Here is a 72,089-nt window from a genome sequence, read left to right as displayed (position 1 = left end):
ACCTGTACATGCTCCTTCTTGGCACGCTGCAAGATTTCAATCCATTATGGTGTAGTTCTTGGTGACTGTGGTCCCAACTTCGGATCATCAACAAGCTCCTCCTGTGTAGTTATAGGCTCATCCACCACCTTTCTCGCATGGAGCTCCAGGCCGATGGCAACTGATGGTCATTTTATGTTTCTTCCATTTTTGAATAATCACACAAACAGCTGTCACCTTCTCACCAGGCTTCTTGCTGATGGCCTTGTGGCCCATTCCAGCCTTATGCAGGTCTACAATCTTGTCCATGATGTCCTTTGACAGTTCTTTGGTTTTGGTTTGAGAACAGACAAGCCCCAAAATATGGTCAAAGTGGGTAGCAAAGCAACTTGCAGAGATGCAGCAACTGCAGGGAGGCTACACATCCATTTTCTAAGAGGCTTAATTCTACAGATGCAAACTTTGTGTCTCTTGAGGATTATCAAACAGGCACCACAAAATAATCTAGAAGAACAGGAGAACAAAGGTTTCAACCTTTAAAAAGTAAAAAAAAAAAAAGATCAACATTAAAAAGACATAATGTGACATTTTAAAGACAAAGGCATGCATCATAACACTTCTGTTTCTCATGCCAAAAAATATCAAAGCAGAGCAAAGGCTGACCTTTAAGCAGTTAGAGCAGGGGTGCCCAAACTACTTCCTGTCCGCGAATTGATGTCAAAAATAACATACAATTTGGCCCTTTAAGTTACTTTTTTGACATTTCACCTTCCCCATACAATTATGAGGGTTAAGCAAAATGTCAAAAAAGTAACTTAAAGGGCCAAATTGTATGTTATTTTTGACATCAATTCACGGACCAGAAGGGGGCGGAAGTTTGGGCACCCCTGAGTTAGAGGGACACACACTGCCACCCTTTTTAAAGAAAACACCCTGGTTGGTCTCAAAGGACATAGACCAGGAAGTGATACTTGTTTTACACTATCACTCATTCTGCTGATTACTTTGTAATCAGTTGGTCTCTAAAATTTCTGAATTTCAGCAGTTAGGGCTCACACCACATAGACTAAAATGCCTCAATAGCTGAAGCCCCAATTCAACCTCTTGCCCAGACATTTGCTGGAAGTCATTCCCCCTGCTTTCTTTCCCCAAATTGTAAATGCTGATAAGCATAAGGTAAAAAAAAGAAAAATGCTTCTCTTTCCCAGAGACAAAACTTTAGCCTTTTAATTTGTCTGACCAAGAGTCTGAAATCCAAATGCACTCAATTTACTTTAAAAAAAAAAAAAAAAAAAAAAGTACACTTGTTTTAGCTAATCAATTTTCTGCTGAGTGCACTGAAATAACCCCTGTGATCCAAACTGTTTCTGTCTCATAGTTATAGATAAAATATTCCAGTCAGATTTTTGGGGGAAAAGTAGTCACTAGGAAAACTTCCACAAATGCCACAAATATTGAAACAACTCAAAAACATTCATAGTCTTAAAATGTAGACCACAGAGAAAGGCACGTTCAATCAGTTGGGTTGTACACAAAGGAGGGATCAGTAAAAAAAGAAATAAAGAAAAGTGAGAGAAAACAGAAGAGCAAGAGAAAAAGAGTACAAACAAAGGATGAGGAGTAGGAGAGAATAACAGGTTTTATAAAACAATGACTCACTTGAAGGTCAGGACATGAAGAGAGAAAACGCTGAAGAAAGTCTAGAGACTGTCAAAATCTTTTTTTAAAGAGGTGAAAAGAGAAACAGAGGGATGAGAGACACGTTTTAAAGGGATGACAGTGTTTCCCAGCCCTCTGTGGCTCAGCTTCACTGGCAGGGTTTATGCGGTTTGATGTGATGGAGACAGACAGGCAGGCCTGTATGGCCAAAGATAACCTCTTCTAAAGAGCACCAGTCACCACTGCTACTCTCAATTCTCCTCTCTTTGTCTCAGTATCATTTCTGTACTGTAGCTCTCATTTACAGTGTGTCTGCAGGTATACTCGTGTCATTTTATATCTCTCTAAGAGGAAAATAAACATTATGTGAGTCTAATTTAAAGATAACCTGAGGGTTTGTTAAAGGGACACTCCGCTTGCCTCTACACAGTTAAGATTACTCATCATAAGGGACAGTACTGAGCCAGGGGAAACAGCTGGAAAATGTATTTTGCAGCTCTGGGGGGAGTTTCCAAAGTTTAAAAAAAACAAACAAAAATCCCACTTGTTGACGTCATCACAATTATTTTTAGACCCAAATTAGCGGCTAAAGCAATTCCCCCCTTGGGATTAGCATCCTGTTTCTGACTCTTATTAAAAGGTCAGCATATCTATTTGTTTAATCCATTTCTTTTGAGTCACTGGAATGGCTATTAAAAAGCTGTATTTTTATCTCAGTTTCTTATGCTTTATAGTTTTTTATAAGCAATTTTCTTAATACTAAATAAAATGGTATATATCCATTAGAAGCAATGACCTTTGAAAATACTCACACATAGTAATTACCAAGATCTCTGGTTGTGAGTAGAGAAGAGGTACCATGTGACTACTGAGGTTTTGTCTTCTATATACAGTCTTAGTGTGCAGAATTGTAAGTCATCCAATACTTAGATAATCAATTAATGTACGGTAGCCACATACTTTGGAAAGGACACTTCTTTTCTGCCTGCCAAAATTAATTCAGCACTCCATTTAAAGAATTTTAGATAGATACTTTAAAGGAAAAATCCAAGAGGCTGTAGCAGCTTAGTCTTCCATCCTGCCATCCTTCTACTGTCAATGCATGACTGCCCCTCAGCACTCTCACAGTGCACCACTCTCTCCATCTGCCCTTTTGAGTGGACAAAGGCACAACAACCCATGACCCCCCCCCCCCCCCCCCCCCCACCCAACTTCCCCTCTACCTCTCTGTCTTTGCTATCTGTCTTAAGTGGATTTAAGCCTTGAGCCTTCCCATCAGCCAGTGATTTCACAGCGACCACCATCGCTCGTTCAGCTCCACTCAGCCAACCAGATGGCAGCAGCATTGAAGCATGTCTGCAAGACCAGAGAGCATCTGCTATTACACACACACACACACTCTCTGTAATACATGCACAGACACACTAACATTCACACACGTCCTGGTGGCTCACATGCAGGATAACTGCCACAAGCTCTAAAGCACCATTTGTCTTCTTGGCCTGCATCACATGCTACCCGCAGACAGATACACATATGCACACCTATACAAAACTCTGTTAGACACAACAATCTGACACAGACTTCTTAGAAGTCACAAACATGCACCCATATACACAAACATGCGCCTGAAACTCAAAAAAGTAAAAAAGGTCAACAAGGCATTGAATCACTTTGAAAAGTTAGCCATTAATGCTCAGATCTGAATCTGTGTGTCTCTGTGTGTGTGTGTGTGTGTGTGTGTGTGTGTGTGTGTGTGTGTGTGTGTGTGTGTGTGTGCTTGTAAGCGTGCGGTGCCTCTGCTGTATAGTCCATTCATAGTATTATCATTTCTAGATTTTCTTTTGGCTGTCAAATTGCCCCCCCCCCCCCCACACACACACACACCCCCAAATGTACCCACACATACACACTTTGTGTTGCTATGGCAACTGCTGCCCCATAATGCAACCACACATTTGTGAATACACTAAAAGACACTTGCACATGAAAGCAGTACACTGCGGTGCCAAGTCTTGCTTAAGAATGTCAATGAGTTTTCGCCCCCTTAAAACAACTCTCACGCTGGCCTACAGTTAGCCTGAATCTCTGTAGGAACCAGAGCAGCACAGAGCAGCGTTTCATCTGCAGCCATTCAGCTGTGGCAGCACTCAACCACAGGACACCCCCCCACCACCAAAAATGCTTTATTCGTTCATCATGTCTTGGGGTGCATTCATGCTCTGTTATATCCATCAATCACACAGTTTAAAATTTATTCCTTTAGTTTGGTTTCTTCTGGGTGAGAGCAATGTCTAAAAGAAATGGTGGCACTGTCAAAAATGCTTATGAATCCCCAGAAAGAGAGAGAGAAAAAAAGAGAACCCAGAGCAGCAGTGCCAAAAATTGAAGTTCCACAAGTAGAGACTTAAGGCTTGCTCCAAAAAAAGAGGCAATCCACATAGTTAAACTTTCAAAAAACAAAATGGGTCTCTTCAGCTAATTTGCTCCTTCATAACAATGTTTTTTGGGAGGTGTATTTTGTTTTACACTCACCCTTTTAAACTTCATTAGGGCCTAGAGTTAAGAGCATGGCCACTTTGACTGACAGGGGAATGCAGACACGGGTAACTGGTAACACGGGCAGTCGTCTGCTAGGATTCACCTGTGCTAACTGGAGTCATGGAGTGCTGCTGCGTGTGGCCCCTTTTCTACCATTTTCAATGCAGCCATCCATTGATTGTTGTTTGTTTAGTTGTACTAACATACTGTCCATGAAGATTGTACTCAGGCCTTAGTCAGTGAAACTTCCGTACTTTTATGTTACTGAGCACTAATCAGCAGGTATTAGTGTTCGTGTGATGAACCCATAGAGCCTGTAGATACACCTTCTGCAGTCTGACTAAGCTTGCTGGCATTAGCTTAGAATTCAAGAAAAAAAAAAAAAAAAAAAACCCAAGCCAAAATTAAGCCTTATTTTTTCTTGGAAAAACTAACTTATCAGAAATTTTGGCAGTGGAGAGAAAGTGTTTAACTAGTTGCTTCAATCATTTTAAGCTGAAGCCACAAACCATTCAGTCGGTGGATAGCACACAGCCAGCATAGCATCCCCTCAATCCACTGCTGACACAGACTCTTTATTGCATAACTAATGCCAGCCGTGCCCTTCATGTGCATGTTCCTATGTCTTACATTAATGAGTCATGATGTGCTGGCTGCAAACTGTGAACACAGCACAATAAAAGTGAGTATTTTTAGGGCTATAAAAAAAAAAAAAAAAAGAGTAAAAAGTAAAAGAGAGAGAGACAGAGAGCGGGCTCGGCCACTGAGACAAGCAGAGTGGAACATACAGAGAGAAAGACTGTGACTGAAGGCGAGCAGAGGCGGTGGAGGAGCAAACCCAGTGAAATGACTTAATAGAGTCTAAGTGCTGTTTTGCTGATAAGGAGCCGTGATTCAATCAGAGGGGAAGACATTTAATGAAGGGAAGTGTTTTAAAGCGGTTTCATCTCTGTCAAAACCAATGCAGCTGTGATGACCCGCTCAGCTTTTAGTACACTAAAATCAGTCAGTTCTCCTTGGATCCAGTGCGTTGAATTTCTTTCATTTCTTCCACCCATACCTCTGTAGCGCCATTGTGTTCAAATAGTATGCACTTCTGTGAGGCTTCTATGCTTGTCTTTATGCTGTGGAATGTATGAATATTAAAAAAATATATAATCACTGCGCAGAAAAAAACATTCTGTGGAAAAGAAAAATGCTTAGGGTATTTCTATTGATTGCTCTGGCTTTCTTATCTCAAACCAAATGCCACCAAAGGGGACTGCATCACAAAGGAAATATATACAGTACATGGGAAAAAATATGCTGCAACCTGAAATGTCTTTTTTTTTGTTGTACAGCACATATAACTGCCTGTGTTGCTCATTGTAGTGTGTGTATACAAATAGTATGTAAGGAGAAGACATACCAAAAGATAATTTAAATAATACAGGAACATACCATCCTCTCTGCCCTTATCTTAGAATGATCAGGGATGGTGTAATTCAGCGTAAGAGATGAGCAAGACTTTCTGGGCTGCTGAGCGTTAGACCAGAGCAGCTATTATAAAGACAAAAACAGATTTCAGACTTTTATTTTGTGTGTGTGTGTGTGTGTGGAGGGGGGGTGCTATTACTTTACACTGGGTCTTGCAATATTATTACACTCATGAGCCACAACATAAAAGCCGCCTGCCTAATATTACGTAGGTAAACATGGGCAAGGGACATCTGCCCTTTGGTGTCTGGCACAGAGATGTTGGCAGAGGATCAATTGTTGGCCCTGTGGGTCGAGGAATGGGGGCTTGATGTATCAGGGTTGTTCTTGTGCATCGTTTGGATGTTCAATTAGATTAAAATCTGGGAAGTTTGAAGGCTCGGCCAATGCTTTGGACTCCAAATTGCTTCTCTCTTCAACCATGACAGTTTCTTCATTGATTCTCTCTCTATTAGAGTTTGTTCGGTTTGTCTGCATTTTTAAAAAGACCTAATTTTCCTGTCTCCTTTAACAGCTCTATCTTTAAAATTACTTCATTGGAAGGTCAATACAGTATTAAAACAAATTGCATTGAGACAGCAACTGGTTGGTTTTCAAGTGGCTTATATAAATGGAAGCCTTAAAAAACTAAGAACAGCAGACGTACAGCACAGTACAAGCCTCATCACAAATGGTCTCAGTGAAAGGGTGACCACTGTCTCATTTTCTTAAAGAAGGGAAACAGGGAGACATGGGTGAGGTGTGCCAAATTACACAATAACTGGACTGAAAATCAGTGGCAGCAGGTCTGATGGAGTGAGTGATGATTCCAAATTTGAAATCATCAGTATGTACAGAGGAGGTCAGGAAAGAGGTACAATCCTGAGTGTCTACAGCCATCTGTAAAACACGGTGGAGGTTCTGTCACGGTTTGGGGGACAGTCAGATTTTGATCCACCATACAATACTATCTGGAAAGCTTCTGACTGGCAAAGCACGATTTTCAGCAAGACAATGATCCCAATCACACCGCCAATGCAGTAAAAGCATACCTGGACAGAAAAGCATATAATAGAACAGTATCAGTCATGCATTGGCCTCCCCAGAGCCCACATCTCATCTTGATGGAAAAACTTTTTTAAAAAGGCAGCCATCATCCAAAGAAGAGCTTTGAATGCCCATCAAGAACCCTGGAGAACTATTCCTGAAGACCACTTAAAGAAATAACAAGAACACTTGCCGAAGAGAGTTCAGACTGTGTTAAAGAATAAAACACATGTCTTTACGCTGTACAGACTCCACTGACCCTTTTAAAAAGCAGCTGAAGACATTTTTATACAGACAAGCTTTTAATTAACTTGCTATACTGTATTCTATTGCTTTATATTGTTATAATTTTCTTGCACTTGGTAATTTTTATCTGTGATAAGTGCGATATAAATAAATTTTACTTACTTACTTGAAAGTTGTCATACCAAAATACCAAATACAGACTTTCAAGCTTTTTTAAAAAACAAAACAAAAAAACTCTGTTTATGTCTGGTATACCGTATTTCCATGTATGTGTGTATGTTTGTACCTCTTAATTAACCACTGCACTTATTTCCCAGGTTCCTAGCAAGATATGAAGAGATGGGGTGGTTCAAGACTTTTGCACAGCACTGTGTTAAGTTTTAATATAGCTCAAGCGTAATCAAATCCATTAAATCTTTTAAAGCATCTGCAAAACAACCCTGACACATAATTTTAACCTGCAGAGGAAGTACGCTCATTTGTGCTCCTGCTATATGCCTGCAGTGGAAAGTGTCTCTGGAGCCAAAGATAACCCCTTATCTGCACTGATAGAGTAGGAAGACTCAGTCGGACTAACACAGGAGGAATCACCAGTGGGATTTACTCCGAGGTTGAGTTGAATCTAAATTGGCTCCAGAAAAGGCTCCCCTAACCATGCTGAACTCAGGCAGAGAGATCATTTGTTTTACATTGATTCTCCACAGCTACGACAAGCTGCTGACAGTGCAGCTGAGGTCTAGTCCTGTAATGTCTGCAGACTCACACTGCGCCAAAGCCACAGTACAATGTGAATATGTTGTACCCTCTTGCTAGTGCAACATGGTTTATAAAACAGGTAACATGATGCGTACAGTCTGGTCTACTGTCTGTAGCTCTAGTTGAGAAAAAAAAATTGACAACAAATGAATAACACAGTCTGGGTGCGTCTAAATAAACCTTAGAACTACTGTAATTTAGTACAGCATAGCAGCAGGCAGACAAGTAAAGGCATCACCTTATCTTAATATATTTAAATTGTCTACATATATATTATCTATATATTTAGGGAAGCATCTCAGACACTACACAATAGTAATAAAAATGGAGAAAGCTCAAATGCCTAATAATGCACCGTGTTTTCCAATTATGAATGAAACCATCCTGCAGCACGTATTTTTCCCACACTACACTAGCAGCCAAGAAGCGAACTGAAAGAGAGACATGAATTTTCTTTTTATCACTGCCTTTTCATCATTCTGCGTTTTACTGCTGGAGAGACGAGCGCAGTGAGGAACAAAGGTGGCTGACAGTGGTACTTCCTGAACAGATTTGATTGGCTGGTCTCATCAGACCACAGCTGCAGTGAGCTAAGACATCAATAACGGTGGTGTCTGATTATGTTACATGTACATTGCATTCTTTATTTTATTTTTGCAGTTACTGTTGGGGTTTTTTTTTTGCATTTTATTTTAGTCAGACTAGAAGCTGAAGCATATAAGCACAATGTCTTGAATAATGAATGAAAAACAATGTAAGCTTGAGAAACAGAAATGTATTATAGCACTTTAAAAACAAAAAAGAAAAATCCATGTAGCAGCTGACACAATCTCCAGACTAAAAACTAATTTTTTTTTTAACTGAATCAAGTATCATATATTGCCTGTGTGTCTAACGGGCTTAAAATCCCGTTAACCTCCTAAATGTGTCTAACACAACACATCTAAGATTGATCAAGCAATCAAAGGGCCATGCACAGGTGCTTTCAGATTAGGATTATATTCCAGTTTCTAGGTCCAGAATAGGTGTCATGGTTTTTAAGTCACATGGGAATAACATGGGATCTCCCCTTAGAGCAGTGCCACAGCCTCCACATCGTCCTCTCATCGTCCGTGTTTAGGTTACAGAGATAAGAAAGAATCACAGGAGCTCATTCATTCATCAGTATGCCAGCCAGACACAATGAGGAGGTGGGGTGTGGATATCGGTTTGTGTGTGTGTGTGTGTGTATGTGTGTGTGTGTAAAACTATTTGATTGTGAGCCAATTTGTGGGTAAATAGGATATCACTGCAGACCACTGAGATTAAAGAGTGAGACAGAGAATCAGATGAAAAGAAAGAGAGCAGAGGAAGTGAGTGTGCCATTTTTACAATTGAAGTAACAGAAAATCTGAGTGAAAAACCTCCTCTAACTGGAATCCAGTAAGGACTGACACAGACAAAGGCAGAGCAATCAGAGGGAGGAGGGAGGGGGCTGGCATTACCCACGGTTTCCCTCTGGAGCAGCCAGATAACATCAGCTGGTAGTAATAACACACAAACTCAGTGCTGGGCACTAGGCTTAAGTGGCATCACAGTATTAGGGTATTCCAGGTTATTTAGAAATCCAGACCATATCAGTAAATATATTTAGACACAAAAATTAGATGTGGCTCTTTCTATTAAATTAATACATGGTTGTTGTATTGAGGTCATGTACTGTTGTGCACTGCACGAAAATACCAGAAGGTAGTGCATACTAGTGAAACATGGCAACTGCAAGCAGTAAATAAAGTTTGACAAGTGTTAATCCCATTCACAAAACTGAGCCAGCCAACAGGGAGAAAGATGCGTGAACTACTGGTCCCTAAAAAGTTGTGGCAATGGTTTGTTTTATGTTTGAGTAGGGGTAGCGCGAAGGCAGTCCATGGGTGGTCGTGGACTGCCCATCTACCTGCAGAGTGCTTGTTGGCGATGGAGGCAGTGTGCAAAATATGTTGTACAACCAGTCTGTGGGCCACTCTTGCTTGTGTTATTGGTCCATCAGCCAGCCGTGGAAAAGTTTTAACACACAAAGAACTGAAGTGAAACTGAGTGTTAAAAAACAAAACAAAACAAAATTAAAAAATTAAAAAAACAATGAAAAGAGTCCACTGCAGTTGGGATTTTGGAGGACTGCACGGGACCAAACTTTGCAGTGGGTGAAAACCCCTCTCCAGTCACTGTCCAAACAAAAAACAAAATATGCTGGACATATTTGTGGGACTACAAATCACACTTAAGAGGGCACCACTTCAAACAGGAGTTTCACTCATCTCACTAATGTGTGAGCATCAAGTACCGCAAAGGTCGAAGATGGTAGGATTATCCCTAGCTACTAATTTTCTTAAAAGAATTAGTAGCTACTGGCTTCAATCATACCTTAAAACTATGGAGGCCACTGACATTTTTTTCCCCTCCTCATCTTTTCTGACAGTTTTTTCACTAGTTCTGCATTTGGCTAGGGTCAGTATGACTACTGGTAGTATGAGGCGATACCTGGACCCTACAGAGGTTGCACAGGAAGCCCAACTCCTCCAGGATAGCACATCAAAATGTGCCAATGCCAGAAGGTTTGCTGTGTCTCCCAGCACAGTGTCAAGAGCATGGAGGAGACTCCAGGAGACAGCCAGTTACTCTAGGAGAGCTTGACAGTGCTGTAGAAGGTCCTTAACCCATCAACAGGACTGGTATCTGCTCCTTTGTGCAAGGTGGAACAGGATGAGCACTGTCAGAGCCCTACAGAATGAACTCCAGCAGGCCACTGGTATGAATGTCTCTGACCACACAATCAGAAACAGACTTCATGAGGGTGGCCTGAGGGCCCGACATCCTCCAGTGGGCCCTGTGCTCACTGCCCCACACCGTGAACCCCAATTAGAATTTGCCACAGAACAGCAGAATTGGCAGGTCTACCGCTTGCACCCTGTGCTTTTCACAGATGACAGCAGGTTCACCCTGAGCATGTATTACAGACATGAAAGGGTCTGGAGACGCTGTGGAGGACGTTATGCTGCCTGTAACATTGTTCAGCATGACCAGTTTGGTGGTGGGTTACTGATAGTCTGGGGAGGCATATCCATGGAGCGATGCACAGACCTCTTTTATAGGCTAGGTACCCTGACTACCATTAGGTATCAGGATGAAATCCTTGGACCCATTGTCAGATCCTACGCTGGTGCAGTGGGTCTTGGGTTCCTGAACTAAATCCAATAGAACACATCTGGGACATTATGTTTCGGCCCATCCAATGCCACCAGAATGTCCAGGAGCTTAGTGATGCCCTGGTGTAGATCTGGGATTAGATCCCCCAGGGCACCATCTGGAGCATGCCCTGATGTTGTCATGCACACAGTCATGTGGGGGCCATACAAACTACTAAGTACAATTTTGAGTTCCTGCAATGAAATTTTGATCTGGACTAGCCTGCTGCATCATGTTTTCCACTTTTCAGAGTATCTTTGATTTCAGGCCTCTGTAGGTTGATAATTTTCATTTCCACCAAACAATGTGGCATCTTTTCACTCCTAAGACATTACCCAATCCATATCAGTACAGATATCCAGCATGATTTTTTTTTTCCCTTTGAGATCTCGTGTTTTCAAAGTGTTTATTTTTTTGAGCAGTGTACTAATCAATTAATCTAAAAGTAACAAAAACACTTAGAGTATGACTAACAACTAGCACCAGCAGCCTTCTTTCCATGTAAGTTAATGCAAGTCTATTTAAGTACCTGCTAGCAAGGGTATCAAAATTTCATTGTTTTGTTATGCAAATCCCCCACATCCACAGCTACCGTGACAGCAGCAGTACCTTAAGGGCACCGTGCTTTTAGAGGAAAATAGCAATTTCCTAATGCTGTGAACCTGTTCACCCATATGGCAATAAAAACCTTCTGATTCTGATTCTGATTCTGAAATAGAAGCAAAAATAGAAAACTTGCTTAATAGAGAAAAAAATCTAAGAATAAATTATAAACTGTAACAACAACCAATGTGACTTCTAGTTTTAGAGTTCAGACATTTTGGGAAATATAGTTTTTCTGCTTGATAGGAAATAAGATTTTAAAAACCATTAAAGCTATATTTTTAACATTCATGCATACAGCGAACAGCTAGTGAGTTGAATTTAACACAAAGACTTGAAAAAGGTGACACAACTAGCCTGACACTGTTCAATGGTAATAAAATCTGCTTATCAGCACCTTGGAAGCTCATTAATTATACATCTTGTTCTTGTTTCCCCATCTTTGTCCTGTGCTAATTGGCTTCTAACTCTGCCTTTAGAAGACCACACCATGAGTTTAGCACATTTAATTAGCACACACAGATACATGTGACTTCATACAATCACCAAAAAATACAGTGACTAAAGGGGGTGCAAGTATCTTCTATATGGTAGTTAAGCTCATCGTCAACTCTGCATAAAAAAGTTTTATTAAATAATAAATAATCAGTATCAGCATCACCATCAGTGGAACTGCATTTCGACTGTAGAAGGCCACAGTAAAAACAATAATGCAACATGAGCTGCAAGGACACCATGAAACCCAACCATGCAGCAAAAGCCTTTTAGAAGTCATGGGTGCAAATGTCTGTGACAGAATCCCTGAAGGCAAACTGTCCAATATGATGCATGCATTTGGTGTTTCCATCTTTCCTGTTCTGATCTGCATTGTTGGTTGAAGTCTCAGTCTAACTTTCAAGATTAAAATATGGGTTCATACAGGCAGATGTGGAATATCCACACAGGCAGATAAAAAAAATGAATTAAGCCAGTCAGGGAGTGAAACAATATGAGGGCTGCCTTTCCTCGATCACTAATTTCATTGTTTTGACACCTTACACTGATTAGCCATCATTGTTTTGTGGCTGTTTACTATGACATGGTGCACAAATGTCATTGTCGCCCAATCAATGCCGACTGTTGCTGTGACCTACAAACCTCATTCAATTACACTCAATAAGAGCCAGCTGATGCTGTACATACTAGGCCACTGCAGAACACCACCAAACCACAGACAAGAGCAGTTGGACCATATTAGGCAGATTTTGAAAAACGACAAATAAATAATGGAGGATATAACAATTAATGCCGGGGCTGAAACCAGACATACTGAAAGTCAACAGTGTGAAATTATAGGGCCCCATCCTATCAAGCCAATGCCCTTAGACAGGGTCAATTATATTACTGAGACCCTCTGAGTGACAATGTCCATGACCTATGAGGTAATAAAGATGAATGACTGTGGGCGGGACTTGCATTGAGCCAGGCTATGTGGCAGGTTAATGTCCCTCCAGGGAGGTTTTGTGAGGCATTATGGGCTTGAAAACGCTGTAACCAAATCGTTATTCAGATGGGTGAAGGGTAACGCACCACAGAGTGACAGACAATAACCCACTAAAGCGTGACAGGGACAAAACTACAAACGGGACATTATGAACCTTCCTATTTATTCATAGAAAAGGTGGTCTGGTGATGCATTTTATAATCTCTTTCATGCACACACAGACCCTTTCTGGTGTCACATAGCCTGCTTTTCCATGTCTTGTTAGTGTTAGTAGATACAGTATACCTCTATAGGATAATGTTTAGGGTACTGATCTGAAGATTAGCACTTGTTTTATTTTAGAAACCAACAATATATATTAGCTAAACGTCTCATTTTTGCCCTGTTTAGTTTCTTTTGGTGTTTTTTTTCTCCCCCTGCATATGATACTAATTTATTTTATATATGAATAAATTGGACGTGTTCTGCTACAGAAGCAATGCTAAATTTTACTCTTGAGGCCATGACTGCTAATATGGTGCATTTTATTGATTTACTTTGTGAGCATTTTATTTATCTTGTAATATCAAAGTGGATTATGCAAAAGAGACCACGTTAATGCCTTGTTCCTCTACAATTTGCTCTGAACTCATCAGATCAAAGATTGTCTGGGTCCTTCATCACTATACAGCATAACCCAGAGTTAGACCCACTATTATATTACCCACACTCCCACACTGAGAACTAAATCCATATATAATGACTCCTAATTAACCCTACTCAATCAGCTGAATCTGGTCCAGAACTTTACAGAAACCAAACTGCTTGGAAAGAGGCTGGAGGGAAAAAAGCTGTCTGATTGCATGGTGTGGATGTACAGATTGCTAAAATTAGGCTTCCTGACAAAACCAAACTACAGCCTCCATTCAGTCAAGCCTTTTTTGATTCAATCAAATGAATAAGGAGAACTCACTGCTGTGTATCCAGAGATTATTTCTACTGATGTTTACATGTTTCCTTGACCACACTGTTAGCAAACCTCAAGCTTTAAAACTACCCATAGCTTTGTTTGTATTTGGGGAAAAAAAATAAATAAATAAATCAAAGGGTAGAGCATAAAAGGATGAAAATTCTGAATACTGGATCTTTTTTCCCCCCTCAGATGGTTTCCCAACATTAACTGACAGAGATGAGCCAATCAACTGGCCAGGGACAGGAATTAGCTGATTTTGAGTGTTCTTGACCCAAACCGTTGACCAGCCAGTCCTATATGTATTTGCATTGAAGAAAAGTGGGTTTTTGGTTATGTATGCTGTTAGTTATCTCGCCCTATGATAGCTGGGATAGGCTCCAAAAAAGGATAAGTGGAAGAAAATGGATGGATGCCGTTAGTTATAGTTCTTGGAATGAAAACTGGAAAATTGGTATCAGCAAGTCACACTCAGAAATTGGAACCAGCCAAGAAAACTTGGGGTGCAGCATGTCTATTAACCATTTCCAGCTTTTCTGTTCTGTATAACTAAGAGTTAAATATCACATCTCCCTGTGCTCTTAAAAACAATGAGAATACTTTCTTATGATAATTACAAGTTAAAGCAAAAAATATGCTTATTGCCTGTTTAATGTATATCTTATGCAAAAATCTGAATTTTTAGCTTCTCCTTCTTTTTTGGTATACACTATATATTGTCTCCTGCTTTTGGCCTGTGAACTAGCCTTGACCAAACCTGAAATGGTAAATAAATCTAATTAATCTTCCATTAAAACTTGAATTTCTGAGAAATAAAACTAAAATATCATTTCAAAATCCCTTCATAAAAAGCCACAAAGCTAGTACAGTGGACTGTATAGTAACTTCAGAGTATACTCAGCAGGGAAACTGTGACCTGTTTGACACAGTTTTTCTGCCTGGTTAGCTCTGAATGTCACCCTAATTATGTTAATAATCAGCATACCATAATGAGAGAAAACACAGAGGTCCTTGAAGGAGCCTTAACTAGTTAATAGACACTGTGATGATGTGCTTCACGTCATTAGAGCTGTGTGAACTCACATTGAATCTCAAGTTAAAGTGCAAAAAATAAATTAAAAATTCCATTCCCATCCACAGGAATGATAACTAAACCAAAAATAGACTTATTTGGACAGGAAAGATCCTGTAAGATCACTGTGGTTTTCATCAGACTCTGTTTTGACCACATGTCCTATACACCCCGCAAGTTCCCAGTGAGAACACAACTTGCTTTGTCATGATTCATAATAATGAATTATAATAGCTTGAAGTGTACATTACTGTACTTTAAAAACTACCGTAGTTAAATTCACAAAGCAGTGGAGACAACACAAGGTCATTACAACACCTAAAATGCAATAGTAACTTTAGATTAACAGCTATTTTTGAAAACTTTTTCTGAATAAGAATTAGACACACTATTTCCATACATTTTCTTCTGCTTATCCCTTTCAACACCCATGAATAAAAGGGAATTTTAAATGTGGAGGACACTTTTTTTCTGTCAAAGAAAGAACAGAGGGACTCCTGGTTCTCACAAGGGAACAGTGACAGGTTGGACAAGAGTCAAGACTGTGGTCTTTGCTATGATTTTTTTTTTTTTTTTTTAATTTATGCCCCCCCATGCCCTCTGCCCTGTACATTACATTTCAATGTCCATTTTACTCTTCCCCTCTCCCTTCCTTTCCCTTCCACTCCCACAGGGTTTATTTGATGGACTGATGTTATTATCTCTACCCCTTCATCCCCCTGTCTTCAAAGGAGGGAGATGACTGTATGTATCAAGCTTTAGTGTGCTTAACAGATGCCTCAGGCACATAGTGCTCTCCTCCCAGCCTGAATGAGGCTGGGAGTGTGTGTATTTAATAGACAACCTAATTGATAGTGGAAATAACAATACTGCTCCCTTCATTATCTGTTCACTCCACGATGTAGAGAGAGGCGCCACATGTTTTACAGTAAATCAAGTTTAGGACTCTGTGTGGCTTCTGTAGGCAGGTAAAAAGAAAAAGAAAAACATCAGTCAGATGGTTTATGAAAAAACTAAGATACTGATATAGGTATCATTTCAAACTAGAGACTGTATTAACTGTAAGAAGCCCAGTATTCATTATACAGTATATTCATCATATTACACTATATTTTCTGCTTATTCTTTTATATACTCCATGACAGTGCATGTTCAATACAACCAAAAAAGTTAGGAGTCTGTGTCAACTGTACATAACAATTAACATACCAATCTGCAGATCATTTAAACCCTTCTAAAACCTACAACCCACTGAAAATTACAAAAAGTACAAAGACAACATACCAAAAATCCAAATATAACTGTATTATTAAATATATAGAGCCTCATCTTCAACTTTATTTCTTAAAAAAAAGTGATGATTCTTTTTAAAAAGGAAACAAGGGTTAGTAACTGGAGACAAAAACAACAACCAGCTGATCCGAGCAGCATCGAGCAGAACAAGTAAATAAAGGACTACAAATAACAACCGTTAGGAAACCTGCTTAAGTTTCACGTGTCTGACAGAAAAAAAATATTGGCCGATATATTGGCATATCTGACTTTTAAATCACCAAATAGCAGGATAGCTATCAGTCTAAAAAAATCTTATATCAGTCAGAGTCTATCAGTAACATTATAGGGTAAAGGTACAGGCTTTCATAATAGACTGGACTGGACTAGACTAGAATAGAATAGAAGGCCTTTATTTGTTGTTATACAGTTTGTACAATGTGATTGGAAGGCCACTCCTGTTTCAGTGCCACACTGTAGAAAGTCCACACATAATATATAAAATAAAATGGAATGTATAAATAAAATAAATACATAAATGTATGCATATAAACATGATGTACAGTAAAGAAAGGGAGGGGTGTACTACTCTCTGAATGAGTGCATGAGCAAAGAGCTGAACAAGAGCAATGTGAGACTGTATTATCTCCACCAAGGCTAAAAATTCCCCCCATGCCATGCATGAATTATGTCCTTGGATTGAGAAGGATATCTCAGCGTGGATCATTTTGAGATATTTTCTCATAAACATCAAGATAATGTGTCCCAGATTTTTCTTATTTCAATTTGATACGCATTTGTTAGCCTATGATGTTAAAAAAAAAAAAAATCCCCTTTCACCTAAACCACAATGGCAGTTCATGCTTCCAAAAATTCCTGAATCCAGATTCAGATCCAGATCAACTCCTGAAGTTAACAGTTTCTACGTTGAGTCAAGCACCGCCGCTGGTCAGTTCTTCATGTATCCATTCATTTTAGAGTAACATTTCAAACCAACAGATAAACTGTACCCATCATATAAACTCCTCAGTGAAGGTAATACAAAATTACATTTCTATAGAAATAGGCCACATTTTCTAAGTAAAAGAGAGGCCAAGTGCAAAAAGCACCATGCACTCATAAAACCTTCCTAGTGTCTGCTGTCCACTGAGATTGAAGAAAACAACCACAACAAACCTGCAGAAAGGAAAGCTGCTTGTCATGACTTGAGCACCTACAAAACTTGAGAGGATACTCAAACAGAGGTACTCTGTGTTCAGTCACATCTGCTTAATAAAGCACTTCAAGATTCAGAGATTAAAAGTCACAGTCTCAGTAAGAAGACAGAAAATAATTAGTTGGACAATTCATTCTTCACACCTTTTATCTCCCATTAGTCACAGCTATAGCTACATTAGTCATCAAGGTTACTTAAACAGAGAACACCCTCTGGTTCATTACCACACTTTCCATTTAGTGCATAATTATATCCTTATAATGCTTATTTCTTTTCATGTCTTTTATTCTGGTTTTTTTCTCATTTGTACTTAATTGAGATAGTGTTATTCAACTGACTTAACTTTGCACTGATGTTGGATGTCAGTCTATAAATACAAAAAAACTGTAAGGACTCTGTAGTCTTTTTAAAAGGATGGTTAAAAACACCACACAGGCTTTTTAGTCCTTCCCACACTTCCCATAATGTACTGGATATACCCTCCATTTAAACTAGCGGAACAGCCCTTTAGCATTTCGCTTCATCCTATTTGTACACTTCTCCAAAACACCTAAAACTCCTAACTGCTAATAACATTTGATCTCCAAGCAATCTATGAATAGATTGTGCTTTCACCACGCCTAACACTAGATAAAGTAACACTCACGGGTTACACTTCAGGACATGTTTGTTTTCCCTCTGAGCCGCTTCCTCCATAATCAGTCTGTCAAACTCTGCTTTTGTGCAGAACAACAAACAGCGGTTTACTTGTTCTGTTCATTCGAGCAGAGCGTTGATACAAAGTCACGCTCTGCGCCTGGAAGAAATACTAGAGCCACTCCACTGGAATTCCTCACTTCCCAGTACTGACTCCCACTTCTTTCTATTGTTTGGTGCGTATGTGCACTACTATAGCCTCTGTGTCCAGCTCCTACATAGTAACATTGTTGTCACAGCGACGTCATGTTAGCTCCAGATCGAGCACTAGAAAGGACTAAATTACATTAGGCAATTAATGAAGTTTCCCAGGATTATTCACTCCAGGCTGCAGGGAATAATTAAAGTGTGCACTGCTTCTCATTTTCAAATGACTCAGGATCAAGAAGCACATGCTGAAGAGTGTTAATAATAGAACAGATAGTTCCTGTGGACTATAACAGCGGACTGTCAAGAGCACATTTTTACCCATTTTAGCCAGACCACCTTGTGTGAACAATTCTCAAGGTTCTTAAAGAGAAAGAGGATCACAGCCAGGTTCCCAGGAGGTGCATCCCTCTGTGTTCAGCTTATATTCTTATCCAAGGGGCTACTTTATATATGTAACTTCATCAACTGCCACTTCCTATCAATCTCTTCTGCATTTCATAAGAAGTTTCAAGTTTGGCTTCACTGCTCCATAAGATGTGTTGACACTGATCTTGTGTAATGTGGCATATCTCAGCCTTTTCTCCCTGTTTCCCTTAGGAATGGCTTCTTGACAGCCTACCCTTCCATTGAGACATTTCTGATGAGGCTTCAGTGAACAGTTGATGGATCAACTGAAGGGCCAGATGCATCTCTCAGGTCCCGTGTCAGGTCTTTGCTGTACCCCCCCCCCCCCCCCCCCCCCCCCCCCCCACCCCCCCCCCCCACCCCTTTAGCTATTAAGCTATGACTTTCACATATTGTTCATTTGCTGGAGATATTTTTTTAGGCTTGCCACTTCTGTCTGTCCTCATGTCCAGTTTCTGTAATTGTTTTAAGGACACACTGCACACTGTGCCATGATATGCCAAGTTTTCAGCTTATAGCTCTTGGGGGAATGACCCAAAGAGCTATAAGCTATTAGTTGGTGCAAAAATACCATTTCACACCTGCTAAACTGTTATCTTTAGCTGAATCTAAGAAGACACAACACTGCTTTGAGTCATTTGCCTTTCTTATGCTTGAATTATTGAAAGTCTCACTGATTGGAAGCAAAATAGACAGAAATGAGAGGTAGCTCAATACTTCTGCACAGTACCATAGGTTATTAAGGGTTAATTTAACAAAATTACAGCTAACATTAGGTCTATATATCACTGTGGTAAAAAAAAACAAAACAAAAAAAACAAAAAGAACCTCACTTTAAATAAATGCGTCTGTGCATCTTCTACACCAACTGTTCATGCTGACTCTGATGGTTCCAGCTTCTAGCAGCACTGATGTATCTCATTTACTACAGAGAGGCTCACTCCCTCCTCCTGTTTCTCACCACAGTGTGCTCCCAGACCATTTAGCAAGTACAGAAGATGTTAAAGAGATGCTCATCACATTATCTCTCGCCTCTTCCTGCTTATTTCCCCAGGTGATTTCTACAATACTAACAGTCCTGGCATTACCACATGTGCTGTATATGATGGAAGAAAGGTGAGAGTAAAAGCAGAAATATTGTGGAGGCTTTTTAACAGAAGCTTTATTTAACCCCCCCCAAACTGTCAATTACACACCAAGCTGAATTACTAAATACTTCCACTGAGTGCAATATTACTAAAAGGCCCCTGCTGTTTTCACCCAACACCATCCAACTGTACGAACCCTGCTCAGATGCTGATTTACAAAGACAACTATCTCGGTTTCTTGTCCCTGTTCATCACACAAAGAGCCAAGCGCATTTTTAATGATCTACCAGGTTTTAATTATTTAGCAGTCAGTGGATTAACTGCTCTGCAGCCAAAAGTTAATGGTCTGAGCTTTTTTCCACCTGATTGCCACACACACTGAGGGTTGGTGTGTAAAGTCAGAGATGTGACTGGGTGAATGAATGAAGTATAGGACCAGGGGAGATTGGGCCACTGATCAACACTATTGGCAAAGTAGCAGCACCACTTGAGCTACGCCGATTATATAAGCAACTTTAAAAATACGATTTTTAAGCCTCCATTGCCTGACTGCCTCAATGTGTAACCAAAGATACAAACTGTGAGTCAGCATTGGAAATTCAGTGTGAGGATATCCTTAATGCCAAAGTCCAACAGCAGTACACAGCCTTAGAAATTAAAGGGAAAAAATGTGTTTCTTTTTCCACACAATCGTGACACGTTTCTTTATTAATCCACTGAAAGGTCCAGGAGGCACTGCTAATATCCAATTCAGTATACTTTTAATAATAGAAATTAAGCCAAAAGTAAAGAAATACCAGAGATCACAGTGCAACTCATTGAGTCTGATCCATCATACTGCAAGTGAGCCATTCAGTTCTTGTGCAGCCTTTACAAAACCCTGCAGGGAAGATCACACGGCCCACATACTGGGTTAATGCCAGACACTGCACTGGCAATTATTAATAAAACCTGATGAATATTACCATCTGGATGCTTTACACATGCACGCTACTGCCCCAACTAATCAGATTACAGACTGGAATCATTTTTACACGAGAACCCTGGACCATGCACGCTCCTTCATAAACCTCTGTTGGATAATGTCTAGAACAGTTCAGGGCTGCAGTGCAAGTGTAAAGCAGATAAAATAAGATGGGGGACGTTCAGGTTGGTGCTTGTTCACCGTTTGTCTTTGGTTTGCAGAACATCACCCTAAAATCAAAGTAGCGAACCCTGAAAGGGAGGGTGACAATGCAGCTGAAGACATGTGAGAAAAGTAGGAAGATTCTAACATTCTTAGAAGAAATCAGTGCATTTCAATAGTAGAGAAAATGAGCATTTTGCAACCCTTAATGGCATAGCTTGACAGCTTCAGGAACTGACTCACCAATACTCTGTTCTCCATCTTGTCTCCTTTGATCTCCAGTTTGACTCTCTTCCGTAGTGACAGCTTCACCTTCCTCCCCACCGCATCCCTCACGCTCTCTACACGGAAGAGAAGATGTAAAATAAGGAGTGACACCGACTAAAGGGGGGAAAATTGACAAAAATGCTGTTAAAAATATAATTCCATATGAGAAGAGAAGAGAAGAGAAGAGAAGAGAAGAGAAGAGAAGAGAAGAGAAGAGAAGAGAAGAGAAGAGAAGAGGCTTATCATGCATTTCTGAATCTCTCTCTTTAATTCATAGTCTCTTTCACACTTTGCTTCCTCAGCAGAGCCAGATCAGTGCACTTCTGCCACAGGGGGGAAAAAATCCCTCATATCCACTGAGTAGAAAAAACTTTAATGAAACATTTAAGTCCAAATTTAATATAATAGAACATCACTTTTATTCTAGTTTTCATTTAATTCCCAGCTCATGAATCAATCTTCTGAAGACTGAGACTCTTAATCCCTATTTCTTGACAAAAAAAAAAGAACAATAACTTGATTTAAATGACTGCAATTATATACTTAAGAGTATATTCATACATCCCATTTGATCACAAAAACACAAAGCCTTATGCTGAGTGTGTGTATCCCTTTACAGACTGATTATTCACACCCAGCAGACGTGTCAACAACCAGTGAACAGGCTCAAACAGGGGAACTGGGTCAGCCGCCTCTCCACGGTGTTCATTCACCTAACGCACAGCCGCTAATACAGTCTGCGCACACGCGTCTGCCACAGACGGGGTTTCTGCACGTGCATCTGTGTTGCGCATATCCTCGCCTACGGGCTTCCTCACACCATCATCAGATCAAAGTGAAACTAATAATTAGGTACTGTGCAAAATGGTTCATCTGCCAGCCTTGAGCTTCCTAAATAAACTCCACTGTAAGTGTGCACCATTTCCTGCTGCAGTATTTCTACAATTATAGCACAGAGACCTGAGAGTCACAGAAATATCCCTTGTGGGGTTTCTCCACAAAATGAGGCCTTGTATGTTTTAATGGGCCTGCGCAGATTTTGGTCTCGTATCGCTCCTGTCAGACTCGTATATTTTTTGCTAATTTAATGTAGCTGGGACAGGAGTGTATATTTCACAAGGCAACTGTGTTTGCATTTGACAGTTCCAGCATGTGCACTATAGGTCACACCAGTTTAAACTGCAGTTGGGAATCATAGGGAAGGTGAGAGGCCTATGTCCCTGTAAAAGCTCAAACAAACAACTGAGAGGCTAATAAATTCACTCTCCCGTTTATTAACTCAGAGCCAAACCTGATTTGTTGCTTTACAAAGCAGCAGATAAGTTCCCCATTTTACACTTATCACTTTATTAAAGAGATGAAGGTTAACATATGTCCCAGTGCACTGCACTGTAAGCCCTCTCCTCCATGATGCAGCATTGACTGTCTGTTGAACTTGAATGTGTAATCAGATGAGTAATAGCCGCCTTAACTTTGAATGTGCTCGAGCATGTTTCAGTAAAATATGTTTTAAGCACATATTCTGAATAAGTGCACTTAAATGTTCCATGTTGGTCATTCAAAAGCTGAAACTCTCCAGCCTGACCTAATCTGCTCACTACCAGGCAGTTCAGAAGAAAACTTGAAAACAAGCACGTAACATGTTCTGTTACTCAGCAGAGAAAAGTCTGATTTCATCCAACACTTCGATTCCATCTGCAGCATCATGCTGAAATTCCTTGCAGGATGCCAAGAGTAACTCTGCATGATACTGAATCATCACCACCAAACAATGGCTGGTTTATACCCAGACGCAGACAAATTCCTTATATTTAGTGTGCAGAGGTGGGGGAATTAGTCAGCAAACATCAGGCAAATTTCCATTAAGGAAAGGGGAAAAAATGCAAAGAACACAGAAAACAGGAGAGAACAATTAAGGGTTGAGCCTAAGTTATGTCATTAAAATGATTTCTGCTTCTCATCATGAAAAAAAGACAGTGAAACACACCCTTACCCTTATGTATACATTTGATATAGGCATACGACATCTCATATGTTTAACAATTCAGGGTAAATTATGAGTAAACATGTACAAAATGGCACAAATGAGTTAAAAGTTCAAGTATGAAACTCTTACACTTATGAAAATCATCCTCTTTCTGGCTCCTGTGAGGCCAGTTTACACGGAAAATAACACGTAAGAGCGGTGTTAGGGAACTAAAGTAGAAATGAACATCCTGCACTGCACTGTCTTTGTGTCTCGCATTGAGAAAATGCACCCTGCTTGAGATGAAGTGTGTTGACCCAACATTACACCGGAGTGTCAAAAACCTGAACTACCTCCTCAAACGAAGAAAAGGGGTTTCCAAAGTCAGCACAAGGGAAGAAGATGATGAAACACCAAGAAGGCTACAGATGCAAAAGTGGACCGAAAAGAAGTTATGCGCACAGGGCTGACAGGCTGACCACTCATAGCTAAACTATTTGGCTCTTGTAAACATTAACAGAGCAAGCACCTTGTGGCAGTGCTCCACATATAAACATCTCCAATTTTAACTGCAGCTAAAGAACTCGCAGCTCTTAATACAGAGCCTGTTTACGCGGTATGTTTTAGGGCGAAACTGTTCAGTACCACGATGATATTAAAAGGAATGGATTTTTAAAATGCATATGTAGCAGTAGGGTATTTGTGCCTTGGCCAGTGTGGCTGCATTATAGGCACAATAGATTTTTTATGGATACAATACTATCACTAAAACTTGTCACCACGCGGAGGAAGATGATGGAAACAGTATCAGGAATTGTTCCCGTCTGGATGCATTTCTACAAATCCGGGTTTTTTTTTTTGTTTGTTTGTTTTTTGTCCTTACCCAGAAGCTCTTTTGGGACCTCCGACACTTCGTCGCTCATTTTGCTGAAAATAAGATCCAAAAACAACGACAAGAATTCACTCAACGCATCGAGAAGCCTTAAATTATGAGGAAAATTGTGAGGAGAGAAAGAGGGAAGTGTCAGGTGGTGTCCCCGCCGCCGCCGCTGCTGCTGGGATTCTCCCGGTTACATGCTCCTCTTCTTCTCTTACAGTGTCCGGACAATGTATCCACGTCTATTTAGGCGCATCTCTTTTCGGTTTGAAGGGGGTAAGGTTCAGGGGCTGATGGTAGGAAGAAAAAGCAGCTATAGTCCTTTTAAAATCATGCTGAAACCCGGCAGCCTGTACGCCCGGCGGAGATGAAAAGACGCACACACTGTGGCGGTGGCTCTACCGTAAAGCTGTCGGTAATAGGCTACAGTAGGCTACCAGCCAATGGTGGGAAACGGGGCCCCTCCCCGCTCGGTGATGCGACAGCCTGGGAGCCGATGCGATGCCGGGGCGGCATGGCGTGGAAGGAGGGGGCGGCGGCGCTGCTGGTGTCAGACTGATATTAATGAGCAGACTACAGCAGGAGTTCCTGGGATGCAGGGACCTCTAGCGGCCCCCATCACCACGCTTGTGTTTGTAGCCTGTAAATATCTAAATATTTTACTCATACACTTCCCACTGCAAATGTAGCTATAACACGCAGGCCTGGTATGATTAGCTTTTCAGGTCATGTGTGTATGTTGGCTGGAAATGCATTAAAGCTTTGTCTGTATTATCTTTAAAAAAAAAAGATAACTGTTCATACCCAGAATAAAAGTAGCATACGTCAAAAGAAAGGCAAGCTACATTTCACTTGGTTGGTTGCAAGGTCAATTCTTTCTCCAGCTCTGACATAATAAACAGGGAGGGGGCGCCACTGTGTGGTGACTTGGTGTCATTACAGGTCGCCGTAGTGGAAATTTATAATGCAGCATGTGGGAAACCTTGTTCGGCTGCTACAGGTATTGCATTTCAGTTTGACTGGCTATCACACGTTCTTACGAAAATCCTTTTTATATAAAAGGAAATTTTACAGCACATTTTAAATAAATTGACCACCTGTTATATATTAATTAAATAACAACATGATGTTCAATAAATTTGAATTTTCAACTTGAGGGGACTTTTTAACTTTTCTTTTTCCATCCTTACTAATTTGAAGTTCTTCGTTCAGCTGCTAACTTTAGGGGTCACCATAGTAGATCATCTGCCTCCATCTCACCCTATCTCCAGCAGTCGCACTAACCCTCTGCATGTCCACCTTCACTATATCCATGAATCTTCTCTGATTCTTCCACTTTTCCTCCTGCCTGGCAGGTCCACCTTCAACATCCTTTGTCCAGTATATCCACTATGCTTCCTCTGCATGTCCAAAACATCTCAACTTGTCTCTCTCATATTGCCTCCAAAACATTCAACCTGAGCTGTCCCTCTGATATACATCTTAGGATCTTCAGCTCTGCCATTTTCCTCCTGTCTTTTTGTTAGTGCCACTGTCTTCAAATCATACATCATAGCAGGTCTCACTACCATCTTGTAAAGCTTCCTTTTCTCTCTTGCTGCTATTGTTCTGTCACAAATCACCCCGACACTCCTCTCCACCCACTCCTCCCTGCCTGCACTCTCTTCTTCACCTCTCTTGTGCAGTGTCCTTTGCATTGGATGGTTGACCCCAGGTATTTATCCACCTTCACTACCTCTGCTCCTTGCAGCTTCTTGTACCACTTCTTGCACCACCACTTGCACCACTCTGTGGTGGCATCAGCTCTTTTTTACAGTGCGGTGTGTTGGGGGAGCAGTATGACTGCTGCTGACAAGAAGAGACTGGATAGGCTCATCAATAAGGCCAGTTCTGTCCCGGGCTGCTCCCTGGACACTGTGGAGGTGGTGACGGAGAGGAGGATGACAAGAAGGTTGTACTCTATGCTGTCAAATGACTCCCACCCCATGTATGGAACTGTGACAGCCTTGAGGAGCTCCATCACTGACAGACTGTTGCACCCCAAATGTTTGAGAGCGCGCTATCGCAGGTCCTTCCTGCATGCAGTAGTGAGACTTTTTAACCAGCACTGCTCCCAGACATAAGAGTGTTTTGCTATGTATGTATCTACACTACTGACATTTGATTGGTCACATTGTCTATATTGTCTATACTGTCTATATTGTCTATACTGATCACAATCTCTATATTGTCCATACTATACATAATGTATACATAGTCTATACTGTACATAGTGTATACGGTTTTATTTGTATATTCTGTATTTGTATTTTCTTATTTATTTTTTATCTTTTCATACTTTCTTATTGTGTTTTCTTATTGTGTTTATAGTATCTGTTGTGTCTCTGTACAATAGCTTGCTGCTACTACACTGAACTTTCCCCATTGTGGGACAAATAAAGGGATTTCTATTCTATTCACTCTTACCCTTGTCTCTGTCTCATTCACACACGTGTATTCTGTTTTTCTTCTGATGACTTTCATTCCTCTCCTCTCCAGAGCATAACTCCACTTCTCCAGGCGCTGTTCTACCTTTTCTCGCCAGAGATCTCAGTGTTGTCTACAAACATCATAGTCCACAGAGACTCCTGCCTGATCTGTTGTCAGGCAGAAGTAAATTATATTTCCAATTGAGAAAACCAGTTTCTAATTTAACCTAATTTATACTTCATCATGTTTGACACCAACATGCTTTAGTCTGCAGGGGGCGACACTTGTGAAAATCTACAGCATGTTTTTAGATTGCGTTCTCTCCTGGCACTTCTTGCCCTGCTCTGTGTGCTGTTAAGTCCTTTTTTTAGACTCCAAATCTTCAGCAGAGGGTAAAGTCTAATACCTTTGTTTGTATTTAAAAGATTACTCTTTAATGTTAAGAAATCCATAATGTACAGTCATGTAACATTGCTTGTATATGTGAGTTTTACCTATAAGATTTATTGGATATTACTGAAACAACACATTTTTAAAAATGTGGCAAAGAGAGAAATCAACAATTTTACTGTAGTATATTACCGCACAAGTCAGGGGTTTTGAAACTATTGTATCATAAAAGGTTTTAAGGAAACAACTGAAGACATTAGAACAAAAGAATTAAAAAAATCTCCAAGAACATCTGACGTTTTTGTTTTAAATAAGCAGTTTTTAATCAGGTTCACTTTTTTTAAAATGAAAAGGTCATTAGTCAGTGAAATTAAATTAAATTAAACAAAAGAGTAATTTGAGTCCATTTTTTGTTTTTTTGTTTTTTTTTTTAACAAATTTGTCCATTGCAGAAAGCCCACCTCAAAATAAATAAAAAGTAAATAACCAAAAATAAACAACTATTTAAAAAAGAGTGCACTGTTTTCATGTCAAGTCAGACACACAGTGGTGATGAAGATGGGAAACAACAGTGCGAACAAACTGATAAATGTGACTCGCGCTGTCTGAATGTCACATGTCTGATTTGCATCTTCTGATTGGTGGTGCTGGGGACATGTTAGCTTTTGTTGACAAAGAGACGTTAATTTTTTCTTTATTTAAAAGAATTACTTGATTTTCTCAAGATACAGTGTACTACAAAATCATAGCACAGGAATTAAATAAATCAATGCACAGACACAAAAAAGAAAAAGTGTGAGCTACACTGACATCAAATGAAGATTTTAAAAATTTTAGAAATATGACTGTTTTTCAAAGCCGTCTTGTTATGGGAAGATTAAAATGGGGTCAGCTTGAGTTCTATTTCCTTCTTGAAAATAAGGAAGTGTGGTTTCTTATTTGAAATTTTGCATTTATAGATATTGATTTTGGGCGAGCAGAACAAATCCTGCAATCAGTCCATAAACAATCTTAAGCTTTCTGCTGCTTCGTTTTAACAGGCAGTGGCAGGTTTATGAACACACCCCTCTCTGACTCCCATCGGGCTGAGGAGGTACTGTATAGCATTATATTGTATGCGTAGCATTAACAGGATTGCAATTTATTTATTTATTTTTGAACGAAACACAGTCCTTTTGAACTTGCAGACCAGGCAAATGTATTTCTTTTTAAGTGAGTAAACTTATACATTCAGCAGGGATCAGATAGTTATTTCCCCCACTGACTCACATTTGTGACCAACATTTTTTAAAGACTGCAAACTGTTTTATTGTAATGTGGTTTTGGCCAATTTCACCATTCACTTCTCACTGAGAAGGGAATTTTATTGACAAACTGCTGATAAACAATCACAATACTAATGCATACTATTTTCAGTGTTGTATATGAAATACTATATTCCAAATGATGCATTTTAAAGGACCATGCATGTGTGGTTTTAACAGGACTCCGTAAAACAGTACAGTAGGTGTGCAGTGCATTCATTGATTAGATTCAACATGTGGTGTTAAGCAAGATTAGCTGAATTCCTAAACTTCAGACTGTTGTATATATTAATTTACAACTCTTATAAAATGCAATAAAGTTGGTCCTTGATCATCATCTGATTTCAGATCAAAAAGAAAATATGCACTTCTGTAATTAAAACAACTGAATTTACTTATGTCAGTAGTGTCATGTATAGTCTGTTTGCTTTTGCAGAGGGCAGTAATGTAAAGAATGGCTAGACTGACAACTATCATTTTAATCATTCCACATCCCATTTCTGTTAAGTCTTCACATTAGGCTGAAGACTTTAGAATGTACTCTACTTATTTATACAGTAATAGGTCAATTTATATATTAATTTACTAATATATGTTTTTGTGCAATTAATTTATGAAATGCCTCATTGTTAAATCCAGGATTATACTGGCTCTTGGTGACGCTGCTGGGGTCAGGCTGATATTAATAAGCAGACTACAGCAGGAGTTCCTCGGATGCAGGGACCTCTAGCGGCCCCAATTCCCATACCCGTGCCAGAGTTTCTATCAAAATACCTTGCTGATGTATTTCCCAGTGAAAATGCAGGCACAACTCACAGACCTAATGTAATTAGCTTTATATTACATAAACCATAGCTTTTAAAGTCTACTGAAATGTTAAAATTACAAAACACGTGTTTTATCCCAGGATTATGGTAACAGTAGCGTACCTCACGAGAGAGGCGGGCTACTTTGAAACAAGGAGCTCGTTGTTAGGAAAGTAACTAGGGAGAGGGCGACACCGTGTGGTGACGCAATGGTTTGCATTTGAGAGATACCTGCTTTGTTTGTTGCACGTCACCGGTAAAAATATTTCAGGTGGAAAAAAAAATTCACACAATCTTACAAAAATCCTTGTATTTTTATTAGGATACGTTAAATAACATTACAATATAAAATTCATATTTCAGTTTTTCTTGAGCTATTTCTAAGTTTTCTATTTTCCATCCTTCAGTCCTTCAGCAATACCAGCATAAGCCCAATATATACAAAAACAGCTGTAGTAATGACAGAAGGAAATATATATTTAACATCTAGTTCACCTTTGTTTAGAGGAATAGTTCACAAAGCTCAACTATAATGGGATCATATGCACTAGCGGAACAAATCAGAGCCGGGCCGGGGGCGGGGCAAATGACCGGGCCCTTTATACCCAAATAATAAAGCTTATCATAACATCATTTTACAACATACACATGCCCAGAACAGTGGGAATGTGTATGTTATGAAGTGCCACTCATGTTAGCTTAGTCCGTAAAAATGTTCCACTTCAGGCCTTTAAGGCCGTTTCACACCGGATGCGTTGCGTAAAAACGACATGAAATTCCGAATCTTTCGGATGTGAACCTGTCGTGTAACCTATATACACACCGGACGCGCTGTGTTTTTGTGAATAAATCGCCCTCATAAAACGCACTGTTAAAGAAAGGCACTGGGTAGGCGCGGTGGCAGTGCAGTGAGCGGACATGCGAGTGCCCGGTGGGCACTTGTCACAGGTTAGGGTTTCTTTGGTTGACGGGTCTTGGTGCTCATAGGTGGGAACAGAGTCCGCCGCCGAGGAACCGCAGAGTAGGCAGCAGAGCAGGAACAGCACTGACAGGAAAACCTGCTGAGAGGAACGATACCTGTTGACAAGTGCTGAAAATACTACAGCTCCTGTGAGTTATAACTTTAAAACGTCAGCTAAAGTAATGACTTTAAATTGACCCTAGCACATTTGGAAAACCAGTCATGTGACGTAACATATGAAAACACACCAAAAATGTGACAAAAAAATTTTTGTTCTTGTTTTTTAACATTAAGTGCATTTTGATTTTAACTTGTAAGTCTTAGAGTAAAATTAACTTGTCTCTTGCCGGATCTAACCTGATGTTTGGCTTGCACAATGACTTTTCAGTGGCCAGAATGAGTAAATGAAAATAATAAAAGTCATTCCCATTAGGCGCACCTAAACGATGAACCATGTGAATACTGTATGGACAAAAGACAGCACTGGGGCAAATAGTATCGTCTACAAATCACTGATGAGAGTGATTACGTTTTTAAAAGCTTCCCATTACATTAACAATTTTAATGTAATGTAACAGCACTCTGGCTGTATTCTGACACCTTTTTCTCCCGACCCGGCATGGCCCCAGGAGATCCTGCGCCAGTGGGCCAGCTCAAACAAAGGAGGGCGCGGAGCACCCAGGTCACGGACAAGGCCCCGAGGGAAAAGAGCCGGCGTAAGAGAGAGGCTGAGGCGTAGAGTGCACCAAACGCCACTGCCAAGCATCCTGTTGGCTAATGTCCAGTCACTGGATAACAAGCTGGACAAACTCAGGGCCAGGATACAGTTTCAGAGGGACATAAGGGACTGCAACATCATCTGTCTCACGGAGACATGGCTGACTCCCCTCATACCGGACCACGCAGTACAGCCGTCGGAGTTCTTCAGTGTTCATTGCATGGACAGAACGAGTGAGTCTGGAAAATCAAGAGGAGGAGGTGTGTGCCTAATGATTAATAACAACTGGTGTGACAGTAGGAATGTTGTCCTTCTGAAACAATCATGTTCGCCTAACCTGGAGCTCCTAACCCTGAAATGCCGTCCCCACTACCTGCCCCGCGAGTTCACTTCGGTCATCTTCAGCGCCGTCTATATTCCACCTCAGGCGGACACAAACACTGCACTATCCGAGCTACATGAGGCTATTTCCACCTATCAGGCTAACCAGTGTGATGCGGCTCTCATCGTAGCCGGGGACTTTAACAGTGCAAACTTGAAAAAGGTGATACCGGAGTTTACTCAACACATAAACTGCCCCACCAGAGGAGAGAGGACCCTAGACCACTGCTACTCTCCATTCAAAGAGGGCTACAAAGCAAAGCCTCTTCCGCCCTTTGGGAAGTCCGATCACACCTCTGTCCTTCTCATGCCGAAATACAAACAAAGGCTCAGGCAGGAACCCCCTGAAACAGTTGTGGGATTTATTGGGAAAGTTGTTGATGACACTTCGCTTAGGAGGACCATCAGGACCTTTCCCAACCAGAAGCCGTGGGTGGATAAATCTGTCCGCGACGCTCTGAGGTCCCTCACCGCTGCCTACAACTCCGGCCTCGCCTCTGGGAACATGGAGGACTACAAGGCTGTGTCATACAACGTCCGCAGAGTGGTGAAAGAGGCCAAACATCGCTACGGCCGCAGACTGGAACAGCAACTACAACAGTCTGACCCCAGGGGACTGTGGCAGGGACTACGCACCATCACGGACTACAAAGCACCACACACACCCCCGGTGAGTGCCAATGCTTCTCTGGCTGATGAACTCAACAACTTCTTTGCGCGCTTCGAGTCGGGAAGCCAACAGCCCGCTGTGCTCCCGGCCGGAGGGGCGGAGACACTCACTGTGACGGAGCGTGATGTGAGGAGGGTGTTTAGAAGTGTAAACACCAGGAAAACGGCTGGATCAGACGGTATTAGTCTGATCCAGCGCTGACCTGCGCTGACCAGCTGGCACCTGTGTTTACACTGATATTCAACCTCTCACTGAAACTGTGTGTGATTCCCACCTGCTTTAAAAAGTCCATCATAGTCCCTGTCCCAAAGAAACCACACCCCAGCAGCCCCAATGACTTCAGGCCCATAGCGCTCACCTCTGTGGTGATGAAATGCTTTGAGAGACTCATCAAATTCATCACCTCCTCACTGCCCACCACCCTCGACCCACTACAGTTTGCATACTGGCCAGACAGATCCACAGATGATGCCATATCCTTCCTCCTCCACAAGACCCTTTCGCACATAGACACTGGTAAGGGGAACTATGTGAGAGTGCTGTTTGTAGATTACAGCTCAGCATTCAACACCATAGTTCCCTCCAGGCTGGTCTCTAAGCTGTTGGACCTGGGCCTGGGCCCATCACTGTGCAGGTGGGTTCACAGCTTCCTGACCAGCAGACCACAGGTGGTACGAGTGGGTCACCTCACCTCATCCTCCCTCACCCTCAACCCCGGATCCCCCCAAGGCTGTGTTTCAGCCCTCTGCTGTACTCACTGTACACCCATGACTGTGAGGCCACGTCAGAGTCCAACGTCATCATCAAGTTTGCTGACGACACTGCTGTTGTGGGACTGATCTCCCACAATGAAGAGACACCCTACAGGAGAGAGGTCTCCCGCCTGGAGAACTGGTGCCGGGAGAACCACCTCCTGCTCAGTGTCAGCAAAACGAAGGAACTGATTGTGGACTTCAACAGGAAGCAGCAGAGGGACTACCATCCACTTGTCATCAGTGGTGCTGAGGTGGAAAGAGTGGACACTTTCAACTACCTGGGAGTGACCATCTCACAGGACCTGTCCTGGACTCATCACATAAACATCACTGTGAAGGAGGCCAGACAGCGTCTCTACCTCCTCAGGCGGCTGAGAGACTTCAAGCTCCCACTCAAGCTGCTCAGGAACTTTTACATCTGCACCAGTGGGTGCATCACCACCTGGATGGGAAACTGCACCAAGCAGGACTTCATGGCCCTAAAAAGGGTGGTTCGTTCAGCTGAACGGACCATCAGAACCACCCTCCCCAACCTGCAGGACATTTACACCAGGCAGTGCAGGCTGAGGGCCATGAAGATCCTAAAACAGCCCAGCCACCCCGGACACTCTCTCTTTTCCCTGCTCCCATCAGGCCGGCGTTACCGCTGCCTGAGGACTAAGACTGAAAGATTGAAGAAGAGTTTTTACCCACAAGCCATCCGTCTGCTCAACTCTGAGCCCTAACTGGACTATTATTGCACTATGTAAATAATATAATATTCTATAGTTCCGTGTAAAAGTGTGTATAGTACATAGTGTATAGTGTGAATTACTTATTGTTATTTTTATTCTTCTTATTTATATATATGTGTATATATGGTTGCAGGTACAAAATACATTTCACTGTGCATTGTACTGTGTATAACTGCGCATGTGAAAAATAAACACTATCTTATCTTATATATATATATATATATATATATATATATATATATATATATATATATATATATATATATATATATATATATATATTTATATATATAGTGTTCTGGCCGACACTCCAGGTTGAAGGTGGGCTCCAAACACGTCCAGCACCTTACAGTCTGCTGAGAGATAAGCTATCTCCCCTACAGTCACTGAGTGGCATGTACAGAATGACAGTTTGATGCATTAGCAAATAGACGCCGTTTTAAAAAGTGAGTCAAACAAGTATATTCATTTCTCTGATCTCTTCCTGTTTCCACGGAATATGAATATGAGTCAACTGTGATGGGATGTGATTCATGAGTTTTTACTGTACTCAACCTTTAAACTTAAAATGCAGTGTCATGGACTTACAGTCTGACCGTAAGATGGAGTAGTCGCGCCTTCTGAAGCTCCCACCTTTAACACTACTACTTTATTATAATTTCACTACGCGCCTGTGAATCGAACAGCAACTATCGTGTCTCATTGGAGTCGTGATTAGTCAACGAGACAATGTCCAGCAGAGCGAAAAAAGAAGAACAAAAAAAGATGACTCCAACATCATGGCTCTGTTAACAGCCACGCTAGCAGACCACAAGGAATCCCTCTCAGCGGAGTTCAATGCGGCATTCACAAAGCTCGAATCAAAATTGGAGCACTTTGAATCTACTATCTCAACTCATCATCAGCGTATTTCATCACTGGAAACCGTTGCTACCACCATGAGCGACGACATTCAGGCAATCCAATCTGAGTTAGCAACGGTGACTGGAGAGAACAACAAGCTGAGAGCTAGGCTAATCGACTTGGAAAGTAGGAGCCACCGCAACAATACCAGACTAGTGGGACTTCCGGAGGACATAGAAGGACCGCGGCCGACATTATTTTTCTCTCAGTTACTTCTGGATGTCTTTGGGGAAGAAACGTTGGGAAAGGCTCCGGCGCTGGACCGAGCCCATCGTGTCCTGAGGGCCAAACCGGGGCCTGGTGAGAAACCCAGACCCGTAATTGTGTACTTCCACAATTTTCAAACTAGGGAGCTTATTACACGCAAGGCCCGGGAGATGCGAGGCAAGTTGAAATATAAGGATACCCCATTTCACATTTTCAAAGACTACTGCCCAGAGGTGTTACAGCAGTGTAATGAAAGAACTTTACGATCTGGGACTCAAGCCTGCGCTGCGCTACCCAGCCAAACTGTTTATCATGACTGGGGATGGGAGACAGAAGCTCCTGGCTTCACCTGAGGATGCAAGGTGTTATTATTGGCTCTCTTCATTCCCCCAGCTCAAGCTTGTCAGTGCAATGATTATTAGTTGGTTTACTACTGTTTACTACTGATTGCTCCAGACGTGACTCTATTTTCACAGGGACTGGACTTTATAATACTGGGATTACTAGTATAGTACTTTTCCAGAGCCAGTATGCTATATCCTGATTTTACTATGTTACCTTGACGCCTGTTAGTGAGCTCATTAGAATTTAGTGTACATTCATATTGGTTGAAATTGTGGCTGTTTGGTTTGAACTAGTTGCTTTTCTACAGATGACCTATTTTGTTGTGGGAGGAGGAAAGCGATGGTCTAAAATGAAGGAAGTCTTGCAGGGAAAAGCTGTGTAATGGACACTTAAACGTCAAATAGAACGGTTTTATTATCTAACGCTGCTAAATGCCTTAATGTTTTTAAAACTCAGTTGGGACTGGTGGATCCGTGGAGACATGGGAACCCGACACTTAAGCAGTTCTCCTTTTTTTCCCATGGCCATCGTATTTACACACGCATAGATTTCTTCCTTATGGATATCAGATTGCTTTCTAAAATAAAAGCCTGTGATTACCACGCCATAGCTATATCCGATCATGCACCAGTCTCCCTAGACATAGAGCTGGGTTGTCAAGCTCGCTGTTTTAAATTTTGGAGGTTTAATTCTACACTGCTTGCTGAGGACGACTACAAACAGTTCTTAAAGAGTCAGCTTTCATTATTCTTTGACCTTAATGATTCACCTGAAATTTCACGCAGTACACTTTGGGAAGCCTCTAAAGCTTATACGAGGGGTCAGCTTATTAGCTTTATTTCCAACTTGACAAAGAAAAGGTTACACCACACCAGATCTCGACCTTTATAGTGAACGTGTTAAACTCCAAACCGATATTAAACCTGAGTACCTCTACAGCAGCAGTACTTCAGTTAACTAAGATAAGGCAGCACTTTTTTGAATCGGGTGACAAAGCTGGAAAGCTTTTAGCTTTCCAAGCACGAGCAGAGGCAACCTCCAGACTAATCCCATTCATTAGATCGGCCACAGGGGAGATTCTTTCTGGTCATGGCAAGATAAATGAAAGATTTGCATCGTATTATTCAGAATTATATACCTCCATTTCTCCACCTTCTTCTCAGGACATACTTAATGGCATTAACTTTCCACAGATAGATAATGAATTGATGAGAGATCTAGGTGGGCCTATCACTATAATGGAGGTGCGAGAAACCATCAAGTCCTTAAACTCTGGTAAATCCCCTGGCCCCGATGGTTTTTCCGCAGAATATTATAAGGCAAATCTGGATCTTCTGGCACCTGTTTTGGCAGATATGTATAATGAGGCCTTCTTAAATCGCTGGCTGCCTAGTACCTTATCCGAGGCTACAATTTCCCTGATTCTTAAGAGTGAGAAAGACCCCTTACTGTGTACTAGTTACAGACCCATTTCCCTCCTAAATGTGGATTTGAACGTTCTATCCAAAATTCTTGCAACTCGTCTCCAGCGAGTGCTCCCCTTCATTATCTCGCTAGATCAGACAGGTTTTATGACGGGGCGGCAATCATGCCATAACACCAGAAAGCTTCTCAATGTTATTCATACGCCAGGTAGCTTATCACCAGAAATATTGGTATCTCTCGACGCCGAGAAGGCATTCGACTATGTCGAATGCAGCTTTTTGTATGAAGTAATGGGCAGATTTGGCTTTAGTAATGATTTTGTCCTCTGGGTTAAGCTATTGTATTCCTCACCGTTTGCCTCCATTAAAACAAATAATATGTTGTCTTCATCCTTTCCTCTTGAAAGGGGCACTAGGCAGGGATGCCCCCTCTCCCCTTTGTTATTTGCTATTGCAGTAGAACCTCTTGCCATCTGGTTGCGTGCTGAGGAGGGGGTTAAGGGTATTCTCAGATCTAGTGTGATCCATAAGGTGTCCCTCTACGCGGATGACTTGCTTTTATACATCTCTGATCCTCATATGTCGCTCCCAGTGCTTTTTGACATCTTAGAACACTATGGCAGAATTTCTGGTTACAAGCTCAACTACCAGAAAAGCCAATTATTTCCTATAAACTCTCTAGCCAGAAATCTTCCTAGTTTAGTTTCACCCCTTAAACGGGCAGATGCAGGGTTTTGTTATTTGGGAATCTCTATATGTCCATCTATGACTAATATTATGGACAAGAACTTTTTACCATTAGTAGAAAGCATGGAGAAAGATTTTAACCGGTGGTCTTTATTACCATTGTCTTTATTAGGGCGGGTGAATCTGGTCAAAATGGTTGTTTTTCCCAAATTTTTGTACCTTTTCCAACATATTCCTATACTGATCACAAAGACATTTTTTGATAAACTGGACAAAATGATATCTCAGTTTTTGGGCGCCTGGGTGGCTTAGCGGTGAAGCCGGCGACCACATACACATGCCGCGTTGCGGTGCGGGCCCGTCGGCAATTTGCCCGCGTGTCTTCCCCTGTATCTTTCCCCCATTTCCTGTCACTCTCCACTGTAGACAAAAGCTGCTGTGGCCAAAAAATGCAAAAAAAAAAAAAAAAAAAAGATATCTCAGTTTTTATGGCTCAAAAAACCTGCTAGACTTCGTAAATCTGTGCTACAGTCCCCAAAATCTGAGGGTGGTCTCGCCCTTCCCAACTTTAGGCAATACTACTGGGCAGCTAATATACAGAAACTCTCTTCCTGTTTCCACGGACTGGAGGTGTGATGGCAATGCTTCACCTGCTTGGGTGCAAATTGAAAAAGCGTTATTCTCTGTCCTCACTACTTTGTTCTCAGCTTCCTCTTCCTCTCTCCCTAGTAGAAGATAATCCCATAGTTAAGGGGACACTAGCTATTTGGACCCAATTTAGGAAGCAGCTTGGCCTGCAAGGACCTTCGATACAAATACCCATAGCTAAAAATTGCAATTTTAAACCCTCGGTTACTGATGTAGTTTTCAGCTTGTGGCATAATAAGGGGATCAGGAGTGTAAAAGACCTCTATACCAACAATATCTTTTCATCCTTCGCTGAACTTTCATCTAAATTCCAATTGCCCAATTCTCATCTGTTTTGCTTTTTTCAGGCCAGAGATTATGTTAAGAAGGTGTCTCCATACTTCCCGAATCGACCTCCTGAAACACTTTTAGATACTCACCTAGAAATAGACCCACAACGGAAAAAATGTATTTCATTTTTATATAAGTTCTTTGATAAGAAGACTTCAAAGTTTGCTGACTTAGTTAAAATGGCATGGGAGGAGGAATTGGGTCCAAAGTGTCAGAGGAACAATGGGAAGCTGCCATGAGTTTAATTCACAAGTCCTCAATCTGTGCCCGACATGCTTTGATTCAGTGCAAAATATTTTTTAAAGTGCATTACACAAAGTTTGCTAAAATTTATTCATCTGTTAGAGACGCTTGTAATAGGTGTGGACAGTCGCCGGCTAATCATACCCATATGCTTTGGGCTTGTCCTAAGTTAAGTGGGTTTTGGGGTAACATTTTTAAAACACTTAGTCAGTCTTCCCCAATCCTCTGTCAGCTATATTTGGCATCCCTCCAGACCCGGACCTCTCGCGTTCTTTGAAACACGCTTTAGCTTTCACCACCCTTTTGGCTCGCAGACTTATTTTACTGAAGTGGAAATTGTGCATTCCTCCCTCTTATGACCACTGGGTGAGGGAGGTTCTCTATAACCTCAAGCTGGAAAAACTAAGATTTTCTCTTAAGGGTTGTACCAGCAAATTTGTGAAGACTTGGAGGCCCTTCCAGTCTTTAGTAAGCACCATCATTCTGCTCCCTGATACAGAGGAAAATTAGGCTTTTTTCTTGTTTATCTATTTACTTATTTCTTCCTTTTTTTTTTTTTTTTTTTTGTGTGTGTAATGTGTGTGAATGTATGGATGTGCGAGTTCATGTAGCATTCCTATGTATAGTTAGAGAAACTGGATCTCTGCTAGATATCAATCTTGTGTTTGGACATAGAGTGGGAGTGTTCAGGGTGGGGGGTGGGAGTGAGGGGGTTAGGGAGAAATTAGCTTACATCTTCTTGTTTTTCCTCTTTGTGACTATTGCTGTTTCAGTGTTCTACTGATTAATATTGTATGTTAAGCTGTTAAAATTCAATAAAGAAAGTTGAAATATCACCGGATCACTTCTGACACCATGTAGAATGATCGAGTGGTAGTTTACTTGAATAACAAACCTTTTATTATGGCTTGGCAAAACTCACAACAACTCGCAACAACGTAGCTAGGCAACAGGTTACAGGGCACCAATGTTTGTGTGCGTGCCATAAATCAATGTGGTGTAGTACACAGCAGCAGTTCACAGTACACTTTTCAAATCAATAATATGACATCTTCACATTAGGCTGAAGACTTTAGGATTTACTCTACTTATTTATACAGTAATAGGTCAATTTATATATTAATTTACTAATATATGTTTTTGTGCAATTAATTTATGAAATGCCTCATTGTTAAATCCAGGATTATACTGGCTCTTGGTGACGCTGCTGGGGTCAGGCTGATATTAATAAGCAGACTACAGCAGGCGTTCCTCGGATGCAGGGACCTCTAGCGGCCCCAATTCCCATACCCGTGCCAGAGTTTCTATCAAAATACCTTGCTGATGTATTTCCCAGTGAAAATGCAGGCACAACTCACAGACCTAATGTAATTAGCTTTATATTACATAAACCATAGCTTTTAAAGTCTACTGAAATATTAAAATTAAATAACACGTGTTTTATCCCAGGATTATGGTAACAGTAGCGTACCTCATGAGAGAGGCGGGCTAGTAAACGCAAGATGGCGGCGCGCACAGACGCAGCGGCTCACGGCTCTTCCTTTCGGTGCTCTTTTTTGTACTTTTTGTATTTCATATTTGTTAGTTTTGGTGCATTTGTCTCTGCAAACAACTGCTACACACGCCAGGATCTTGTGGACATTGGCTACCGGCACAAGATATCAGTATCGAGTGATTTTCACTACACTCATAACATCCCAGACAACATGGCGAGACCGCCGGGGGCTCCGTGGATTGTTATCGGGTCTGGAAGGCGCCGCCGACGGCGGAGGGAGAGGAAGCAGAAGCGGGGCTGCAGGTCTGGCTTTATGCTGAAGCTGAAATGCCAACCACACAGGCCTCCTCTGCCGAGCCTGTATCTCTCCAACGCCAGGTCCATGGTAAATAAAACGGACAACCTAGAGTTAGAGCTGGCTGTAAATCGCTATGTTCGTGACTGCTGTGTAATGATTATCACCGAGACCTGGCTAAACCCCCACATTCCCGATGCTAGCGTGCAGCTAGCAGGCCGCACTCTGCTACGCGGAGATCGGACCAAGGACTCCGGTAAGAGCAGGGGAGGGGGTCTCTGTATTTACGTGCATGAGGACTGGTGTAACAACGGAACAATCATAGACAAACATTGTTCCCCAGACCTCGAGTACATGTCTGTAAGATGTCGGCCCTTTTTTCTACCCAGAGAGCTAACAGTAGTGATCTTCACAGCTGTGTATATAGCTCCCGATGCTAACGTTAGCATGGCGCTCTCTCTCCTGCTGAACGCCATTAACGAACAGCAGCGGGTCCACCCCGACGGTGTTCTTATTATCGCGGGAGACTTTAACAAGGCCAACTTAAAGACTGTACTCCCGAAATTCCACCAACATGTGAAATGTTCTACAAGAGGGGAGAACACTCTTGACCATGTTTACTCCAACATTAAGCACGCTTACAGAGCCAAACCCCTCCCCCACCTCGGCCAGTCCGACCATCTTTCCCTGCTGCTCACCCCAGCATACACCCCCCTCAGACGGAGAGCCAGGCCTACTGTAAAAACCATTACAATCTGGCCTGAAAACGCACTCTCCGACCTACAGGACTGCTTTGCATACACAGACTGGGACTTATTCGAACACGAGGACCTAGAAACATTCACAGGGACGGTACTGGACTACATTAAGTTCTGTATCGGAAATGTGACTGTCAGCAAAAACATCCGGGTTTTCCCTAACCAGAAACCCTGGATGAACAGCCAGGTCCGTTCACTCCTCAAAACCCATGATGCTGCCTTCAGGTCAGGCGACAGAGCTCTGTACAGTGCTGCTCGAGCTGACCTGAAAAGAGGAATTAAAAAAGCCAAAACGGACTACAGGAGGAAAATAGAGTCCCATCTGTCCAGCAATAACACACGGGAGGTGTGGCAGGGCATTCAGAACATCACAAACTTCAGAGGCTGTGATGTGACTGCAGGAGACCTGAGTGTGTCACTAGCAGAGGAACTTAACTGTTTCTTTGCTCGCTTTGAGATGCCTCAGGACCACCCATCTGCTCCAGTCCTGCCCCCCCCACCAGGCTGCACCCCACTCACTGTCCAGGAGCATGAGGTACGGCGCGCGCTCCTGGCAGTGAACCCCAGGAAGGCTACCGGACCAGACGGAGTACCTGGCAAGGTGATCAGAGCGTGTGCCCACCAGCTCACCCTGATTCTCACCAGGATTTTCAACCTCTCCCTGGCCCAAGCAGTCATCCCCCCCTGCCTAAAAACAGCCACAATCATCCCCGTCCCCAAAAGGTCATCTGTCACCAGCCTAAATGATTACCGCCCTGTGGCCCTCACACCGGTAATCATGAAGTGCTTTGAGAGGCTGGTTCTCCAGCACATCAAAGATCATCTGCCCCCCACTTTCGACACCCATCAGTTTGCATATCGTGCAAACAGATCCACAGAGGACGCCATCGCTGTAGCTCTCCACTCTGTGTTGAGCCACTTGGAGCAGCAGCAGAGCTACGCTCGCATGCTCTTTGTGGATTACAGCTCAGCGTTCAACACAATCATCCCGGACATTCTCACCACCAAACTGCACACCCTGGGCCTCCCCCCTCTCACATGTTCCTGGATCAAGGACTTCTTAACCAACCGGCCCCAGCCTGTGAGACTTGGCCCCCATCTCTCCTCCCCCCGAACACTGAGCACTGGCTCCCCACAGGGCTGTGTGCTGAGCCCCCTCCTGTACTGCCTCTACACCCATGACTGCAGTCCGGCCCACAATAACAACCTCATCGTCAAATTTGCTGACGACACCACAGTGGTCGGACTCATCTCGAAGGGAGATGAGGCAGCTTACAGAGAGGAGGTCCTGAAGTTGACAGCCTGGTGTTCAGAGAACAACCTGGTACTGAACACCATGAAAACCAAAGAGATCATCATCGACTTCAGGAAGCACAGGACTGACCCAGCTCCCCTCTACATCAACGGCGAGCATGTGGAGAGGGTCCACACCTTCAGGTTTCTTGGTGTCCTCATCTCTGCTGATCTTTCTTGGTCAGATAACATCACAGCTGTTATCAAGAAGGCTCAGCAGCGACTTCACTTCCTGAGGGTCCTCAGGAAGAACAACTTGGACTCAAACCTGCTGCTGACCTTCTACCGCTCATCCATTGAGAGCCTGCTGACGTACTGTATCACAGTATGGTACGGCAGCTGCACTGAGGCAGACAGGGTCAGGCTTCAGAGGGTAGTCAAGACAGCACAAAGAATCGTTGGCTGCCCTCTCCCCTCCCTGATGGACATCTACACCTCCCGCTGCATCAGCAGAGCCAGGAACATCATCAAGGACAGCTCACACCCTGGCTTTGACCTGTTTGACCTGCTGCCCTCTGGCAGGCGCTACAGGTGCATCAAAGCCAGAACAAACAGACTCAAGAACAGTTTCTTCGCCAGAGCAATCACCACCCTGAACTCACACACTCACCCACCGTAACTGTGCAATATTATATTATTCATACTGAACAATATCTGACATTCCTATATTGTGTAATATCCAGTATTCATTCACTAGTGCAATATTCATTCACCAAGTGCAATATTCATCATCTTCATTATTATATGTATACACTTATTTACTTTTCTTACAATGTACAGATGCACCAATGTATGTATATATTTTTATACATTCTATTTTTTGTATATTTTACACATTGTTTATTTCTGTATATCTCTTGATTATATTGATCATACTAGATTATAATATTTTTATAACATATTTATTTTAGAGAGTTTGATTTTCTGTTACATGGCACTGAACAGGAGTGGCCCTCCAATCTCATTGTACATCCTGTATAATGACAATAAAGGCATTCTATTCTATTCTATTCTACATTTACTTTGAAACAAGGAGCTCGTTGTTAGGAAAGTAACTAGGGAGAGGGCGACACCGTGTGGTGACGCAATGGTTTGCATTTGAGAGATACCCGCTTTGTTGCACGTCACCGGTAAAAATATTTCAGGTGGAAAAAAATTCACACAATCTTACAAAAATCCTTGTATTTTTATTAGGATACGTTAAATAACATTACAATATAAAATTCATATTTCAGTTTGTCTTGAGCTATTTCTAAGTTTTCTATTTTCCGTCCTGCAGCAATACCAGCATAAGCCCAATATATACAAAAACAGCTGTAGTAATGACAATAGGAAATATATATTTAACATCTTGTTCACCTTTGTTTAGAGGAATAGTTCACAAAGCTCAACTATAATGGGATCATATGTCACAGCCTCTAGTATACATGCCGTGTATAACAAATAATATAATTTGTACTGACATTTAGCAACCTTTAAAGAATTGCATGTAGACTAATAAAATGGGAAATAATGTAAAATGTTCTGCTTTGACACAGCTTTGTTTTTAAGGATACCTTTTAAAGAAATGTGTAACGGACTGCTCTCTGGAGAGCATTGTTTACTTTAAATATGTCAAAATGCAGTTTGGGTTCTGCTGCTGAATCTCATTGACTCTTTTCTTTAGTTTTTCTACCATGGATTTGAGATCTGAATCCTTAAGCATCTGTGGCAGGTTTCTCAGTTGTTCCTCTGGAGCCTGGGCCAGCCAGTCTGTGATGTGATCCAGGAGAGGTCCTCTCTGTTTGGGGAGATTGCACCTCCCGTTTTCCTCTGACACGCTGATGTGTCTGTCGTAGAGAGAGAATGATTTAATTGGTGTCTTTTTGAATCAAGAGGTAAGAGATCTCGAGAATAGTCAGCAAGAGGAAGGAAAGGTAAGAGTTAAAAATGAGAAGTGGGCACACCTGGAAACAAACTTCCTCATTTTTCCAACACGCATCCTGTGCATATGGAAGAATCCTGCGAGGAATCTCCTGAGAGTCTCATCTGCGAAAGTTTGAAATAACTTTGTAACTTTCAATTGCACAAGATAATACCGACATATATTGTGGACATTATATGTCGGTATTTTATATGTCGGGGGGGGGGGTGTAATATTGAAAGCATACCTTCATTTGCAAGACTCTCACAGGTGCCACACACCGTGTCGGAAAACTCTGAGCCAGGGAGGAGTACGCTCTCTCCGCTGACGCATTCCTGATGTTTTACGCACACATCCACCGCAGAAGATGAGCTGGAAAAGTAGCCCTCTGGGCACTTTTCACAAACGGTGTTCGTCTGCTGTGTACCTAAGAGAGGACGACAGAGGATTTTGGGTCACCGTGATTCCGTGAAGTTACCGTGAATTTAGCTATATTGATGTTTTGGTTGTTCAGATTTAATTAATGCGTGTTTTACCTTTGACCCGAACACCGTGTCCGGGCCCGCACTCTGCGTGCCTGACGCAGAAGTCTTCATCCCAGTAAAAGCCATCTTTGCACCGACACACCCTGTTGGTGGTCGGGGAGCACTCTGTTTCCACCTCCAAGTTGCCTATGCAAAAGTTGCTGCAGTACAGACACCTAGGCAGGTAGTTCCACAGCTCAGTGAAGTGGCCACTTTTGCACGGTAGGCACTGGGTAGGCGCGGTGGCAGTGCAGTGGGCAGACATGTGAGTGCCCGGTGGGCACTTGTCACAGGTTAGGGTTTCTTTGGTTGACGGGTCTTGGTGCTCATAGGTGGGAACAGAGTCCGCCGCCGAGGAACCGCAGAGTAGGCAGCAGAGCAGGAACAGCACTGACAGGAAAACCTGCCGAGAGGAACGATACCTGTTGACAAGTGCTGAAAATACTACAGCTCCTGTGAGTTATAACTTTAAAACGTCAGCTAAAGTAATGACTTTAAATTGACCCTAGCACATTTGGAAAACCAGTCATGTGACGTAACATATGAAAACACACCAAAAATGTGACAAAAAAATTTTTGTTCTTGTTTTTTAACATTAAGTGCATTTTGATTTTAACTTGTAAGTCTTAGAGTAAAATTAACTTGTCTCTTGCCTGATCTAAGCTGATGTTTGGCTTGCACAATGACTTTTCAGTGGCCAGAATGAATAAATGAAAATAATAAAAGTCATTCCCATTAGGCGCACCTAAAGGATGAACCATGTGAATACTGTATGGACAAAAGACAGCACTGGGGCAAATAGTATCGTCTACAAATCACTGATGAGAGTGATTACGTTTTTAAAAGCTTCCCATTACATTAACAATTTTAATTTAAAAAAAAAATGAATGCACATCTTATTTTATTTATTCTACTTTTTCTGTTTTAATATTATTGAAAAAATGATCCAGTTTGAGAATTTCCAGACTATGTAAGAAATATAAACAATTTCAAAAATCAGACAATTTAACAAATCAGTGACTATCACATCTGTCCCTGTCTAAAACTCACACTGAGTATTGTTATATAAAATACTCACCATGTTCATGTTGAGGTGTCTGTCAAAGAGGATTTGACAGCAGGCTGAATTTATAGGAGAACGGCTTCCTGTGTGGGTGACTGTCTGTGGTTTTTTTTTTTAGAATGAGCTGGAAGCCTGAACTTAAAGGTCAAACAACTTCCATCTAGTGAAGTTGAATTTGGACTTGGCAATTAATTCAAGGTGATTAAAAAAAAAAACGGACAGAAAATGTAAGAAATTATTTGGAGGAGTTACATAAGAATTAGCAGCAGGTCAGACACATTTTTATGGGTCATCTTGATCTGGTGCCATGACACAGTTTTTTGGTTCCCTCTTGTCTAATAAAAGTAAACGACACTTCCACTACACAAATTCAGTCATAAAATTTAACACCAATATGCAGTAGTTGAAGGAAGGTACTGAAAGTTTTATTAGAATCCAAATCCTCAGGGGAGTCTAAGGTCTTTTATATATATATATATATATATATATATATATATATATATACACATTGCCTTTGAAAAGAAAAAAGCTTTTACAGTTTTAAAAGATCAGTTGTTTCATTTATATGTAATGATTTGATAAATATCATTTATATAGAAATAAAGAAGTCTATGGTGTTACAGTAATATATTACAACACATGAGTCAGAGGTTTTGATGCTATTACAGAAAGTTTTAAGGAAATACCTCTCTTTGCACAACTTGAAAAACTCCTAATCTTAAGTTTCAAGTACACGTGTCTGTTATTTGCATATGGTGTGTGTGTCAATAGCTGAAAGCAAAATACAGTTTTTGATACATTTTTTTGCTACGTGGTTGTTGAAACAGCTGAAATATACGTCATTGTGTGAGCATGTCCCCTTTGTTCCTTCGTAGAATATGTCAGTGAGTCACTGAGTGGCATCTACAGAATGACAGTTTGATGCATTAGCAAATAGACGCTGTTTTAAAAAGTGAGTCAAACAAATATATTCATTTCTCTGATCTCTTCCTGTTTCCACGGAATATGAGCATGAGTCAACTGTGATGGGATGTGATTCATGAGTTCTTACTGTACTCAACCTTTAAACTTAAAATGCAGTGTCATATTTTAAAACTCATGGTCACAATCTTGCATTGGAGCTCTTCAGAAGCCGTCATGTATAACAATATTATTCCTAAAAAACATCCTATAAAGCATTTGTCAACCTTTAATGCAATGCATGTAATCTAATGATATTGCAAATGATGCAAAACATTCTGCTTTATCACTTTATACATTCAAAAACGTTTTCTTACATGTTAAACAGACTGGAGTCTGGAGAGTATCGCCTAATTAATCTACTGTTAAGCTACACACACACACACACACTGAAGTAAAGATGTAATTGTGGTTTGATTGGCATTTATTTGAATTAACGGAAGGAGGGCGTGAGAATATTACACAAGACGAAGGAAAGGTTAGAGTTAAACTGAGGAGTACAGTAGGATCATCTGGCAACAAATTTCTTCCCTACACGCATCCTGTGCAAACTGAAGCCTGAGTGGAATGTCCTGAGAGCCTCACCTGAACGAGAAAGTCTTAAATAAGACAGGACAAAAACACGCACAAATGGACTTCAGATTGTGTTGGGCAGGGAATGTTAAGAACAAAACTTTTTATTCGCAAAACTCTCAAAATGTGCCGCGTACGGTGTCTGAATACCGCGGGCGCATTCCTGATATTTTAGGCACGAATGAGTTTAAAAATACAGTTTTTTCTGGGTTGTTCATATTTATTTAATGCATGCTTTACCTTTGGTCTGAACACTGTGTGCCTGATGCAGAAGTCTTCGTCCCAGTAAAAGCCGTCTTTGCACCGACACATCCCATCGGCGGTCTGGGAGCTCCCGGTTTCCACCTCCTGGCTGCCTGCGCAAATGCTGCTGCAGGACAGGTGGTTCCACAGGCTGGTGAAGTGGCCACTTCTGCACTGTGCACGCTGTGTGGGCGCGGTGGCAGTGCAGTGAGCGGACACGTGAGTGGACACGGACCATTTGAGAGTTTCTCCTGTTATTGGGTCTTGGTCCTCATGGGCAGGAGTCGGAAGTAACGAAGTACAAATACTTCGTTACTGTACTTAAGTAGAATTTTCAGGTATCTGTACTCTATACTGGAATATTTATTTTTCTGGCAACTTTTTTACTTTTACTCCCTACATTTTTACACCAATATCTGTACTTTCTTTTCATTTCATATCACTGCCTTCAAAGATCAAACCGATTTGAGCCTAAATGGAGGGAACAATAACACATATAAAAGCCAATCTTATTGGTGTATTATCCTATCATAAACAAAGACACGAGAGAGGCAAAAACATCATTTATCTATCATTTATAGCGCTGTATTCGGGGGTTACAGTGGGCCGGAATGAGTGCAGATGTCCGTCAGTTGTGGTGGCGGTACTTCAGCATCTAGCTAGCGCTACATAAGAGGAGTGAAAACGGAATGACGTGTTGTGGCAGGTAATTTCAAATGCAGAGTTTCTATCAGCCCAACAATTATCAGCAAACACACAAACTGTTTGTGTGCAATTTGTCACACAGTGTGTCTGCTAGCTAAAGGTCCAGCTGCTGTATTAACCAGAATGAGAGAGAAGTTCACTCAGAGATGCATTAAGATGTAAGAAAGAGGACAGGAGAGCTGTGGTGTTCATGGTCACAGCTGGGTTACATCATGAGTGACAGAGATGAGTGTGAATTTAGGTTGATGATGCTTAGATTCATTTACTGGATTCCACATTTATGTATACCAACTATATACTGTCCCATATAAAGACAGTATAAACAATGTACTGTCAGTGTAGGGGATAGACATCAGCAAAGACCCTGGGTTACCTCTTGTTGAATTCACTTCATTGACTAAAAGCATAGAGAGTAAACCTCAGAGCAGCAGCAGCAGCAGCAGCATGTCAGCTGATCACAGCCTGGATTCAATGAATCTTTACTGGAACTCACAGTAGAAAGTTGTGGTTCTTTTTCCCCACATGGAGCCACTACAACCAATCTTAGGGTTCCCACACCTTCTGAATCCCACTGTAACCCCTGATTATACTCATTTCTGTGTTTAGGTGTGGAGGCAGTCACCCTCCACAATGTAGGTAACAGAAAATAGAGCTTTTTTAAAAATTCTCTTTCACTGCTTATGTCCTACATAACAGATTCAAGCAGAGTACATTCATTAGAATTAGAATTTCAATTGGACCATACATTTGTATTCTCATGTATAATATAATTTTATTATTATTTTAATATAGTACATGTTTCAGTTACCTTTGCACAAAAATAGAAAGAAATGTCCTCAAAAGAGCTACTTTTACTTTGTTACTCTGAATACATTTCAGAACCTGTACTTTTTTGACTCAGTACTTCAACTTTTACTGGAGTATTTTTTTTAACACAAGTATCTGTACTTTTCCATCTCTGCTCACGGGTTGGGCCGGAGTCCACCACCGAAGCGTATCAGACCTCAGAGGAGAGTAAGAACAACACTGGCAGGAAAAGATGCAGAGAGGACCAAAGCCTGCTGACAAGGACTGAAAATACAACAGCTCATAAACTACAGTTACATTCTGGTGTAAACATAAACTACAGACTCCTAAAGCCATGGTCTAGGATCCATTAACAAAGTGTTGCTTGTTTCCCGTGTCATGCTGTAAAACAACTGAAACCTGAGCGTTTACATCCAGTCCTTGAGTGTGTAACTAATTTTGGGGTGGGCTGATGAGGAGTTTGAGGAGAAAGGGTCCAAAATAATCTTGGAAAATAGTTTTCTTATCTTTCACCGCTGACTGACAGGCTTTATGAATCTAAGTATTAGGATCTATTACTGTTTTTACTGTAACTGACTATGTATTGCAGGATTCATGCTCCTAATTATATTCTTTTTTAAAAAAATATTGTTAGGTTACAAACATCCCAGAATTTGCCATTTAAAAAAGGTGAATAAACTCAAAATGCAAATGACACCACATATAAATGTCTAATTGGCACCAAGATTGTTTTTCAACTCTTAATATGACTTTTTTTTTCTGTAATTTGAGAAACACTGATTGTGGGTTCTGTAGCAGTTGCTTTTTGATGTAATGTGCTGCCTTTGCAGAATTATAGGTGGTACATGAGGTTTAGAAGACTGTAGGTGTGATGACTGAAAATCAGGTCAAGTTTCCAGTCACATGTTGAAAACTGGAACTTGCCCGTGTGAAAATATGGGTTTCAAAACCAGATGGCAATACAGCAGATGATGTCAAATCTAACATTTCCTCTGAGACAGATAAGTCAGAATGCACCCTGTTCACTGTTCATTTCCTGGACATTAAATCAGTCGTTGAGCTGTTTATTTGCTCACCAGCACAGAAAATGATACTGCATGTGAGCTATATTTTTTTATGGTTCAAACTGTAAATATAGTAGAAATTACTTGCACCCTGACCTTCTAACTTAAACCATTTAACCTACCATGAACCATCAACTTCACCATGACCTTTTTCACTTTCCTACTTATAGAAACCGCCAGGGCCTATATTCAAACATAAACACTTCCACCTGACTTCTGGTGTGGCAGACTGCAATGCCTCTGCTTGTATGTGGATTTTGGTGTGAATGGACGCTGTGCTGACATGTTGGAAAAGCTGCTCTAATGTGAACTAAAGTGGTTCTGTCAGGTACTCACTGTACACCTTGATCACCACGATGGAAGCGGTTTAAGCTGGGCCAGACCAAAATCTTCTTAGTCAATAGATCAGAACTACTGGCTCTTTGTTCCAGTCAGCAGTCTGGTCCTCTTCCATCTCAGGAAGGCACCCTCAGAGGGTTTTAAAACTAAACTGATCTGATATAGTCTATTCATCGGGGGCAAATGAATGTTTCTCATACAGGTGTGTACTATGAAAGTACAGCAAATAATTTGATGTTAAAGGTAGTTGCAATTATAAGGGTCCGATAAAGTAGATAAAGATATACTAGCTCATATTTTTAACGATGCAATGAAATCACAAGACTAAATCATCTGTTCATTGCATATTTATGATGAAACAATGCATCTTTACACACTGAATTTAGTCAAATCATTTGGCATCAATGTTCACACCTTAAGCTTAAAGAGGACCACTCAGGCACATATACAATAAAGATCATATACTTATAGTAAAAATGTGATACAACAAAATATAAAACAAATATCACTTCATTAACTTGCAGCATTTGGAATCCAGTATTTCTAATAAGTAATAAACATAAGCCTTTACATGTTCAGAAAGTAAAATTACTTTTTAAATAGAAAACAATTGCACACCTTTGTACATTCATATAACTGAGAATTTAAAAAAAATAATAAGATGAGCTTTACTTGTCAGCAGTCCAGAACAATAACATCTGCCAGCCCATCTTCTATAAAATAGTGTTAATATTTACATCTTAAATAACTTTTTTTTTTTTTTTTTTTTTTTTTTTTTTTTCACAGACTCCGGTCAAGAAGTTCTAAAAATCTTATGTGTATTTTCTTTTTTAAACTTTTTGATTACATCTGTATTCAGTATCCAGATGTGTGAACACCTTTCTTTTTTTCAGATTCATCATTGCAGATACCATGGACTGAGGGTGATGTTATGAGCATCTCATTTAGGTCCCGTTTACACGTTTTGATGCGTTTCGGCTTCCCGTTTACACGAGAACGGAGTGAAAATGATGCTTTTTGGAAACGGGGACAGTCGCACATGCGCACTATGATTGCGACCGCCACAGTTTTCCGCGTATGCGCTAATAGATAAACAACGATCGCAATGGCGGATTCAAGAGTGCTTTTTGTGCTGCTCGGTCTTTTGAACTTAAACTTGAACTCAAATATATGCGTACTTCAAGTGGCACGATTCCCAGTCAATGTTTTCCTGTGTTTTTGCAGTATTATAATTTAGTGTTGTGTGCAGCAGCAATCCAACCTCGTCATCAGTCCAGACAAAGGTTCTCACGTTGGCCATTTTGTAAATAATGAATAGATATTTGCCACGCATCCCACTGAGTCCCTCCATGCCTGCGCGTGTTGTGTAAACAAATTTTGAAAAGAAAAAAAAAAAACAGCCAACTTGTGGCAATGGGAACTATTGATCGTTTCTGAAACATCTCCTTGTAAAAGGGAGGCTGAAACGTGTAAACGGGGCCTTAGGTTTAAAAAAGAGTTTATCTTTCCATCTTTCCTTTTATCTTACATTTAGACGAAACTATTTGTAGGCAATATATGCATAGCTTGATATAAAGATCTGACAATATTATGTGACCCATGTCTGTTACTCTTTCACATAAATGCATCCCTGCTCATTGTGTATGACTTTTTAGTGTTCACTTTTTAATCAGTGAATTAGTGTTTGGTTATGTGTGTTAAGTTGTATCTACTCCTGTTTGTACCTATTCGTTGTCTATTCGTTTAATGGCTTATGGGCTTTAAAACATGATCCATCCTGAAGAATACCAACAAACATCTTCTCAAACATCTTTTGTGCCGAGGTGGTTCCGATGATGCGACTGATCTTCTTCAGGCCTTTCAACAGATGGCGTGGTGCCTGTTGGTTGCGCAGGACCTTCAGACTGTGATACAGAGCATTTGGTAGGTCCAGGTTGGAGTTTGCTTTTTTCCAGAGGTGAAGAAGTTGCAGAATGTACTGCCTGGGGAGGCAAGAAGAGACCACGGCCCGGATATCCTCCTCCTTAACTTTCACTCCTGGCAAGCTGTTAGTTATCTTCATGAGGTCATCAAGAGTCAGGTTTTTTAGACTGCTGCAGCGGGAGACCTTCCTCTCACAGTGGTTCACACCTTCAGATAAAGGATGCAAACATTAATATGCAAATGCAAAAAAGGGAAATAGCACCATTTTTATTTCCCTCTTTTATACCTTGTATGACACCATACAGCTTGTCCTGGTCCTTGTTCTGCTCTCTCCACAGTCGCAGAAGGTGGAGGACCTGCTGCTGGGGAGAGCAGGTCTTCTTCAGTTTCTCCAGGCTCTTGCGATCCACCCTCCTCCCAGGAAGACTCTCTAACAGTCGCTCCAGTGGCACTGAGGAAAGTTGCAGCGAGGCTAGCGACTGGAAAACTGCCTCCTCGCAAAGAGTGACATCTGGAAAGACAAGGAAAGTGGGCTTGAAAACACACAAAAAGAAAGAAATGCTGGATGGTGATGCTTGACATCCATCTGCTTAAACCAGAAGGAATTAACATATTCTACCCATTACAAATGAGCAAATATTCATAAGCAACAAAACAATAAGTAAATTCCAAACCCTCAGCTTTATGTATTCTGGTGTGACTAGCTGGCTGGCAGAATGAACCCAGCCAGTAAGAGTTTCTCTAACAAGGGGCATGTTTTGGTACAATGTTTGACGTCTAGGTGCAATCAGAGCTATGCGATACATTTGTTTTGTTTTTAAATCAACAAGCACAGATAATGCTCACTGCAACCCAAACTTAGAAGTTCCAGACTAATTCACATTTGCATATTTCCACAATAGTTTGCAGTGGCACGCTACCTCATGGTTGCACACTTTAAGTGACATTACACACTATGTTTACTGACATAACAGTTTCACTCTGTTTTACTTTTTCCATCATTCAGCCCGTGTCACTGCAACTCTTCAACCATAAAATCGACACTGCGAGTGAAAGTAAACGGGTGAGAACGGCTGGGATGAAAACGTAACGTACCATTCTTTTTTTTTTCTTGTTGTAATTGAAGAACATTTAATATTGGATACAACTAATCTCAACACATGCCGTTCCATCAATCTGCTGCATATTTTTGTGTTTGCACGTGTTTAGAACGTTGCCTTGTAATGTGACCACAGCAGAACCACAGATGCCTTTTCTTTCTGTTCCTCACTGGCATCAGTCAGACTAACTAAGCCAAACTGTAGCTACTCAGTTGCTCTGCATTTTTATTTTATGGTGGCCAAGCTCTCCTGAGCCTTCATTATAATGCAAAAATGTTTCTGTAGAGCTGTCATTTTTCACAAATTTGTAGAACTTTAGATTTTCCTGCTTTCACTGGGAACAGTCCCAACAGGACACACCTTTTATAAAGTGTAGTTTCACATCATCTTTAGTGCTTACTAAAGATGATGTGAAATTACACAAATTTCATGTAATTTTCTTTATTTCGTTGATCTGTCAGGGATGTAATTGTGGCTTGCTCCAAAACTGACAGTGACTTCCTGGTGGTTTCACACTGACTTTGGGAATCCCAACTGCTTTCAATTTTGCATTTTTGTTCAAAAACACTGCTAAGCTCTTCCAGGATTTGAAGCAGGCACTCTGCGGTGGTGTAGTTACCAGGAAGGCAATTTGTGAATGAATGTTTGAGGAAAGCATCACCCTCCCAGAGGGACCACAGCTTTGTGTGTTTTCTTTTAAGTGTGTCACATGAGTGTGCCAGGGTCTATACGTTTGTATGTGTGTGTTCTCCAGTGTCTGTGGTTTCTCACGGTCTGGGAATTTAGTGTCATATTTGAGGCTTCTCAGCTCAAATTATCTTTCAGCATCTGTCACAGTCAAAGCCTGAGTAACAAAGACCAACCAGCTTGCCTCGCATCTCGTTTTGTGTTTGACTCAGTTTCCTCTGTTATTGTGTTTGAGGATGTGACAGTTAAAGGGGTAATTGATCCATCATGGGTAATTTTGACAACAGTGCCATAAACATCCAGTGTTCAGCTCTTGGTTGTATTGGTTTTCAGGCACGCAAGAATTTGCAAAAGAATGGAATCTGGACAACGAACCTGACCGAGGAAATCCCCCGCCTTTAGGAATGAAAATGACCACATGTTTGAAATAATTCACTTCAAACTGATTTTAAGTTGTTGACAGTTGAGGTTAACTCAACAACACTGGTACGTGTGTGTGTGTGTGTGTGTGTGTGTGTGTGTGTGTGCTGGTATACACTGTACTAATGATCAAGCCTGATTCCAACATCAGTCCTGAAACATTCTATATGATTTTTTTCTGCAGCACCGTGCCAAACATAACAGCTTGTGTGTTCTCACCAGTCTGGCACAAGGTGTGTTGATGAGAGCACTCCAGTGTTGCCTTCTTGTCCTGAGTGCCACACAGGCTGTCTGTTGTGGATGTGCCCCATCTCAGTGTCTTGAGGCCCAACTCTGAGCAGTTTCTGTGAGGCTGGCATGGCTTGGTGGAGGAGCCACCGGGGGAGAAATGACCATCAGGACAAAGTTCACACACCGTGTCACTCACTGGCGTACCTGGAAGAGATATACAGAGAACCGCTCTGCAGATTAAAGCTGACAGAAGATGCTTGTGAGCATGTGAGAAAGCACCTAACCACATTTTTTTTTTTTCATTTACAGCTGCAATTGAAACTCAGCCATTTTTCAATGCGCAGACATCATTTAGCTCACAAAAGAAGCAGATGTGGTACTAAGAACCGCAGTGACATGTGAAAGCTCATCAGGATGACTGCTTGTTTCAGAGAATGACTCATTTCAGTCTTACTCTCTACACCGCCTTCATTACTGTATCTTACATGCTCTTACTATGATGTCATGTAATTTAGCTACAATGTGATTTGTCAGGTGATTTTCTTTGTTGCAAAAGACACATTTAATTGTTTTCCATATGCATGTTTTTAAGGACTTCACTCTGATATTCAGTTGATGTAACATAATAAGGGGCTTTTAAACTATATGACTCTTTTTTTTTTTTTTTAATGACAAGTTATAACTTAATTTGACAGTTGCCACGATAACATTACAGGAAAACCTCACAACTTCTGGTATATGACCAACACCACGTGTGACAATCCATGTAGTGGAACTAGTGTTGTAATCACATCCTCATTTTATTTTGATCTTGAAGTGAAAGTGCGTGGGATGACGAGCCATGCCTATTTGAGATTTAACCTTTGATTAGTTTCCCGTTACCATGGCATAATGTGTTCTTTCTTGAAAACATATCATCAAATAAGAAACCATCTCCTTATATGCATGCAGAAAAAAAAGGTTTCCTGTACCACACATGACAAAGCATGTAGATTGCAAGATCGACAATGTGACAGCCTAACTGCAGTATCACTTGTCAAAAAGTGATACTGCATCAGTTATATTTTTTATGCTGACTTTAATGTTATTTTCTCAGAATTTCCTCTGTGCGCAAAAAAAAAAGCATGTCAGTGGTTTTCTAAAGGAAATGGCTTTAAGATGTCATTTAAGGCACAAATGTGACCTTTAATATGCACATAATATAAGGTTTATTATTTATTAACTAAAGAGTTTAAATCTGCATAGATTAAACACACTTTATATGAATAAAAAGTGAAGTAATTGATTGCCAAAGTTAGCATTTAAATATAACTATTAAGCTATATTATAATGAAAGTAATATTAACGGCTATTATTAGTAGTAGTAGTAATAGTTTTGTAACTTTTGACGCTGCAGTTGTGCAGTTGTCCTTAAAAAAAACAGGTTTCCAAGTTCAATAACTAATCAAGGAAGTCCTCACCAGACTCAATAAATTTTAAATAAAACTACAATTTGGATTTTTTTTTTTGAAATTTTGTTGTAACACTTGTTTATCTAACACTACATTCATCAAACAAACACAGAAGAGGCAAAAATCGCTCATAAAATTCATATGCCCTCCCCCACCCCCACTGTTTACCAGATCGATCAGTAAAGCCAGATTCCAAATACACAGATGACCCACATAGAAAACCCCATTCAGAGAGTGACAAAGAATTCTAACCAGAAACAAACAACAGGGAGATCAAGGGTAAAAAGGACAGAGTCATAAAAGGCATGTGTTGTTGGAAGACTGACCCAGCATCCTGTGGTTTAACCACAACTCAAGGCATTACATAATAAGTCCTTCAGCTTCGGGAGTGGGGGGGAATCCCCTGAATTGCTGTCTCATGTCTGCTGATTGTGGATCCATGTCACTGGAATTTATGGAAAATGTTGTCTCATCTACGAGAGGTATCAGCGTTGCAGGGGTCACATGATGACCACAATCAGTGGAAAATGTTGTTTCATCCGTGCGATAGCTGGACTCTGGCCTGAAGTTTAAGATGAAGTCATGAGAAAACTGGTGCTAGTTTATGCTGTGGTTCCAGTACAAACATCAGATTCTGTTCAGTGGAATGCTGAAATTTAGTATCAGCCTCTTTGACTAACAAGTAGTACTGACACACTGGGGAAGTAATCTGCAAAAAAAATATCAGATTGGATCTCCACCATGATATTGACCCATGATTACTGCATCGGGGGTTGATGGACGCATTTCTTAAGCACGGATTATACTTTCTCTGGGCGAAAATACCTCATTGATGCCGAAGGCCAGAAGAGAATTGGCCAGACTGCTTTGAGCTGAAAGGAAGGCAGCAGGCATCTCTGATGCTCTTCTGCACACCACTTAAGATGTCAAAGCAGATGGGCTGCAGAGGCAGAAGACCACACTGGGTGCCACTCCTGTCAGCTAAAAACAGGATGATGAGTCTTAACGTCTGCTGCGATATTCGAATGGTAGGGTCAGAATTTGGTGTAAACAATATGAAAGCATGAATCGATCCTGCCTTCCATCAGCGGTTCAGGTTGTTGTTGGTGATATAATGGTGTGGGGGATATTTTCTTGACATGCTGGCCCCTTTAATACCGGCTGAGCATTGTTTAAATACCACAGACTACCTGAGTATTGTTGCTGGCCATGTCCAGCCTTTCATGGCCACAGTGTACCCATCTTCTGATGGCTGCTTCCAGCAGGATAATGCACCATGTCACAAAGTTCAGATCATCTCAAACTGGTTTCTTGAGCATGAGAATGAGTTCAGTGTACTCAGTTGACCTCCACAGTCAAGAGATCTCATATGTGCAGCTGACTAATCTGCAGCAACTGTGTGATGCTGTCATATCAGTATGGACCAAAATCTCTGAGGAATGTTTCTAACACTTTGTTGAATCTATGCCATGAAGAATTAAGGCAGTTCTGAACGTAAATGGGAGCCTGACCCAGCACTAGCAAGGTGTACCTTGGTGTACCTAATAAAGTGGCCAGTGTAGACATGTAGTCATTCTGGTTATACTTCTTTAAAGCCTGCTTGCTGTGTTGTAGTATAGTGGAATTCTACTATGCAGCTGTCCACATGAAGCCTCATGTTCATAATGGACCATAGCATATATATGTACACAAAAACTACAACACACCTTTAAGTCTTCATTGGGTCTGAAATATCATCCCTCTGATTTTGCTGTAACTATCTGAGATATCAGAAACTTGTGCCCAAATCATTGCAGTAATTCCCAAAGTCACAGCAAAGAATTCTTCATGGTACAAAACATGTTTGAGTGTGTAACTGTCATTTCTCGGGAGCACATTAGAAACATTATACTATACTATTTTACTGCGCCCAAATAAGCTGATGAGTCATAGCTCTGAAGTTTCCTCTTTAACTATGCTGTAAAATATGATCATGTTTGAAAGGAACAAACGAGAAAGGGCATTCACGCTTTGAAAATGTCACAATATCCTCTGTTGCTTATTTTAAAAGAGAAGACACCATACAATGACCGGGCAAATAATGACCTTTTTTAACTGAGGGATGTAGACATACAGTGTGAATGGAACTCACACTACTACTATAATTATAACCTCCAAAAACCCATGTGACTTATTATGAGGGCATGGAATGAAAGGAAATAAGTTAAAGCTATGATAACAACACCCAAAATTGCTGGAGGGTCATTTGACACACACTGCACAGACACAAAATGAGTTTAAGTCAAATTTTTGGAGTGATGCTTGCAGACATGGACTGACATGTCTATAACCAGTCATACTGACCACTGAAAGAGCTTTACACTGCAAACAGCATGGAATAAAAGAAAGCGACTGAGTCAGGTCGGACATATACCCCTTACTGTTAGAGCAACAACAAAAAACAGTTCTATATTAGAAAATTACGTGGAGAAATATTATAATTAGTATCTAAATATACTTGACACTTTCAGTACAAAACACAGTATTTACAATTCATTGAGTAACCATGTGTGATACACTGTGACAATGTTTGATTTTTTAATTTGCACAGACACTTCATGATGCTAAACTTTTAAGGTCTCCTATTGGTTCAGAAACATTCATTATTAAGTTATTTTGTTTTCCTCAAAGGGAATTTTTTTCTTCTTCTTGGACAATTAACCCACGACATTTTAGTTTATAAGTCAGTTAGTCAGCTTTCTCATACAATGATGACATTGTGGGGTGTTTCACACATCTACCGTTCTAGATCACAAGAACTACAAAGAAAGGCCTGCGTGTTCTAGTGGCTACATCAAACACCCTAATCACCTCTCGCTGCCAGGAAACACAGAGCAGGAGAAATATCTCGCGCAGACAGAGAAGTAGAACATTTCTAAGAAGGGTTATTTTAAAAATGTTTCTGTGAAAAGGGAGATCTGCATCTTCACAGATTCGGTGGAAGAGAAAGAAAAACTGAAGAGAGTCGCGCGATACAATAAAAGAATACATTGGAATGTGAAAATGTAACTGATGGGTGTCTTTGCTTTTTCAAAGTTCCTGAAAGTCCAGTGCAGTGGGAATTTTGTGAGACAGTGAGACAGTAAAGCACGATGTGAGAAAATCAAAGAAAAGATTCATCTTACGGTAACATGCAGACTATGCATCCTTTTAAATATGTACACTGCACTTTTCTCACATTTACTCACTGAAGTCAACCACTACATCCTTCCAGTTGATATGCAGACTGAATTTTCTCTTGCTTTGTTACAGACACCTTATTATTGTTAATAATCAACTGGTTTCAATCCAATTTAGACAAAGTTTGGGATCACCCCGAAATGTCCTTGTTTTAGAAAGAAAAACATTTGTTTTTATATAATATAATATGAAATTGGTCAGAAATTTTGTAAATGGTTATCATTACTCATAAATTATTTATTATTTTTAATATTAATAGCTACAGAGGCCAGTTTTCATCCTGTCACTTAACGCAAGTTCTTCAGACTTGTTCTGATTATGTCACTCCTGCTGGAACCAGTTTTTCTAGCAATAAATGTGGCTACCTGCAGCACTACAGCCACATCTTCACAAACTACAGCAACAACAGAAGTCACCTGAATTAACCAGGAAAGGAAGAAAGCAGGAGGCCTTGGTGCAAAGTGCCTCACAGGTCCTTATCTGGCAGTTTCAGGAAATGGTGGTTTGTAAAGGGAATTATACTCTTAATTTGTCAGCACAAGAATATTTTTGACAAGTTTCAAAAAAAAGTTCTGGTCATTTTAAGACTCTGATTGAACCCACAAACACTGATGCAGCAGATGCTCACATGACCAGATTTATGTCTTCTTTGCCTTTCACAGCAATAAACTTGCATTGGATAGGAAAATGTTGCACTGGAGCACAGGCTGCTGAACATGGGCCTAAGTAGCAATTCCATTAAAAATTAAAGTCATTTATGATTTAATTAATCTTTAATTGACATTTGCAGCATTTCCGATCAGTTTCATGTTCTTATTTAAAAAAAAAAAATTCTTGCCTTTCAAAAACAAGAACATTTCTAGTTTAGTGCAGTAGTGCTTCTGCTGCCCAGCTAGACAGAAAACCAACAAAATAGCTCATGTTCAGTTTTTCAGTTTCTGTAGAAACAGCTCAGTCTGATAATGATATTCCTGATGTGGATGTTCTTCTTACCTAAAGCTCTCACTCCATATCCAGGTGGACAGGTCTTGTGCGCGATACAGAACTCTATCACTAGGTGGAAACCTGGGGCACATTCGCACAGCTGATCATGAGTGCTATTGCACTGCTGCTTCACTAGCTGTCTCTCCTTACACACCTAAACGGGAGCACACAGAAGATGACAGCCACACATGTTAAGCTGTGATGCTGCACATGCACAGAAAAAAGTAAGTAAAAGTGTGTTTATATGTACATGGACAGAAAGCACAGTAGTTTACAGTAACACATCACACATATTGTGAAGAACATCATGCTACTGCTCTACACTTTGTCTTATATTAGTCTGTTGGACGGAGAAAAACAGGAATGTAAAAGCATCCCAAGGCAGGCACATTAACAATACAAGGAGTATAAGGATGAAGTGGTGGTTACATCATTTTTCTGGAGTTGGGGAGGAAAAACATCAAAACTCTGGGGGAAGATCATTCTACCACAATAAGCAAACTGGGACTTTCATTTTTAGTAACAAGAACTAAAGTGGAAATACTGGTTTAAAAAAAAAAAAAAAAAAGACAAATGCTGTACCAAAACATAAATAAACAGTAAGGTCATGCATCTTGGGAAAAGACTCCAAGAAAGCCACAACAAAGTACCACTGAAGACAGGCTGCAAGATAAAAACACTAAAGCTATGTGCAAAATTCCTGACCATCCTACGAGTTCAGCTCTGGGAAAGTCTTTAAGCCCAAGTAGATACATTGAGGAGATATTTTTACAAAACCTGGTAATTGTCACAAAAACCACAATCAGTCACAGTGCTTAAAGCATGACAAGAGAACCATTACCCACCTCATGAAAAATGCAGCCTCAGGGTCTATTAAGAAGAAAATCTAGGGCTCAGTGTTAGGATGATGGCCTCATACATACCGATGTGCAGTACTGGCACTTCTCCCCCCAGTGCCAGTTCTCAGCAAAATGCCTGTCGGGGCAGGGCTGGCACTCTGTGGGCATGTCGGCAGTGCAGTGTCGTTTCACTGCTGTACCAGGTGGGCACTGGCTACACGTGAGGAGCTCAGATGTCGTGGGGTCACGGTGCTGATACGTTGGTTGTTCAGCTTGTTGCTGAAAGGCCCATGAAAGAGACGCTGTGAAAAGCTGCAAGAGAAAGAAAGTAAGTAGCTTTAGTAACTGACTCAACAGCAGTGACAAAATCTCTAATGAAACCCATCTCGTGCACAGCTTCACTTTGGCAAAAGATTCAAATATTTTCATATTTTGGAGCACTCGCCAACCCCAAGCTTCCAGTAAGAAAGAGTTGAACGCAAGGTCAGGGCAGTAAAGTTGCAGCTCCTGGTGGACGTAAGGTCCTAAAGTGATTTCTGGTGCTTTTTAAAGCTCAGTTCAGGGAATCTGAGGAGAAATGCCGGACTAGTTTCATTGATATTGATTACTGCATAGGGGAAACTTTTTAAAGAATAGCAGCAGTGTATTTTAAACATGCAATGGGCCGTAATGTCCCTTTATTTTGCCTCAGCTCCTCATTATTTTTGGTAACTGCTGCAAGTAAGATTTGATCTCAACTTTTAGTCTTAATAAAGGGATCAAAATTATTTTATTTGACTTTTGGCATCTTTTCCCATGCGTTTAACTTTACTCCAAAGCTTATAATTGAATTCAGATGTTTCAGTCATGCCAAAACATTGTACACATTAAAATAAAAAAAGTGTATGACACAGGATTGAAGGCATTAATTGCACAGCCTTGTGTTCTCTACCCTCACCAGCAGTTTTCTACCAATGCCAGCAGCCCTGTAAGCTAGGCTGCTTTGCAGCTGAAAAGGATTTGATGTGATTCAGAGGTGATCTGTCACACTTTAATACTGCCCCAGATCAAGATGCCCACCCAAAAGCAACCCATCTTCATGGATACTCTGTAAAGTGGGTGGTTTTCAGTGAGCCTCTGACAGGCCGTTGTAACTAATGCACAAAAATAAGCCCATGTATCATCGCCTAGGCAGAAACTGAAAAGCTTTGGTCACTTCTAAAACATGAGATATCAGTCAGTAAGCATGTTTAACATGGAGACAGTCTAGCTGATCGAGGGCACATGCAGACCAGATGTCGCACATTAGGCTTCTTCCACTCAAAGGCCCTCAGCCATTGGTTCTTTGGACTTTCCCGTTGGCCAGGATACATCCTCACTGCTTGGACAACTGACTAACAATAGACCGTCTTGTATTGTGTGCAAGTGTGTTTGTATGTGGTATTTTGCTTCATATCATGTGTGCATCTTCAAAAACAAATGAATTTGTACGACAAACAGCTAAAAAAAACCTCCCATGCATGTGTGTGCAGGAGTGGAACATGCAGGAATGCGTGTGTGTGTGTGTGTGTGTGTGTGTGTGTGTGTGTGTGTGTGTGTGTGTGTGTGTGTGTGTGTGTGTGTGTGTGTGTGTGCGTGCGTGTGCGTGTTTGTCGATGTTCATGTCCAATTACCATCTTCCTCAGAGCTGGTCTGAGCTCTCTGCGGTCTCCTGGCTGCCGTTCATAAAGAGTACTGTTGGAGGTTACTGGGCTTTCCCCATTCACCACCACAATACAAAACAGTCACCCACTCTGTTCTACAGATTACCCGCAGCACACCACTGATCTCCTTCCTGCGTGCATGTATTCGTACTTATCCCATTCACCTTAGTACTTCCAGCCACAAAAAAAAAAAGAAAAACAGTCTACTTTCTGTAAATGAGCATGCAACTAAAGCACTATTGGAAAACCAGAGTGTGTGTATTACACGGTGAGTGCCTCTGTATCCTTTAATCAATATTGTAGAATAAAAAAAAAAAAAATCTACATGTGTTTATGTGTGGGTGTGAGTTTAGGAGAAACCGTATGCAGTATGCAGTATGCAGTACAGCTGTGAATTTCCTATCCCACCACTGCTTGTTCTACAAATTATTTTGACATGTTTTTTTCACTACATTTAAAAAAAATAAATCTATTACTTCTGCACATGCACTGTGCATATACACATTTCATTTTTATTTGGGTGATCTATTTCTGTCTCCCTTTCCAATTTTCCAATGGTCATCACAGAGGAAGACTGTAAAAATAGATGAATGGGTTCTACACACCATAATAGAAGCCTAACATCAAACAGCCTGGAGAGCGCATTGCTTTTCCCGGCAAAACCTATCGACCTCTTCCACCGAACATTCAGTGGAAGGCTTTCATCAGTGACTTGCTGAGCAGTAGCATGAGTTTGTTTGTAGTATGGGTGGCCCCGGCAGGATTCAAACCCATAATCATAGTCTTACTCCTTAAATTAAGAAGTGTGTATATACACTCCATTAAGCCTTGAGACCAAATCCAATTGATTTAGAAACAGGACAGCGGAGCATGCCGAGTGACTAACAGAGGATCACCTGGATCATCCAGGTATGGTTACACTTGATTACATCAGGATGAGTTTACTGGCAGGACAGTCCAACCCTCAGTCAGAGCCAGTAATATTAAGTGTTTGTTCTTATTGTTTTAGAAACAGTTCAGCATGCATGTGTTTCTCTGTCATTTTTCTTTGGACCTTTACTGTCAGCCTACTTGGTGTCCTGCCTTTGAGTCCTTTTGTAGATACTTTTTTGGCTTTATTCAACAGTGGAGATAGACAGGAAGGCGGGGAGGAGAAATGGGGGAAGGCACGCGACAAATGGCGACAGGCCGGGACTCGAACCTGCGCCGGCTTCACAGCCAAGCAGCATACATGGTCGCCTGCTCACGCCCTGAGCTACCCTGGCACTCCTTTGAGTCCTTTTCTGAAAAAAATTTGATTTGCCTCCATCTGCAGAGTGCAAGCGCAAAGCAATGAAGGGAAAGTGTAAAAGGTACAAAGTAATGAAGTACAGTGATGGTCAGAGGTGTTTACTGTACAACTCTTTTGGTTAGACCTGAGAAACACCTTTCAAACTGCAATCCCTCGGTTGTGCAATGCATCCTTACACAGTACATTTGTCAAGGGCACATACCGTCATCTTCAAAGTATATGAACCAGAGGGCTGAGAAACAAATGTAACAAACTATTAAAAAAATAAAGAAAAGAAAAAAGGGAAAAACTCAAGGTCAACCCTCGTGAAACATAATTTTTTGGCAGGAATTAGTGCTGTTCAACAGATGTACTGCTCTGTGTTGAAAGATTTTGGCATAATCAAACTCAAGGTACTGATCATGCATCTTAGATTGACTACATGTACAGTAGGGATTTTCTTTTTTCTTTTATTTTTTCAATGAAAATCCTGGACAATACTTAATGCCCTATCCTGCTTTCTGATCACTTTTTTGATAGGCAACACTAAATTTTCCAAAACACCCAGCACGGTAGCCTTCTGCTACTGAAGAAGAGAAAATGACAACTTTTTAAAAATTAACTCACTGCGAAGGCGTCTTGTGGTGGGTGTGAGTCCATCTATCAACAGCTACAAGAGATACTGAACTTTTCACCCATCTGTCGCCTTTAGAAGCTGCCATCTGACGACATCATGGACGACCACTGGAAACCTAAATTACACAGCAGCTAGGGGCCACTGACAGCCATAATTATAATGTTAGCATCATCAGAGCATTGCTCAGCAAGAGGCATATCCTACTTGGAGCTCAGCCAGCTGAGAGGAGAAAAGGAAGGATGGAGGTACGGAGCTAGTGATAATTTTCTAACGTCCCTATGCATAAACCCATGAGCGAGGCAGAGCAGACGCTATACCTAAATGATTGCAACTAATAGTGTAAATCAGCCTGCTGAAAAAATAGGCTCACAAAGCTCCCACATTTATGCGGACAAAACTAAAACTTTAGAATAGAACATTCTATATTTATACTGGATAAACCAGCTTCATCAGATACAGTTTGCTTATATAATCTGTGCCACCAAATCCCATTTGAACTGAGTTGAGCAAAAAGCTTCATGTTTATGAGACGCAGTCTCCACCAATACGTTAACAGAGAACATGTGCTGTTTCAATGTTGTTTTCTCTTTAATAAAGTCCAAACAAACTGGAGTAGGTTCCATTCCATAGTGAGTGGTGACAGACGCAGTTATGCTGGATCAATAGCATCTCAAAAGTGTCTCATTTGTGCCGGCTCCCCACATCAGCCAACACAAGTGAGACTCAGTCCAGTAAGATGTTTACTGGCCCTGAGATTTAGTGAGCAGAGACACACTTTTCATGACTTGTTTATCTGTTATTCATCCATCATTATGATGACACACTTGACTGGAGCTACATGCATATCTGTTGTACCGCAAAATAAAGCAGTTTCACTGGGGCCTAAAAGACTTTGAAGAACTTTCTGTTTCGTCTATGTCCTCTCTGATTGAGTGTGTTTGTGAATCAGGCTCTGTAGCAGCCTAGCCACAGAGCTCAGACACCTGAGAGAAATGTCAGGTCAAACAGGTCAGTTAGCATGATATGATGACCAAATGCATTTTTATTTGTTTTGATGTGTTACAAAGGGTTAAACCACAGGATAAAATGATTCAAATGTTTAACAAAAAAGAGCTTGGGAAATTTTAATGTGATTTCGTAAATCACAATTACATTATGAAACAGTAATACAATCCCTTGTGTTGCTAGTGGAAATGTCAAAAATCTGTCCAAGAGAAATTAGCCATAGTGTTTAACTAACTTCCAGCAGATAGAGTTGAGGGTTAGGGTTGCACTGAATTTGGAGTATGCTGAAATGTAGCAGAAAAAAACAGACTCCATGTTTGGCTTGCCTGAGGTCAGCTTTAAATTCATGGCATGAGGAGAAGAGCTGTGGCACAAAGCGATCAAACCACGTTGCACCAGCTTATCCACCACGCACATGGATTCAGTTAACTGTAGACTGCAGGTGGTCTGAGGGGGGATTCCAGCGTGTGTGTGTGTGTGTGTGTGTGTGGGGGGGGGGGGGGGGGGGGGGGGGGGGGCATGTATGCGCGTGTGTGTTATTGCAGGTCAATGTCTTTTTTCACTTACACGACACATGATGCCACAGCACATCAAGTATTCTCCGCTCCGTGCCCTCACACCATGTTCTCATGCTGCTAAAATATTTTACAGATTAAGCTAAATTACTGAGCCTTTTATGCATGTGAGCTAATGTTTACTGTGAATATTATGTCGAGAGGCTCTAACCCAGAAAGCGTGCAAAAACCTTTCTCACTCTGAAGAAGCTTTTCATTGTGATATTTGCTGCTTTTCTGTTTAAAAGTGTTAAACAGAAAAGATTTCGGCCGTTGGCCAAACAACACATGCATCCGAATAGTCTCATTTGACCTTTATGAAACTGTATTTATGGAACTGTTATTTAAAAAAGGTACTCCATAGTTTGTTTGTTTGTTTTGTTGAAATTCTGCTTTCATCATCTTTTCAAGATCCTGGAGTTTTATGTTGTGATCATATGGAGGGACCCAAACCCCAGAGTAGAAACCCTTTTCTGCTTCTGTGTTACTTTGATTATCTGGACTGCTGTGTTTTTGTTTGTTTTGGTTGTTTTTTTTTACACATTTTAACTTCTGTGCTTTTTTTTTTTCTTCTGCTTGCCAAAACCAAACCAAATAAATCAAGCTCTTCTCATGTTCTTACACGTCTAATGTCAGAGAATCTGTTAGTAGAGAAATTTGCATCCTATCAGTCATCTTGTTTTTAATATGAGTCATACAGTAGTAAGATAAAAACCACAGGCTTGTGATTGATAGCAATTGTAAAGTCTTCTCTCTTTCTCCTTTATGTATCCATTAATCGCACTCTCCACACCCAACCAGGCTCCCACTCACAAACTTCCGCTATCGATACTACTGTTGGTGGAAACAGGAAGTTAGGTGTATGGAAGCAACCTTTAGAGGCAATTGTTGCTTTCTGCATAAACATGTGTGCATGTTTGTTTAAAACATGTTGATCTTGTACCTATGTACAGCCTCTGTCTCAGTCTTCTTCCCCCATGTCCCACTCACTTCCTCACCCTTTCTCCACTGTTTAGCTAAGTGATCTCTCTGTAGCTTCTTCAGCCTGCGTGTGAACCTGCTGCTACGTTTGGGGAAGTTGGGGTTGCTAATGCCAACGGCCACAATAGAGAGTAAAGTGGAGGCGGCGTAAAGATAAAGAGAACACAGATAGTAGATAATAGATAATAACAGAGGGAGATAGAGCATGCTCCTGCATGGGGATTGGAGGTGGGATTATCCAGCCATTCTGGTTAACTGTCTTGTTGACTCACTAACTGACTAAAAACCTGCTTTTCTGTCAGTAGTGCCTTATTTTTGCTCTCTAGATCATCGCTTTTAAAGAAGATGACTGTTTACATATTGAAACATGTGCCTTCATAAAAACAGGTTGACAGGATTTACTAATCCACTGACATCATTCTAGGCAAGCACCCAAACAAAATATGTGTTTGTGGAGACAACACAACCACATGTGTGAGGAGTATACAGGGCAACAGGAAGAGCACGCAGGTGCGGGAGGTGCATTTAAGAAATGTTTTGGAACCAAAATTGCAGCGTCCATTTAACATAGAATTATTTGCAGACAGACTGTAATGCTGCTGGCCAGAAAGTTGCCTGCCTTGCACACAAGAGCAGAATATTTGCCTATTTTAGAGCAGGCTACACTGAGTTAGAGGAACTAATTTGTACAGAATATCACATTATATGGTGATATAAACTACACATGAACACCAGCACATACCCTGTCCTTGTATTTCACTGCCTTGTTCATCTGAATTATGCACAAAGGACACGCATTTTACAAAGAAAATTCCTAACTGACTGTGTTTGGCACAAAATACAATCTCTCCTTTTCTCACACACAGACAGATACGCAGGCCACAAAGATATTAGACCCGGTGTTTTGTAGTTACAGAGTTTTATCTGTTTCTGTCCTGATACACATCTTGAGGAGACATGAACATATGCAAAAACCTGCAAAAGCCAAGAGACACATGCAAAACACACCAGTGGAAACAACTGATGTCACGCTCGAGGCAAGCATTTTAAAAGGGCTGTAGAGAAAATTGGTGTAAAGTCAGACGCACAGTAAACACCATCTGCTGGGAATTCACCACGCCACTCTACTTTTGGAGTATACGATTTCATTCATTTTAATCATGCTGTGTTAAAAGCAATGACATATGAGCCAAAGTCAACTTCTACTTATCTGTGAAAATTTTAGATCTTGTTTGTGGACTATTCAGGGCAGTGAATAAAACATGAGCTCCATTCATCACCAAAAGCAAACAAATCCTCAGTATAAGCAGGACTGGACAATTTGCTTGAATTGCTCTTTCAAAAGAAAATACAGATTCTATATTTTTTACTATAACATAAACTGATACAACACACCATGAATCGGGATACAATCTCATGCAACAGCTACACAAACTAGATTGTCATTTGTGTCATATGCAGAATGGCAGCATATAGGTACAGCATATGGGTGATGGGTAAGAGTCTGAGTAGGAACTATAAGCTCACTTATCAATGCATCTATTCACAAAATCAGTCAACAAGTTGAAGCTCGATATAACCTGTCATCAAAGCATGAAACCCCAGGAGAGAACTGTATTTAGGGGCATTTAGACAGCCTAATAACTGGCTCCTGTAATTAACTGGAGGGGGGTGGAAACTACCTGCACAGAGGAAATATGTGATTGAAAAATATTTACCTTTTTCTCCTTATTCTGAATGCATGCAAGTCGCTGTATATTCACATTATGATAAGCTACCACAAATCTCCCAATTTATTCACGTTTCTGAAATCTACGTCCCACTAAAGTCAGTAATTTAAGCAAAAAAAACAAAAAACGTCATTCTTTCAGCATGAAGTGCCTCTCTACCGCTGATCATATCCAAGAAGCAGAGCTGCAACTCTAGTTACTCACCATCATCAATTTCACCGCCGGTTTGGATTTCGCTATCCGTGCGCTCATCTTCTCTGCGTAAAAGTGAACTGCGGTATGATGGGGTCTCCATCAAAGAACGGCTGCTTATATACTGTGGAGAAAGAGCGCGCAAGGAAAAGAGTCAGGGAAAGAGAGGGAGAGAGAGAGGGAGAGAGCATGTGCCCACCCACCTCGCAGTTTTCCAGGGCACAGCCTTCTCCCGTCTTTCTCTCCCCCTCAGTCCTAAAACTAATTTGTTGCATCCAATGTTGCTGCGTCGCGATTACGCAAAACAGTGGATGTTGTAGGCGGCATCAAAGAAAACAAAGGGGCTCTGAAACGTAGCCTTCAGTGATGATCACACAGTGGGCTCGTTTATGAATCAAACCACGTTTGCTCTTTTACAGCAACAACGATAATAATAATTTAAAAAAGCCAAATATGTCATAATCGATGCTAACGTCAAACTTAAACGTGAGCCTTCCACAACAGGTTGCACCTAGATAAGACAGGACATAGCTACATGCTGTAACAAAGGTGCTAATGTTTATTTCCGTTTGCCAACAACATAAATTACACACTGTGCATAAGTGGTTTCATGTGTTGACTTTGACAACCAATCTGCAAAGCACCCAATTCGACAAGCTGAAAAGCAAAAAACCATAGCTTTAATCAGTGTGAATAAAGAAGACTCTTCCAGAAAAAATGTTTTGAGTCCTGGTTTGACATATTGTAAATACATGGATTGACAGTTGTTTATTTGGACTGGCCAAAATCATTTAGCTAGAGTGGTTATGCTTATTTGAACATCCCACTGAGGAAACTTGGAAACGGATGGACAACAGCATGTACGTGCTGAGAAGAACTGGTTTTAGCTACAAGATCCTTCAATTAAACACCCAAAATATTGTTTTGTTTTTTTTCAGAAGGTTAACCATCACAGCGTGTGTAGGGTGAGCCGAAAAGCAGAAAGAGCTTCAACTCCCCACTTAAAATTTTATTCTACTACAGAAAAAGCAAAGAGCAAGCTCTCGCAAGAAGGTCATGAATGGATGGTGTCATCAGCTGAGAAATCAGGAAATTATGGTTTTAAAAAAAGTTAATTAAGGACTTAACCCGACAGAAAAGCATCCATATTTCACACAAAATCCATGGTGAGTTACGTACAACTCACATACGCAGTAAACCCAAAAGGGCACACACCCACGCTGTGATCTCAGTGTGTGATATTGAATCGATATGTCTTCCGTAAAAAGTCCCAAAACGCATCCGGTTTTCCATTTGTCATTTGTAGCCACGCAGTATCCAGCCCGTGAAGAGGGATGACAAAATGTCACAGTCCTCTACTGTGATGTAGAAGCACAAGGTTTCAACGTAAGCAGAGAAAATACACACGCACCCACTGACCAGTGTTCAAGGCATGTGAGGGAAATGTTACTGGCGAGGTCACAGCTCACCACAATAAGACCAGCACGGCACACTCGCATACATAAATGCAAGAAAACACAAAAATACACATACAGTCCAAGTCTTTCAGCACTGAGGTCAGGGTACACCACAACAATGGTGGAACAGGAGCTGAACGTCCAACCTCTCAAGCACACACACAGGAACGCATAAACGGTGAGTCTTTCTGACGTGTTAGTTGGCGCTGAGGTGTACAGTGTATTTGCAGGGTAAACGTGGGTGTTAAGAGGTGAAGTGAAGCATGACCACTCCACCGACACACACATACACATACGCACACATCTAAGTTACACCAGTGCAATTTGCTGACTTGTCTTATGTCCATAAATTGCTGGCTGGTTTTGGCCTGTCAACAGTCGTACTAAAGTTATTTTTAATAGTCTGTCAAAATGTACTTAAGGCTAAGTCTCACTCTGTGTTTCTGCATGCATCAAGCAGAAAGTTTCAAGTGGTCTTAAAGGTAGCTGTAAATATGTGGTAATCACAATAAATTTACATTAAACTGCAAAAATGTGGTGATTACTTCATTGTAGCATTTTAACATCTGGCAGATGGTTCATTTCACAGCAGAAGTACTGCTATTCTTCAGGACCATGGCAACTTCTGTAGGTGCTATCTGGGTGCATGGCACCCAAGGGTGCATGATCTGATTAGCGCCACGGATATGTGTGATTTGTCCAGTACCGTAACCAACTTATTTGGTTATGTAATAAACGAATGAGTGAAAAAAGGGAACTGGTAACTGTTATTGTGTTGGCAGTTACATGAACGGATGTGAAAGTTACAAAGAGCTCTTTAACATGTGGGATGAAAGGTTTTGACCCAATCATGCAAATAAAGCATGTCTGCAGGTAAACCTCAGAAGGAGAAGATAAAAACAGGGCTGTCAAAACATTGCAATAACCCCCAAACCCTGGACTTGACAGTAGACAAAACACCATCTGCAAAATGTGCACAGCACACTTTACCTTTGCCGCTTTATTATAGTAGCAACTGAAGAGAAAGCTTTTAAAAACTTGTAAATGCTGATGTAGCAAAAGTTTTGATTTTCATTTGTTTAGCCAAATGAAAATTGTTACTCTCACAGCATAATTGATTAAGTCATAATTTGACTAAATTGACACATCTGCCTAACCCTACTTTGATAACACTGTAGAAAAATGTGTTTGTTTTTTCATTTTTTTCTCAAAACTTAAAAAAAAATAGTTAAGTAATTATGCTATGAGGCTAATGATGTGTAAGACACCTGTGGCATTAATACTCATTCTGCTACTTGTCAACACTTGCAGTGCAGCTGGAGTGGATGATGTATATGTCTGTACTGTTTAAAACACCTGGGAAGCATGTGTTTAGCTAAAACAGGCTTTGATGTTTACATGTAATACTGTAATCAGAGTCTGTGATATTTAAGGACTTTATTTTTAATTCTTCATTCCATCTTTAGTGGTGACCCAAACAAAATTCCATCACGGATACAAATCTTGGTGATCGTTAAGTTGCAATGTATGTTGAGCATAAAATCTAAGCCAAATGCAAATTTAGAGGGCAACATGGGGGAGGAGGGGGGGGGGGGGGGGGGGCACCTCAAGAAATCAAAGCTTATTCTCCTTTTCTCAACATTCTGTAACTACAG

The 72,089-nt window shown here is 41.0% G+C and overlaps 3 protein-coding genes across 3 annotated transcripts in view; all 3 read right to left on the bottom strand.

Annotated features, from left to right (window-relative positions):
- Positions 1-24,497, bottom strand: part of LOC115793788 (F-actin-uncapping protein LRRC16A-like) — a 66,622-nt gene extending 42,125 nt beyond the window's left edge. Inside the window, exons 1-2 of the mRNA XM_030748898.1 lie at positions 24,082-24,497; positions 21,209-21,306 (exon numbers count right to left, since the gene is read on the bottom strand). Of these exons, the coding sequence (XP_030604758.1) occupies positions 21,209-21,306; positions 24,082-24,121 (138 nt within the window). The 5' untranslated portion in view covers positions 24,122-24,497. The remainder of the gene's footprint in view (positions 1-21,208; positions 21,307-24,081) is intronic.
- An 18,561-nt stretch (positions 24,498-43,058) lies between these two features.
- On the bottom strand, positions 43,059-45,406 carry LOC115794896 (tumor necrosis factor receptor superfamily member 6B-like). The gene is made up of 5 exons (XM_030750591.1): positions 45,397-45,406; positions 44,331-44,721; positions 44,042-44,221; positions 43,838-43,919; positions 43,059-43,720 (listed from the first exon to the last, which is right to left on the bottom strand). The coding sequence occupies exons 1-5, from the start codon at positions 45,403-45,405 to the stop codon at positions 43,492-43,494; spliced, it is 891 nt and encodes a 296-aa protein (XP_030606451.1). The 5' UTR covers position 45,406; the 3' UTR covers positions 43,059-43,491.
- Positions 45,407-50,812: 5,406 nt separating this feature from the next.
- Positions 50,813-69,090, bottom strand: LOC115794748 (tumor necrosis factor receptor superfamily member 11B). Its single transcript, XM_030750390.1, has 6 exons — positions 68,990-69,090; positions 61,011-61,238; positions 60,097-60,241; positions 54,422-54,637; positions 52,282-52,506; positions 50,813-52,202 (listed from the first exon to the last, which is right to left on the bottom strand). The coding sequence occupies exons 1-6, from the start codon at positions 69,035-69,037 to the stop codon at positions 51,808-51,810; spliced, it is 1,257 nt and encodes a 418-aa protein (XP_030606250.1). The 5' UTR covers positions 69,038-69,090; the 3' UTR covers positions 50,813-51,807.
- Positions 69,091-72,089: the final 2,999 nt, after the last annotated feature.

Source organism: Archocentrus centrarchus, chromosome 16 (assembly GCF_007364275.1).
Source record: "Archocentrus centrarchus isolate MPI-CPG fArcCen1 chromosome 16, fArcCen1, whole genome shotgun sequence".
Classification (NCBI taxonomy): Eukaryota; Metazoa; Chordata; class Actinopteri; order Cichliformes; family Cichlidae; genus Archocentrus; species Archocentrus centrarchus.
This window is presented reverse-complemented; position numbering and strand designations above follow the sequence as displayed.

What these genes read in the sequence shown, in the direction of transcription:
- LOC115794896 (XM_030750591.1), bottom strand. An exon ending in ACACGGTGTTCGGGTCAAAG is followed by an intron (nt 44,222 to 44,330) that starts GTAAAACACGCA and finishes GTCCTCTCTTAG; the next exon opens with GTACACAGCAGACGAACACC. An exon ending in TGAGAGTCTTGCAAATGAAG is followed by an intron (nt 43,920 to 44,041) that starts GTATGCTTTCAA and finishes AAACTTTCGCAG; the next exon opens with ATGAGACTCTCAGGAGATTC.
- LOC115794748 (XM_030750390.1), bottom strand. Translation starts at nt 69,037, where the DNA reads ATGAGCGCACGGATAGCGAAATCCAAACCGGCGGTGAAATTGATGATG. An exon ending in ATATGGAGTGAGAGCTTTAG is followed by an intron (nt 54,638 to 60,096) that starts GTAAGAAGAACA and finishes TATCTCTTCCAG; the next exon opens with GTACGCCAGTGAGTGACACG. An exon ending in GCTGTATGGTGTCATACAAG is followed by an intron (nt 52,203 to 52,281) that starts GTATAAAAGAGG and finishes CTTTATCTGAAG; the next exon opens with GTGTGAACCACTGTGAGAGG.